At 39.8% G+C, this 71,865-nt stretch overlaps 3 protein-coding genes and 4 long non-coding RNA genes across 15 annotated transcripts; 4 read left to right on the top strand and 3 right to left on the bottom strand.

The window, feature by feature from the left end:
• The first annotated feature begins 1,863 nt into the window (after window positions 1–1,863).
• LOC131309944 (uncharacterized) lies at window positions 1,864–6,726 on the top strand. The gene is made up of 3 exons (XR_009195048.1): window positions 1,864–3,735; window positions 4,147–4,471; window positions 5,761–6,726. It is a non-coding gene; the product is annotated as an uncharacterized LOC131309944 (long non-coding RNA).
• Window positions 6,727–16,155: 9,429 nt separating this feature from the next.
• Window positions 16,156–17,279, top strand: LOC131309946 (uncharacterized). The gene is made up of 2 exons (XR_009195050.1): window positions 16,156–16,511; window positions 17,078–17,279. It is a non-coding gene; the product is annotated as an uncharacterized LOC131309946 (long non-coding RNA).
• Window positions 17,280–18,237: 958 nt separating this feature from the next.
• On the top strand, window positions 18,238–18,816 carry LOC131309945 (uncharacterized). The gene is made up of 2 exons (XR_009195049.1): window positions 18,238–18,369; window positions 18,444–18,816. It is a non-coding gene; the product is annotated as an uncharacterized LOC131309945 (long non-coding RNA).
• A 592-nt stretch (window positions 18,817–19,408) lies between these two features.
• LOC131309947 (uncharacterized) lies at window positions 19,409–20,711 on the top strand. Its single transcript, XM_058336668.1, has 2 exons — window positions 19,409–20,220; window positions 20,328–20,711. Exon 1 carries the CDS (start codon window positions 19,441–19,443, stop codon window positions 20,176–20,178), a length of 738 nt encoding a protein of 245 aa, XP_058192651.1. The 5' UTR covers window positions 19,409–19,440; the 3' UTR covers window positions 20,179–20,220; window positions 20,328–20,711.
• A 3,212-nt stretch (window positions 20,712–23,923) lies between these two features.
• Window positions 23,924–28,701, bottom strand: LOC131309948 (NADH dehydrogenase [ubiquinone] flavoprotein 1, mitochondrial-like). Its single transcript, XM_058336669.1, has 3 exons — window positions 28,451–28,701; window positions 25,040–26,510; window positions 23,924–24,156 (listed from the first exon to the last, which is right to left on the bottom strand). Exons 1-2 carry the CDS (start codon window positions 28,451–28,453, stop codon window positions 25,053–25,055), a joined length of 1,461 nt encoding a protein of 486 aa, XP_058192652.1. The 5' UTR covers window positions 28,454–28,701; the 3' UTR covers window positions 23,924–24,156; window positions 25,040–25,052.
• Window positions 28,702–31,399: 2,698 nt separating this feature from the next.
• LOC131309949 (uncharacterized) lies at window positions 31,400–36,951 on the bottom strand. Of its 3 annotated transcripts, none has more exons than XM_058336671.1 (6): window positions 36,773–36,951; window positions 36,285–36,398; window positions 34,887–34,979; window positions 34,355–34,438; window positions 31,884–32,062; window positions 31,400–31,800 (listed from the first exon to the last, which is right to left on the bottom strand). In XM_058336671.1, the coding sequence occupies exons 1-5, from the start codon at window positions 36,842–36,844 to the stop codon at window positions 31,952–31,954; spliced, it is 474 nt and encodes a 157-aa protein (XP_058192654.1). In that variant the 5' UTR covers window positions 36,845–36,951; the 3' UTR covers window positions 31,400–31,800; window positions 31,884–31,951. The 3 variants fall into 3 exon arrangements, with proteins under 3 accessions (XP_058192654.1, XP_058192655.1, XP_058192656.1); XM_058336672.1 differs by having other exon boundaries at window positions 31,884–31,951; window positions 36,773–36,939; XM_058336673.1 differs by having other exon boundaries at window positions 31,884–31,942; window positions 36,773–36,902.
• Window positions 36,952–47,268: 10,317 nt separating this feature from the next.
• Window positions 47,269–66,842, bottom strand: LOC131309950 (uncharacterized). Of its 7 annotated transcripts, none has more exons than XR_009195057.1 (5): window positions 66,654–66,842; window positions 65,050–65,079; window positions 63,511–63,573; window positions 61,671–62,281; window positions 47,269–48,397 (listed from the first exon to the last, which is right to left on the bottom strand). It is a non-coding gene; the product is annotated as an uncharacterized LOC131309950 (long non-coding RNA). The 7 variants fall into 7 exon arrangements; XR_009195055.1 differs by having other exon boundaries at window positions 63,528–63,573; window positions 66,654–66,841; XR_009195054.1 differs by lacking the exon at window positions 65,050–65,079 and adding an exon at window positions 66,532–66,561 and having other exon boundaries at window positions 63,528–63,573; window positions 66,654–66,841.
• Window positions 66,843–71,865: the final 5,023 nt, after the last annotated feature.

Raw genomic sequence — 71,865 nt, forward strand, 5'->3', positions numbered from 1 at the left:
ATGTTTTATCTTCAATATTTGGCTATTTAAGGTATGGTTTATTGGTTAATTTTATTAGGAAACCTTTTGGATGTCAGTAGAGTTCAAGTGTCTGGTTTAGGCTACTTCTTTTTCAAAGATTGGCAAATAAGAACATACAATGAAATCGCTCCCAATGAGTACCTTTGAACTGGAACAATGTCCTTGTGATAGCCTACTTCTTTTTTGTATATTGGCGTTGTGTTGCTTCAACTTCACTACTTTAAATTTTTTGTTCTCCGACTGCTTTTTGATGAAGGTGTTGGCGATAAGCTTAATAATTTTATTGGGGGCCTGTGTGTGTTTGTGAGTTGAGGAGTAAAGAGAGAGTTTAGAGTTATGAGATGGCTTTAGCCTGCACATGTTAGAGGTGGATTTTGTGTTGCGTTTGAAATGACTAGGTTGTTAACATGAGACTTATGATGCTGGCTATATCAATTTCAAGCTCGATGGTTACAAACCGTGGTGATGGTATGCTCCCCTCTTTTGTCATACCCATTTAGTCAAATGAGTTTGCCTGATTATTATGCATGATCGTTAATATCCTGGTTTGAACTTTATAGTAAGGTTGTCTACATATTCTAGTTTGGTGCTTGACGATTTCGAAATGGATAAAGAGATTACCATTCTTCCTGCACCACATATGTAAGTATCCTCTACCACTCCTTACCACTTTCGTTTGTTCCCGTTCAATACACGGGATTAAAAAATCAGATTATTTTTTCGGCCCCGTGTATTGAACGGGCCCAACACTAATGATAAAAAATATAGTTTAATACTTTTTCGGTTCCCTGTTCGATACACACTAGCATTCGTGTCATTCTATGTGATATAAAATGAATTTAGATTACCACGTGACGGTACCCCTCCAGCGGCATAGAATAATTTTTTCTCCATATTCATCCCAAAAGTCTCTCTCTTGCCCCCTCTCCTACATTCCTCTCTCTCTCTCCCCCTAACTTCCCCACATTTCTCTCTCTCTCTCTCTCTCTCTCTCTCTCTCTCTCTCTCACACACACACACACACACAAACACACACTCTCTCTCTCTTTATTTTTTATACACAAAAAAATCCAAAATGTAGGAAATTAAGATTGAAGATTTGGAAGATTTTAAAGGGAAAACACATTTGTTTAGTATATAGTAAAGATAGATAGATATAGATTGCAAAACCAGCTTTGGAGGAACAAGTACTGTAACAATAACACTTAAAATCAGAGGATACTTTTATGGTCGCCTAAAGTGAATCTTGAGAGTCCCTAGCATCTAGAAAGGTAAAGCATAATAGTAGAGGGTAAGAAACAGATACCTCGACGATGTTTTATCTGCAATATTTGGCTAATTATGGAATGGTTTATTGATTAATTTTATTAGGAAACCTTTTGGATGTCAGTAGAGTTCAAGTGTCTGGTTTAGGCTACTTCTCTTTCAAAGATTGGCAAATAAGAAGATACAATGTAATCGCACCCGATGAGTACCTTTGAATTGGAACAATGTCCTTGTGATAGGCTACCTCTTTTTTGTATATTGGCGAGTAAGTGTGTTGCTTCAACTTCACTACTTTAAATTTATGTTTTTCGACTTCTTTTTGATGGAGGTGTTGGAAATAAGCTTAATTTTATTGTGGGCCTGTGTGTGTTTGTCAGTTAAGGAGCAAAGAAAGAGTTCATAGGTATGAAAGGGCTTAAGTTTGCACATGTGAGTGGTGGATTTTGTGTTGGGTTGGAAATGAGTAGCTTGTTAACATGAAACTTATGGTGCTAGTTATATCAATTTCAGGCTCGATGGCACTATCAACCGCGGTGATGGTGTGCTCCTCTCTTTTGTCATATCCATTTAGTCAAATGAGTTTGCTTGATTATTATGCATAATCGTTCATGTCTCACATTTTTTTCTTCTAGAAATCATTTGACACAGTAGGTCGAATTGTTATTTAAATTTGAAAAAGAACCCTTCTTGTTTATTGTGGTAACATAGTATCATATTATGAGGAGTACTGATCTATATGGAAACTGTTATGTTTTTTTCCTTTCGCGGAATACGAGAGGTATTTTCTCTCTTCCGCATAGTTAAATAGGAGTTTCGACTACATGAGTATTTTCACCAAAATTTATATTTTTTTTAGAAACAAACTTGTTTGCTTACTACCAGTACAACACAAAACACTTGAGTCTATCGATGAACAAAGCAAGAGTGGGTAGAAATTGTTGTTTAATATATGTTCTCATTATAAGAGTTACAACGATTGAGTTAGGAGTTCTATTATCTGGTTATTAGTATCCATTTTCCTTTCAATGTCATCTAAGGTGCTTTGGATACCATTGATCTAAATCAAATTATGTTTCTGTATTCTTGCTTGTTTTTAAGGTTAAGGATTCACTGATTTAGAAAGGAAAAAAAGGGCCATGGATCACACGTTCCTATTAACCAATCTTGTTGTGATTACTAATATCACCAAAGAAAGTCTTCTTGGGGTAAAGGAAGCCTTCAATTTGAAGCATCCATTAATTTTCGTTTTATTTCTAGATACCTGATTGAAGTTAGTCAAGCTAGTCGGATCATTGTTTTTTTTTTTTGCTCGGCTGTAGGATCATGGAATTAGGAATTAGAAATGAGAAACTTGATTTTAGAATTACCTTTGGGTGAAATTCCATTGCTGTTCCAATAAATTCTAAATTGCCTTGAATTAAAAAATGTGTCAAAGGCTTTAGTGGATTAGGTGGCTGGTATGCTTGAAAGAAATTGTTCCTTGGAGGTAATGGAGAGGGATTGAGTAGTAGCAAAGAGGAAAGGAAGGAGCAATAGAAAGTGTAGTGGGATTTAGCAGGCTTGTCTCTCTTAGTCTCTGTTATGTAAATATTAATCCTCAAATGGTTGGATGATTCATCTCTCATTGCCCCTTGCTAGGATGGTGATCGTTGACATACTACAGCCAATTCAACTCCCTTGAAATCAATGCCCCTAATCTCAAGGCTCTCAACTTTTGTGGCGTTTTCAAAACAATTTCTTTCAAACATATATATCCCACTTCTTTCATAAATTTAAATTAACTTGCTTTCCGATGAATATGTTAACCAAAAGTTTCCGTTTGACCAAAAAAAAAGAATATGTTAAGCTGCCTGAGGAAGAAACAGAAACCGAATGGGTGAAGTTTTTCCAGTGTTCACTTGCTGATATTGAGGACATGCGAGTAGCTCCTTTTTGGAGGTAAGAAAGCTTCTATTCCCATAAATCCACTTGCTTAGTAGACTGTGTTTTTATTATCTTTTCCATATTTGCTTCAAGTCATTCGGCGCAGGTCATGTTCTAGAAAGAATTCCAAGTACCTTTAAACCATCTGAAATTTTTGGTTCTATCTGATATCTGTTATTTTACTCTTGATTACGTCTCACGTGCTCTTTTCTTGCCGTACTAAGAAGGGAAGGACAAAAGCGAATCGGTATGCTAATTCCTCATCCTCAAATCAATCCTTCCCCTGGGTTATTTTCTCAACGAAAATGAATAAGTAATTTAGTTATAAGAGTGAAATCTTTATAGAATTCAAAGTTCTTAGTTAACATGAAGAGTGAGGAAATAATTCCATCATCATTCATTGGTTGATCGTATCATTAATATGTCTTCTTTTTGGTGCGAGGAACTTCTCATGAATCCATTGATTTGCGGGCCAAGCTGTCGAAGGGATCACGAGGCAGCTCGAGGCGGAGGGAAAAATACGAGGTACTTTATTGCTTAGTTTAGCTTTTATGGAATCTTTAACAATTTATGGACTGGGTGTAGCATTGGCACTTTTATTTGCTAATCCTTTTGTTTAAGCCGAGAAATCTGAAAATACGTATTTTTCAGATTTTATTGCCCTAAACCTGTCCTTCCCCAACTTAGAGACACTTGAAATCAGTTTGAGTTACTGCATAGTTCATTTTCCCTTACTTATGCTTAATGCTATCAGTGGACCTTCTTTTTTTTTTTTTGGGGGGGGGGGAGGGGGAGGGGAGGGATGGGCTATATATGAACTATGCATGCAATACTCCGAAGAAGTGATTGTTCTATTTTTTTTTTCAGATAATTTTTCTTTTCTATGTTTATTATGTAAATGCTAAATCTGGAGGGTAAGGCTGTTCGTTATTCCAGGTATTCCCCAATGCGACTTTGGCTATTAACGTTCTTGCTTTTTCGGAAGTGCATGGTTGTTCGGATGTCTCTTTGAATAAACATCGCAAAGTGCAAGTGAAAAATGTGTCTTTGGCACAAAGCCTGAATTGGAGTTTATTAAGCTTTTGTTAGTCAAGTCATTGATGCTGGAGACAATGCTTATCGAGCTGAACTCATAGGATGTTACACATGAATTGTGGATTGTGAAAGAATTGACTAGATTTCAACGTGCATCACCTCAAGGACAAATGAAATTCGTACTTCAAGATGAAGAAACAGATGCATTTATGTCCTTTTTGACCAGGTATGGTTCAACTGCTTAATTTTTTATGATCTTTTTTTTTTTCCCGTTTGGTCTGCTTGGTCCAAAATTGTGAAGACCTGAAGATGTTTGTGCAGCACAACTAGTAGCTATAAAAGAAACAAATATTATATAGTCCAAATCTAAACCTAAGAATTAATTCTCAAAATTCAAACTCTATAAAACACATTGATTGTCAAGGTGCATTTTAGATTTTAGGAGTCTCCTTTTAAATTATGGAGGCAAGGTACACTTCTTACCATTCTATTTTATATTTTGAATTTTATTCCTCAATTGCCTCTCTTAAAATAAACCACAAAAAGAGAGAGAGAGAGAGAGAGACCCTTGCCACCCTCCTAAAAATTTCATTTTAGAGACTTTGTCTCTTTATGGTATAGATGTTACGTGTTGTTAGTATCAATTCATATAATATGTGAATTTTTGCATTTTTGTCTAATTTCAATTCGGTGAAGCAAAAGTGACCCATGGGATGTTAATAACTCTTGAGATATTTGTGATACCGTGATGGTACTTATGCTTTCAGATGTGTTTTTAGAAGCCTATAGAGAATATTAAGAATACATATTAACAATCACAACTCCAACTGTGTTTTTATTTCAGTCACATTAAAATAATAACAAAATGGAAGGCAAAAGAGAAGACACTAACATCTTATTTTTGCATTAAGTAGGTCATTCATTGGTGTAAATTCACTTTTATAACCAAATACCATGCCCGTGTGATGTTTTTCATGTAAACTACATATATGCTTCACATATTGAAGTTTGTTAGATTATGTATGCGAACGTATACTTCAAGGTCTTTTGTTGCTGTGCATCGGAATCTTAAATTTGTTAGTTGTCTATAAATTATTTTCTAGCACTTACTTTCCTTCAGCGTTGTCAAAGGTGAGCAAAGCAACAAATGCGTTGTGCCTTGAAGCAGGAAGTAATTATTTTAACAACGGGCTGGGTTGTTAAAACTGCATCGGTTTCCCAGGTTCGCCGGTTTGACCATATATTCTAAGAACGGTTTATGAAAATAGGCCGGTTTAACAAACTAATCGGTTTTGGGATTGAACCAAACCGGACAAGAGGCCGGTTGCCGGTTCAACCGTCCGGTCCGGTTTTTAAAACATTGATTTGCTGGCTTGCATGCATGCCCATTATGATGCATATGTTTTGTTGCATAAATTTTGTTGCTCAGTGAATGTATATTTTGCCGCATGCGGTTAAATTTGCTATTGTAATATTTTTTTTCTCCTAAATTAGCGGTTTTGGAGACATTTGTAGGTGGATGACTTGGAGGAGGTCAGTGAATATTATTGATGCTTGAACATTCCTAAATTGATTCAAGCTGGGTGTCCTATATGCTAGATACCGCTATGAGAATTTTATGGAGCATATCAAACTGTTTTCAACTCGTCTAAACATTCCTAAGCTGATTCGAGCTTGCGATGAACAACACTGAGGCTCCGTATGTTTCGATGTAAAATATTTTACATGTAAAATGTCTTTTTAGAAAACAAAATTTGAACTTTTATTGTCCGGTGTTTGGTTGGTACATGAAAATATGTTTCAAAACAATGGCTTTCCCTTAGAGTGAGTACTTGATATTTAGAGAGAGAGAGAGAGAGAGAGAGAGAGAGAGAGCGAGAGAGAGAGAGAGATGGTCGTGGAATCACTGGAATGGGAGAATGACAGCCTGGACACCCATTGGAAAACAACTTACCAGGTTTTCCATGGTAAATCATTTCCATGATAAATCATTTTAATGCCTAAGGGTGTAAAAGATTTTCCCCGACAGTCATTTTCCGGCAATTTCAACAACCAAATACCGGAAAATATGTAAAATATTTTACGTTCAAACAAACGGAGCCTGAAGGTAACTCACATATTTTTATATTGAGTAAGACAAGTTTGATAATACTGCCACGACCTTCATGAATCATTCTCCAGAAGCATGGGACAACATGCAGTTCAAAGATGTTGCAGTCAAAGTTGCGAACGTTGAACTGGAAGAGCATCCTGATCTTATAAATGATATGCTTAACGTGCTTGCACTTCGCGTGACCATACACGTTTGGTTGGAATAATGCGAAAGGTTTGTAATTCTCTTAGAAAATGTTTCTATTTATATCACCATGGCTCAAAATGTCATTTCCATATGTTGTTTCGGTTATCTGGACAATGAGAAATTGTGTACGTTTTACGGATTTTGGGAGACAGCTGGAAAATAATAATAATAATGCTTGAAAATTGAGAATGTTTGAAAATGTCATTGTTGAATATTTTCTGACCGGTCACACCAAGTTTTTAGGTATGTCTCATAGTCGTAGAATCTGTTTTCCTACATTTTGACCATTGACATTCTAAGAAAATTGTTTTGACTGTTTTGAAGGAAACAATTCAAATTTTCTTTTCTTGTGTATCATTTATATGCGTTTCACTACATGGTGCATCTCTTTGGAGCCTACTATTTCCGTTTGGTTGGATAATTCAGGCGTTTCAGGCTAGTCACTTGCTTCTTGTGAAGCCAAACATGGTTGTTGTTCAGAGCAACAATGTGACTACTGTGAATGAAGCTCTTAATGAGATTGCGAGAATCAATTACTTTTGTGATAGCTTTGATCAGATTGGACTGCATAGAAGGTTGTTGCAACTCTCTGTAACTTATGCTTCTTCTCTGTTTGTGAAGTTTGATTTCGCGAACTTTTTGTTTTGAGCATAATGAAATGCACGAGCTTTTGGAGATGAGGCGTGTTGCTATTTATATTTACAAAAAACTTGGTAGATGGAAGCAGTCTATTGCATTATCAAAGAAAGACAATTTGTATAAAGATGCCATGGAGACTGCCTCACAATCTGGGGATTGCGAAGTTGCTGAGGGTTGCTTGTTTACTTCATTGAACATGTAAACCTTGATGCAAACTCCCTTGTTATCATAGCGGGCATGCGTAGAAGCTCCTCTTTTGTTATGTTCGTGTATTGCATTTAGGGGTGATACTGGGCCAGTCCGATTTTGGCCTATTTCTAGGACGGTGATTTGGTTTGGAGAATTTGGAAACCGGAACCGGTTGAAACAAGACCGGTCTGGTTTCAGTCAGTTCCACTGGTTTTGGTCTGGTTTGGTCGGTTACCATAAAAAAAACCACCATCAGGCCATCCTCGCCGCCACCACCATCATGCCCTAACCACCATTGAAGGGTTTCGAAGCTTGATTTAAGGGGTTTTGAAGCAAAAAATCAGTGGATCCGAAGGTGTTTCAGTTGATTCAATCGGAGATGATGGATGACAGGAGTGAGAATGAGAGGGATGATGGCTTTTGTTGATCTCCTACTTCTAGATCCGTGGGGTGTGTGTGAGAGCGAGAGAGAGGGAGGGAGGGAGAGAGGGAGAAGAGACAGAGAGAGAGACTCACCCTCGGGGTCGCCATGGCCATCGCTTAGGTCGGCTGGAATGGGGGAGGAAGGAGAATAGGGTTTGGGTCTCATCAAAGAAAAAGAAGAAAAATTAAAGCACGCTTGGTTATTAGGATCCGTATAGTTTCTTTAGGATTCCTTGCTTGTGCAGGTTTGGATCATTGGATGTCTGTTCTTGAGTTTTATGGCCATACACAAAATTTTGCTAAATTTCCGAGTTTGGTGGAAGGGCACTCTTGGAAGATTCCACGTTTAACTTCTTTGGTGCTTGCTTCAGGTGAGAGATTGGAGTGGTCTTCTTTTTCTATCAACCAATAGAACGAGGGCATCTTTGTCTACTCAAGGTGATTACTTGAATTACTTAAAAGAATTTTCCAGTATGTATTTCAGTGAATCGCCAGGGGTGAATCTCTCTTTCCCGTTGTAGAGCAAAGTTTGCATTTGAACCTCTAAATCAATCCGCTTAGGTCGGGATTGCATTGTGATGGGAAGTGTCTTTACCAATTTTAAAGTAAGTTTTGTTGCACCTTGAAAAATGACCGAACAGAACAGAGAAATCATGAGAAAATGCTGAAATGGCTTGGAATTCTACAGGAGAGGTGTGTACAACCCCTTATATTTTTTAGTTTTTTTGTAGAGCCTAGCGGGTTTGGCTACCTAAATTTGTTGATGTTTTTCTGGCAAAAGTTCAGTTATGGTTTTTGGACTAAATGTCTAAATCTTTGTTAAAAGTGGTTTGACTTTAGCTGATTTTAGTCAAAAAATAATTTAGCAAAAATTTTAGTTTGGCCAAACACACAAGAATATTTTTGTTTTCAAAGATCCATCTTTAGACTAGTTTGTATGCTTTTGTTGGTTAGCTATTCATCGAAGGATCACAACTCGTGATTTTATCACAACAAACATTCTTCTCAATAAGCTTCCACAATGCTAACTGTACGAATTGTAGAGAAAACCTACAACTCATGTTTGGAATAGGCAGAATAACACATTTCTGATGGAAACTCTTGTGTCTATATTGATCTCATTTTTCAAACTCTTGTTTTGTTTTCCTTTTTTCACATTTAAGATTCCGAATCGTTTTGTATATTGTCACCGGGGCAGAAAATAGAATATAAATTGTTAGTGTGGTATTGTTTTTAGCAATGTCTTGCTGGGAATGATCCATCGCAATGGGTTATGAGCACCAGTAGTAAATTTACAGGCAGGAGAATTTGGCAGTTCATATGTTCCTTTCACTCGATACTACTGACGATTAGTAGTTGAAATTTGGTTGTAATGGATATCCAGCTCAAGGTACCCATTTTTATTGCTCCTTTTTTGGCAACAACAGGTATAGAGTTTGTACCAAGTTTAACAGACTTTTCAAATAGCTCTTCAAATTTATGGTATGGAAGGTTTTACCTTTACCTTTTTCTGATTTTTCTTTCCTTTTTTGGAAGTATATTGAATATGTCGTTTTGGTGTAGTAGAATTCGATTGGCTTTGTTTGGATCTAGGGTTTTGCGAAGGAAAAGGAAAGGGAAAAGGGTTTGAAAAACATTTTCGTGTTTGTTTGGAAAAAGAAAATAGGGGTAAAAGGAAATAAGAAGGAAAAGATGGAGAAGTTTAATGATCAATGGTTCTTCGTTTTCTTGTTTTCCTATTCCACCAAATGAAAGCATGGAATTTAGAATCTATCTTTTCCTTCATTCCTTTTCCTATTTCCTTTCATTTTCTTGCAAAATACGGGATCCAAACAAAGCCTTCAACTATTTGTTGTCAAAAGTTCTTTTTATATTCATTCTTCTTTAGATTCAAGTAGTGGAACATGGTTACATTTGAATGAATTTGTCCATGTTATTTTACGGGGGTTCATTGCAAGGATGCTGGTAGTACACATCATCTCATGAGTTCCTGCAAAATGTTTGATATATTCAATTATATTATTGTTGATTGTATTTAATGTATTGAATGTAATTAGAAAGATACTCAATTAGGTAGAATCAATTAGGGATTTGATTTAATTTTATGCTCTTTTCTTATTTTACCTTGTATCCAGTCTATATATTGTACCTCGTTGTGAGAAGAATATTTATCAATTGAGTATTTCGACATGGTATCAAAGCAGGTTCCAAGAACTTGATTTATCCTTTCTCTTCTTTTCTTGGTCTCTCAATCAAGTATCCTCTTTATCCTCTCTTTTTTCAGAGGTAGGGAGCCTGTCTTTATTCTCCTCTCAAACGATCTCTATTTCTCAGACCTATTTGGAAACCCATCTTTGCCGACCCCTTTTTCGGCCCTCTCTAATCACTCGTCGGCCCTCCTCTGCATCGCCGACCACTGGCGACATCATTCCAGTCATCTCTGACGATTCTCGCTCTTCGACGAAGTACTCTCGGTTCTCAGCAACACTGAGACTGCCTTCTCAACCTTCTCCAACCTTCTACAAACTCCATCGCCCACTCAGTCGGACTCCAGCGACCTCGCTTGAACCCCAGCAGCTACGTCGAACCCTCATCTAAACCGTATCAACTTCGGGTATCTCTGTTGCATCTCCAACGACTACCAAATCTGGTAATCTTTTTTTCCGGGGGTTGATATCAACTGGGCAGTGCTCAAGATCTCTAGTAATATTTGGTTTATTCCTATTTTTTGGTTTGCTCTCGTATTATGGGTGATAAGGATAGGAAAATCGAAACAGCAGGCTCTAAGGACACTGTTAGGGATCCATTTCATTGTTGTTCTCACCTCAATTAAATTAAATGGGGCCAATTATTTGCCATGGTCATGTGCTGTGACTGTTTCTTTGTGAGCAAGTGGTGAGACTTTCTATATCACTAATGCCCCGTCTGAAGATTCTGTTTGGATTCAAAATGATTCGTATATTATGACTTTGCTTTGGAATAGTCTTGAACCTAATATTTTTAATAATGTTGCATGCCTTGACACATCCAAAGAAGTATGGGATACTTTACATGAATTATATTCATCCGAACAGAATCTCTCTCGCATTTATCAAATTTATCAGAATGTTCTCTTTCCAACAAGGAGATCGATCGGTTGTTGAGTACTTTTCCACCTTAACAGGGATGTGGGATGAGTTAAATGTCTATCAACCTTTAACCACAGATTTAAAGGTTCAGCAGAAGTACAGAGATGAATTTCGAGTTACCAAACTCTTGTCCAAGCTGAATTCAGAACTTGCTCTTTTCATTCCCCAAATACTTTCAGGCAAGGAAGTTCCTACCGTTGGTGAGGCTTTTGCTCGTGTTCGAAGGGTTGCTCCTCAGTCTTCTGTTTTAGACCATCCAACTCCATCTTCCCTAGCTGCTCCTACTACTGGTCCTATTTCATCTTCTGAGAATTTTAGCCACTATAATCCTCCCCCCCCGGTCCGTAGTGGTTCTTATGAACATAGTGGTTGACGTGGCGGCTGTGGGGGGCGTGGCACCAAGAAGTGTACACATTGCAATGCAACCAATCACACTGTTGAGTTCTGTTGGAAGCTTTATGGCAAGCTTGCTTGGGCTAATTAGGCTACATTTGAGGGGAGCCGTCTGGGCTGGCTCTTCCAGATTAGATTACTATCTCTAGGTTTGAGTATGATTCCATGTTTCATAAGGCTAATGCATCTTCGACTTCCATTGCGACTCATGTCTCATTAGGTAATACTTGTCTTCACTCATCTTCTCATATTGGCAGTGCTCCATGGGTTTTCGATTCTGGCGCATCTGATCATATGACAGGTGATTTGTCACAAAGCTCATAAGCTTCGTCTCAATGCTGAAAAGTGTGCCTTCGGCGTCAACTCCGAAAGTTTCTTGGTCACCTTGTCTCCCGACGTTGTATTAAAGTCGACCCTGCTCAACTCCTTGCAATTGAGAAACTCTCGGCTCCCCACAACAAGAGGGATGTTCAACGTCTCACGGGCATGGCCGCCGCCCTCAACCGGTTCATCAGTCGCTTCTCTAACAAATTCCAGCCATTCTTCGCCCTCTTGAAAGGCAGCCGACGCAATTTTAAATGAATAGAGGAATGTGACTGAGCTTTCCAACAACTAAAGACTTACCTCTCCAAGGCCCCGCTCCTCGTCACGCCTAAGGATCAGGAGGATTTGTTCTTGTACCTAGCCATCTCCTCATGCTATCATTTCGGTGCTCGTTCATCAGGAAGGATGAGACCACCAGCCCATCTCTACTATTCCAGTAAGACGATGACACCTGTCGAGACACTTTATCTGCCCTTGGAGAAACTCGTTCTCGCCCTAGTCTCGGCCTCTCGGAAGCTCGCCCCGTATTTCCAGGCTCACTGAATCATCATTCTCATCGAGTTCCCCCTCAAATCTCTCCTCCAGAAAGTGGATCTCTCAAACCGCATCTCCCAATGGATGGTGGAACTTGCAAACTACGAAATTCACTACCAGCCCCAAACGGCCATCAAAGCTCAAACGGCCATCAAAGCTCAGGCCCTTGCTGATTTCATCGCCTAACTTACTCTGGACGAGTCCTCCACCCTGGTACCGACCCCAAACCCCGAAGCCGTGCTTCAAGCTAACCCCAGCACCGCCTGGAAGCTGTTCCACAGCGATGTTTGGAAAATGTATGTCGACGGAGTCTTCAACAGACGGGGCTGCTGTTTAATAGACATCGTTAATTATATACTCTCTAAAATATCCTCATACATTTTCCGTTTGGATGAACAACAATTTTTTCAGAACATCTTTTAAGTTATAAATGTTATGCTCAACTGGAATCGAAACCGAACGCACACACGCTAGATTGGCAGAAAATTTGCTATATTCACAATATATTACAAAAGCTCTCCTGGAGGAGGAGCACACCTACAGTTTCTCGTCTCAACTCGACTCGCCTCGCCTCCTGCCTCTTGTTCTCTCTCTTTCTGCCTTGCACCTCTCAGTAGGCTTGTCAATGGACCAGATTTGATCCGAATCCGATAAGACTTGGATCCGATAGCGGTAATTCGAATCCGAATTCGAAAAATCTGGATCTGATCTGAAAATCCAAATCCGATCCGATTTTATTTTTTATTTTTTTAACTTCCAGAATTTTAGAAAAAAAAAAAGTAAAAAAATACAAAAATTTTAAAATACAAATCCACTCCCACCGTCTCTATCCTTCACCCGGCTTGGGAAATCCTAGTCATCCTTCCGCTGGAGACTCCCCCGCCACCGTCCGCCGCCCACCTCACCGGTCTCTTCCCCGCACAACATTTTGCAAACAACAAGACATTCTGGATTCCTCTCTTCTCCTTACAGAACAACCTTCAAGTGCGATTTCCTGGCGAGACTCCGGCGCCGGTTTACTTTTCCCCAGCCTATTCTAAATTTGCCGAAGAAAAATACTCCACCAGTGATTAAATCTCCGGTTCCGGAGCTTCTCCAGTGGAACTTCCTCGTCTACGACTTGATAACAACAGAGAATGACGTTGTCTTGTTCATCAAGGGCCCAATCGCCAAGGTTTTCGGCGACGACGTAATTAAAGGCGTCAAAACCGCTGTTATATTCCGTTGTTAAATCCTATCCAAGAAATATTCCGTTGAGGTGGAGATAGACTGGCTTCGATTGAGAAAAGGGAAATAAGGTTTTGTTAAATAAATTTCGGATAGGATTGATAACGGATTACAATCCGAATCCGATCCGATCCGTATTTTGATTAACTGATTCGGATTATCGGATTATGGATAGACGTTACCGGATTCTGATCGAATCCAGTCCATTGACAGGCCTACCTCTCGGGTTTGCCACGCTAATACAATACCGGAGCAATTGGATTAATAAACCTAATGAATTCCTTACAACGGTGAATGAGGAACCCAATAATCCCCGCTCTGATTTTCCTTCTCTAAGTCCGCCCAAAATTAGGAACGTGGGTGGGACGAGGACTATTTATCCGGCTCCAACTCATCCTATTGCGATATCTACACCCTCCTTTTGTTGGTTGTGACATGGTTGAATCTCTTCTCTCTTTAAGATAGAACATTCTTCCCTTTGTTTTTTGAATTTATCACTACTTTAACAACTTTAGCGGATTGGCAGTTAGTTGAGATTCTCAATTATTCCATTCCCTGATTTTAGGTATGTACAATGGTTAAACAAGATCATTATTTTCTTGCGCTGCCAATCTGTGATGGGTTATAGTCGCAGTGGCAACGACTGACTACAACTGACTGCGAATTTGGACTCATGTGCCTTATTACCGCATTCTAACTACCACAATGTCACATTGTGCAATTAGAAGGGTTGGAAGTTGGCAGACATACAGGGATTTTCCGAACATGTGGTGGACTTTTTCAAAATTCGTAAGGTGAACAACTCACACATCCCTCCATTTCACTACAGAAGATCTAATAAACCAATTGTTTCAATTCAACAATTTCTGATTATGATGGAGTTGGATGTTCTTTGTTTTTCCCCGGCCTAGTTAAATCGTTTCCTTCAAATTCAATCTCAAACATGCAACATGGCATTTTTGTTTTATTGAAGAAATAGAGATAAAGCAAGTTTCTTCAAATTGTCAATAACATGTCCTCAAATAGAAGAAGGGTATAATATGTACTTAACCCTTAAACTATCCCGAAAATTTATACTTCCCCCTTCAACTTAACTATCTCAAAATTTTTTACTTCTCCCTTCAACTATCAAACCCATGTTAGTTCTATGTTCATTAAGTGTGGCTCACATGACTTGTCATCTTATTATTGTATTTATGTATTATATTTATTAAAACTTCGATATTAGATTTAAGTTAATTACCCATATAATGGTACCTTTATGAATAGTTGCCTAATACTTTCTTGATGGAAGGAAGTCTAAGGGGTGTGACTATTGGAAAGGGTGTGACTCTTGGTGAAGAGTCACACATTAGGTTGTGACTACTGGGAAAGGGTTCCTGTCTATCTATATAAAGGCATGTGATTACCATCAAGTTATGGGATTAACGTGATATAGAATAGACCGGAAGTCTAAGGGGTGTGACTATTGGAAAGGGTGTGACTCTTGGTGAAGAGTCACACATTAGGTTGTGACTATTGGGAAAGGGTCCCTGTCTACCTATATAAAGGCATGTGATTACCATCAAGTTATGAGATTAACGTGATATAGAATAGACCGGAAGTCTAAGGGGTATGACTATTGGAAAGGGGGTGACTCTTGGTGAAGAGTCACACATTAGGTTGTGACTATTGAGAAAGGGTCCCTGTCTATCTATATAAAGGCCTGTGATTACCATCAAGTTATGGGATTAACATGATATAGAATAGACCGGAAATCCTACCCATTTCTCTCCAAACAAATCAGTGAGTGTTAGACAATTTGATTCAAGATCAAAACGGTGTTCGGATTTCTCAAGACTTAAACACCATGACAGAAGGTAAGTATTTTTCCGCTGCATATTTATTTTGATTCTCCCACATAGGTTTATCATTTGGTATCAGAGCCAACCTTCATGTCAATGTGTTTAGTCGGATTAGTTGAATGTCGAGACTTAAATCTATCGAAACCATTCACTGCTATTTCGAAATGCTTTTAGACGAAAAACTCTTATATTTCAGTGTTGATCCTGGCCCTTCGTGGATTTGCCTATGAAGTCAATAGGTGCATTTGCTTTAGTTTTTGTGATTTTTTAATATAGTCGTTTGGAGCATTCTAGTTCCATTAGGCATTCACTAATCATTGTAATTTACGTTTCTGCATATTATGGTTATGAGATTGGGTGCTTTTCAAAGTGTAAATCTGATTAAGTTTACTATAGCATGTTAGTCAAATGTTTTTACTGTTGCTATGGTTTTTCCGAAATCCTTTTGATTACAGTTGTATTTAAGTCATTTATTTGGTTGAAGGATGTCATTCACTGGTTTTGCCTACCCATTTATTTGGTTGAACGGTGCTTTTGTTTTTTATGTGCGTAGAGATTGCATATTTTAATAGTTTATGGGTTACGGGCATGTTGTTAAGGCATTTCATGTAATTCATGTGTACTTCGGTTAAACTGTACTCCATGCGACTTCATTTACTTTTGATGAATAATGCCAAAATCTATAGTTTAAGAACAGCCACAGCATTTTAAAATAAAGTTATGATAAGTTTTGCTTTTGGCATTTTCATATTGCAATTATGTGGTTATGAATTTTACTTGGCCCCACAGGGAAGTAAGTATATGTATAACATAATTGGATTAAGATAGTTAGACAATAAAAGTTTAGATGTCTTTAACCCAAAGGTATGAGATATTTTCTTTTACGTGTTTGCTTACTAGTCTTATCCATCCTCCTAAATAATAAGAACCAAATTGGGAGATGCCATTTTTCAATTGGGATAATTTTGCCCTTTGATTTCGTCCATTTTACCAATTGCCCAAGGAGCAATTTTCCGAATGGCCATTATTGTAATTTCGCTCTCGGCCACGTGGCGCCCTTCAAATTGAACAGAGAAAATACCCCTGCCACTCTCACCTACTGCTTATAATCTGCATTTTAGAGAGAGAGAGAGAGAGTGAGTGAGGACGGCGAAGGCGGCCACAAATGCAACGATGACGATAACCACAACGGCGATGAGGACAGCGATGAAGAAGGCAAGGGATCTGGTTTAGGGCTTCTTCAGTGTGTTTCTTTTGTTAGATGAGGTAACTATTCGGATCTGGTTTAGGGTTTTGGTTCGGGATTTGGGTTTCCCCCCTTTTGGGGGTGCCTCCTCCAGTGCGCTTACTGGAAGAGATACCTTTTGGTGTTTGTTTCTGGCCTCCTGCCCAGTGCCATTTTTTGGGTTCTGTGTGTTTTGTTTATTTCTCCTGTGCCACACAATCGAATGCTCTTCTTGTTCAAAGGGGTTAGATTGATGGCATTGAAAGCGTGATTACGGTGATTTCGATTTTTTTATGAATTGGATTAATGGAAACTTGATTGCTTGTATTAGAGTTGTTTGAATGCTTCACTAATTTGGGCTTTCTTCCTTGTTCTTTTTATCTAGGGGATTTTTGGTGAGGGTTCGATAAAGCTATAAATGGGTTTTTTAACAAGTGTTTGGTTAATATTTTACTAAACAATGATGGAGAAATACCACAAATGAATATCACTATTAGGAATATCTACCACAAAACCTCAGGTCGTTGGGAGGTTTAATTTTTCCGCACCCCCCTTTAGTTCAGTTTTTTATTGACTTAATTTGGAAAAATGTTACCATGTTTCACAGAGTAAGACAACTGAAACAGATAGAAGCATTCTAGACATAGCGAGAAAGGAAGAGATGCGAGACCTGAGGCAAGTTTGACGTGGATTGGGCTTAAATGCATTCATGGTTACACCTAAGGTATTAAACAATGCCGCATAATATTGACCACCAAGCAAACCATTGGTTTCAATTCTCTTTGTGTCCATTTACGTGTTTGTGACAATATTTTTAACAAAAACCCTTCATATGTCCCCATATATTGATAAGTTAATTTCAAAATGTGGAATTATAAAGGTTCATAACCCCAACTATAGGTTGGCACATCACATTTTGATTCTTGGATCCTTATCTTACTGTATTTAAATTATGAAGCATCTCTACATGTAATGCCAAATTTGATCCCAGTTGCATCTTTATTATATTCCTTTGACAATTGCTGGAGTGGTGTAATAATTTGGTTGTTTGTAATGGTTGCGGTATGGTCCAATGGAATGCTTGTTGAACACCATAGATTAATATGAAAAATGCAAAATATATATATATATATATATATATACACTTTTCGTTGTCTTTTTCTTTGGTGAAAGAGGAACATGTATAAATTAAGACAACATTTTTCTGGGATTTGAAATCCATTGGTTGTTGGAATAACTGTAAGGAAATGCTAGAAGTAGCTAATTTTCTTCGCCTAAATATCCACTCATTTGTTAGCTTCTCGGAAGATATGCCCAATCATCCCCCTGCTGAACCTGTTTAACAGTAAAACGGCAATCACCAATAAGGTTGTTAAGGGCATGATGAGCATTATCATTTGACAATCATCGAATATTAGCCATGGAATCTGCTTCCACTTCCAAGTTTTGTATGTTTAGAACCCAAGCTAATTTGTACAAAACATTTGATGTTCAGTAGTCAAACTCTACCCAAACATGTTCTTGTGTATGTTCTGCTATTTGAAGCTACAAAATATGATGTCCCTATGCCGAGAATACAGGGCAGGGCTTCACTTAGGGACCACCTCCAATTCAAATGCAATGCCTCTGTGTAGGATGGTCATATTCCAATTCTAAAACTCACTCTAAGTGTTCGCAGGAAGACATCGTCTGTGCTAAGCACCTAAATATCAAATGGGGAAGTTCAAGTGTCGCTATAGGGGATCCCATGCTTTTCCCATACAGTATTCCCATGCTTTTCCCATACAGTATTCAGTTGGAGAAATTAAGTGCATACAAACGATGGACATTGAATGACAGGGGCATTAGTGCAAGCGATGTATATGCAGCTGTAGAACGTCCCTCTATTTTTCGCTCAAGGTCTGAAGCTCTCTCTTATTCTCTTTTTTCAAATAACTACTGTTTATTTTAACTTCTGACTTCATTTCCCTTAGGTATGGGTGGTTCTCCGAACTTCACCCCAAAACAGTTGCAGTACCTTCTAGATCTACTCACTTGGGGGATGGCTTTGAGGCTGAAGAGAAAGGTTGCAGTACAATTTTAGAGCTTGCAGCTATTAGAAAGGAAGAAGTTTTAGATTCCAAGCCAACCGGTTGCAGATATTGATGGGTAGGGAGAGCCTAGACTTAGAGGCTCATATTTGAAGGATTTTGAGAAAGCAAAAATATATCGGCTTCATAAGGTTTGTAGAGGTAGATTGTAATCCTTCCTGAATAACTATATTAAAATCTACAAGATTGTATAAGGTTGCACTCAACTGAATTTATTTGTGTGAGATGAACATGTCTAAAATCCTCTTTAATACAAGATAGGTTGTTTGCTACAATGCTGCAAAAAAGTGTATGTCGTAGAGATGAAAAATAATTGCCTATAAACAACAGAAACTTCTTCGAAGCCTTTTGGCATAGAATACTTGCTGAAAAAACCCAGGTTGAATTGAGGCCAGAAAGACTTCCATGAACAATATTTTTTTTGCTATGAAAAGTGTTCCCTTTCCAAATAGACTACGCACTGCTATCTATTTTGCACTGCTATCTATGGCTACTGTGAACTTTACTATTGTGACTACGCATTGTGTGGTCCATATGTAAATCATCTAATGCTTTTGCTACTTTGATCAATCTATGTAATATATCTTCCTACCTATTTCCATGCCCTTCTATTGCTTCCGGCTCTAAAATTACAAACAGGAGATATCTAGCCTATATAAACTTGTTCCCTTCAACGGGCATGCATTCGTGCTGTGCACGAAGGTGAACCTAGTACTAAAAGAAATTAATGAGTCTAATGCATGTCGCAATCTTTACCCACAGGAAGATTTAGATTTGTCACTGAATTTAACATTGGTTGGTTCAGATTAAGTTTATTACTTCAAAGCATTGATATTCGTACGTATTCTTGGTTAATATTGCAATTGGTACTACCTCTTTAATGTCTAGTGAGTCTTCTCGTATTCCATTCTTAAGTGGTGAAAATTTTTCAGAGTGGAAGGACAAAGTCCTTTTGGCATTAGGGTGTATGGATCTCGATTTGGCAATTCGTGGGGATGAACCACCAAAGCCCACGAACGAGAGTTCAATTGCGGTTAGGGTTGCCTATGATCGTTGGGAGCGATCTAATCGCTTAAGTTTGATGCTTATAAAGACTCATATCAGTTCTAGCATTAGAAACTCGATCCCGTCATACGACAAGGTAAAGGACTACATGAAGGCTATTGAAGAGCAGTTTGTTAGTTCTGATAAGGCACTTGCAAACATCCTAATGAATAGGTTATCAGGAATGAAACACAACAGTTTTAGGAGTGTGCGTGAACACATTATGGAAATGAGGGACATCGTGGCTTGCCTGAAGTCCTTGGAGATTGAGATATCTGACTCATTCCTTGTTCATTTCATACTCCATTCTCTTCCTGCTGAGTTTGGACCATTCAAAATTTCTTACAACACACTTAAGGAAAAATGGTCCATCAATCTTCTTACCATGTGTGTTCAAGGAGAGGAGAGGTTGAAGCATGAGAATATAGAGAGTGCTCATTTTGCGACACATAAAGTTGAACAAGGAAAGAAAGGCAAGAATGGTCCAAATTTGAAGAAGATTGGAAAACAATCTTTTAAGCGTCATGGCAAGAAGGATATGCTTGTTTCTTCTGCAAAAAAAAAGGACACATGAAGAAGGATTGCTCTAAGTATAAGGACTGGCTTAAAAAGAAAGGTAATCTTTGGTCTCTAGTGTGTTATGAGTCAAATTTTGTCAAAGTTCATCAAAATGATTGGTGGATTGATTCGGGTACTACAATTCACATTGCCAATATCATGCAGGGATTTCTCAACCTAAGGAAACCGACGGGAAGTGAACAAGGCATCTACTCTGGAAATGGAATGCGTTCGCACGTTGAAGCTGTGGGAACTTTAAGACCAGTTTTAGAAAGTGGTTTTGTTTTAGATCTTGTAAACACATTTTACATTCCATTGTTTTCTAAGAATCTGATTTCTGTATCTAAACTAGTACCGTATGGTTTTGAGTTTAAATTTAGTGGACCACATTTTTATTTTATTAAAGATTCTTCAGTTGTTGGTTCTGGTTCACTTGTTAGTGGTTTATACAAATTGAATTTGGATCCTAATTTTGAACAAAGTCTTTTAACCCTGCATGTTGACATTGGCACAAAGCGTAACATTATTGATGAGACATCCTCCACATTATGGCATAGGAGATTGGGACACATCTCCATGGATAGGATTAAGAGGTTGGTAAAAGATGGAGTGCCGATAGGGGTGGAGAATATTATGGTAGATGCACAGAAATGGGACAAAGACCGGGTCCATTTGCTAATTTTCTAAAGGATGAAGGCATTGTTGCTCAGTATACCATGCCGGGTACACCACAACAAAATGGTGTAGCAGAAAGGCGAAATCGTACTCTTATGGATATGGTAAGGAGTATGCTTAGCAACTCTAGTGTTCCTAAATTTTTGTGGAGTGAAGCCTTAAAGACAGCAGTATACATCTTAAACAGGGTTCCATATAAAGCAGCTCCTAAAACACCTTTTGAGTTCTGGAAAGGATGGAAACCGAGTTTGAGACATATGCATATGTGGGGCTGTCCAGTTGAGGTTAAAGTATATAATCCACAATTAAAGAAGCTAGACCCAAGAACAGTCAGTGGATATTTTATTGGCTATGCAGAAAAGTCAAAAGGCTATAAGTTTTATTGTCCTTCACACATCTAGAATTGTTGAGGCTAGAAATGCTAAGTTCATTGAGGATATTGACATAAGTGGGAGTAAATCCCAAAGAATTGAGTGGGAGCAATCACCGGATTCTGTTATTACGCCTGAAAATGAAGAAAAATTGGTTGTCATACAAAATAACCAACAAGATATTCTTCATGAACATGAAAATGGAGAAGCTCCAACTGATCAACAAAGGCCAGTTAACACAAATTCTTCAACTCAAAATCCTCCAAATGTAAATGAGGTTGTAGAAATACGAAAATCCTCAAGAATAAAGAAGTCAGCCATTTCTAGTGATTATTAAGTGTACTTGATGGAGTCTGATTATGATATTGGCTGTCATACAAGATAACTAGCAAGATATTTTATGCTAGCAGGAGGTGTTGTATCATGGAAGAGTGCTAAGGAGACAATTGTTGCTTCGTCAACAATGGAAGCAGAGTTTATAGCATGCTTTGAAGCAAGTTCACAGGCTGTATGGTTAAAGAGTTTTATCATAGGGCTTCAGATTGTGGACTCAATATCTAGGCCAACAAAAATTACTGTGATAATTCGGCTGCGGTTTTCTTCTCTAACAACAACAAAAGTGGAAGTCGAACCAAGCATATTGACATCAAGTATCTTGCTGTTAGAGAGAGAGTTAGGAAATAAGAAGTCATTATAGAGCATATAAGTACAGATTTGATGGTTGCAGATCCCATGACAAAAGGGCTCAGAGTTAAAGTTTTTTCGAAGCATGTTGAGCATATGGGTTTAGTTAGCTAACTTTTGGTTTGATTTCTTGTTATCTGTACTTTTAGCGTTTGTCAATACAGTAATATGTTAATTTGTGCACATCTAAGGTATTTTTATGACATGTTGTCGATTGGGACATATATGCCGACTTTTGGACCTGAATGACTTGTTGGAAGTCATTCATAAAGCATTATATCACAAGTTATTGAGAGACTTGTACATTGTAATACATGGAAGGAAATGTTCATCTTAGTAGCATAATTGTCATGATTCATGTGTTAAGTCTCTTAACTAATGGTTATTATTTGGGTAGTTTTTGTACGGCCATATTCAGTGTTCCATATCTTTTATCCAAGAATTTTAATATTGATATATCATGAGAGCCAAGTGGGAGAATGTTAGTTCTATATTCATTAAGTGTGGCTCACATGACTTGTCATCTTATTATTGTATTTATGTATTATATTTATTAAAACTTGGATATTAGATTTAAGTTAATTACCCATATAATGGTACCTTTATGAATAGTTGCCTAATACTTTCTTGATGGAAGGAAGTCTAAGGGGTGTGACTATTAGAAAGGGTGTGACTCTTGGTGAAGAGTCTCGGGAATGTGACTATTGGAAATGGTGTGACTCTTGGTGAAGAGTCACACATTAGGTTGTGACTATTGGGAAAGGGTCCCTGTCTATCTATATAAAGGCCTATGATTACCATCAAGTTATGGGATTAACATGATATAGAATAGACCGAAAATCCTACCCATTTCTCTCCAAACAAATCAGTGGGAGTTGTGAGTGTTAGACAATTTGATTCAAGATCAAAACGGTGTCCGGATTTCTCAAGACTTAAACACCATGGAAGAAGGTAAGTATTTTTTCACTGCATATTGATTTTGATTCTCCCACATAGGTTTATCAACCCTTACACATTAAAGACAATCCGTCCCTCCCATCCAAATCATGTACGGAAAATTTAACCCCCTCTCCCAAAGTGGGTTAGTTGAAGGCTATTATTAATGTCTTTTAACCTACCATATATGTATATGTATCTATCCTCTTCTTCCTCTATCTCATCTGGTCTACCAAAACCAGATGTTCGTGTCTCTCTCTCTCCTAGCCCATGTCAACTCTAATAGCCGCTAAAGCTCTAAATCTTCTGGAGGGGTGTTCTTACATAGGCAACCATGTGTGCATGTCTTGGATCATTAGGGGCCTGGGAAAGGAGTAAATAGGGGATTCTCAATGGGTGTGTGAGTGTAATTGTGTCTCTTAATTGGGGTGGGTGGGTTCTGCCATATGCGCAAGGGTGAATCAGTCAGTCGTTTTGGTTGTGGGACACGGGGATGCATGGGTGACGAAGTTGGGGGCGGGCAGGATATGGGAGTGAGAAATAATCTGGTGGGGTGGGGTGGGGTGGGTGAGGTATATTAGATAAAGGAGAAAGATCTGGTGAGTGGAATTGGGGTGAGAGATGTTTGAAGAATTGTGATGTAGCGGGTTTTGTGGTGATAGGTTAGATGGGGGTTGCGAGCTTTTTAGTGTCTAGCCACGCTTAATCAACAACTAGGTTCCATCATCTGCAACATGATGCGATCCTCTATTTGAAGTTGCTTCCGCTTTGTTTTTTGGTTATTGCTGGTTTTTTTGACTGAACCCGATCAACCCAATATTATTAACAAACCCAACCAAAGTAAACACAGTACAATAAGAGGGGACACTACCGGTCCCAAAATACAGAAACTAACAAAATAAAATAAAATACAACAAAACCTAAAAAAGAAAAGCTGCCTGAACCACGACGCCAGAGGGATTAAAGACATATAAATAGCCGTCAACTAACCCACTTGGGGAGAGGAGTTAAATTTTCCGTCCATGATTTGGATGGGAGGGGCGGATTGTCTTTAGTGTGTAACGGTTTAGTAGTTGAAGGGGCAAGAGTGTTCAATTTTAAGGGGGAAGTAGATATTTTTTACCCAATAGAAGAATTGACAATAAAAATTCAAGACCCACACAAATTGGGGAGGAGTTACAGCATCTCTGGTGCAATCATTACGGATACAAAATCATAAAAATAAACATGCCACTCACTAGGACAGCCAGCTGCCTGTGAAATTCTATTGTTTGGAGTACTTCCCTTTTCCCTTCTTTATTCTACAGTCCAGCACCAAAGGTGTTTCCCTACATACCAGATAACAGACCGAGAATTGCCGTAAATCAGGAACGCGTAGATTGCTGACGTCCATTGGATGAAGAAATAACATGGTGCTTCTATGCGATTCTCAGACTAGTGGATGCGCGCGACAAGTTACAACTTACACCACCAAAGGCTGTTGCCATTTTGCCGATGCACCAGGCTCTTAGTTGGGCAACAAACTATACCTACCCTGGAAAACTATAAGCATTGTTTTCAGCTTTCACTCAGTATTGTTACACAAGCTCGTTTATTCCATGTTAATTTTCAAGAAAATTGGTTTTTTGGTTCAATTCAGCTTTAAACTTTCCAAAGCCAAAACATACACTGCACTTCCATGTGACTAGAATGCAAGGGTGCAATTAAGAAAGACATATTGGTGATTGAAAAAGACAGAATCTTCATAAATAAGGGTAATCTGCCCTCAAATACTTGGATGTTTGTATATGTTACTGCGAAATTAACTAGTTTCAGTGACACTGCAGTTATACATGTTGAAACAAGTCCTCCAAATACCACAGGGGCAAGTTCCACCATATATTTGTAGAGAACAGTTATAAGGGAAAGTCATTAAACAATAAGAGCTATCATTAGAGCTAGCGGAAATGCTACCCAGCGCTAGCAGGGAGGCCTAAATTAACCCAGGATCCATTGTAGGAAAGGAAATTAAGGCAGTAGGTCTAATTGATTATAAGCCCCTTGACAGAGCAGAATGGCGAAAAAACGATTCCTGCAGCAGACTCCCATTGATTGGGACACGACTTAGTTTGGTTCACTTCTTGAGAATGGTGCACGTGGCTAGATCCTTGGGAGTGGTAGCAAATACTCACAATGTGAAAACTAAAAGTCAAAATGGGTGCACAAACAAACCTGAATTCAGGACTCAAGCAGCAGCCTCCAGTAACTCCCTCTCTGCACGCTCCTTAATCCTCCTCTCAAGCTCTGGCCTGAAATGCCTAATAAGACCCTGAACAGGCCAAGCAGCAGCATCACCCAGTGCACATATGGTATGCCCTTCAATCTGTTTTGTCACCTCCTGAAGCATGTCAATCTCCTCCAACTTAGCGTTTCCAACTTTCAACCTCTCCATAATCATCCAAAGCCACCCTGTACCTTCCCTACAGGGCGTACACTGACCACAGCTCTCATGCTTGTAAAAATAGGAGAGCCTCGAGATTGCGTCCACAACATCGGTTGACTTGTCCATCACGATCACAGCCGCAGTCCCTAATCCTGATTGGACGGCCTTGAGCGCATCGTAGTCCATCATCACATCATCACATATGTCCTTAGGAAGCAACGGCACAGATGAACCCCCCGGGATTACTGCAAGTAAATTGTCCCATCCACCTCTAACACCCCCACAGTGCCTCTCTATCAGCTCTTTCAACGGAATACTCATCTCCTCTTCAACTGTGCACGGTTTGTTCACATGACCCGATACACAAAATAGCTTTGTACCTGAGTTGTTCTTTCTGCCAAAACTAGCAAACCACTCTGGCCCACGCCTTAAAATGGTAGGAGAAACAGCAACCGTTTCAACATTTGTAACGGTTGTGGGACAACCGTATAGCCCTGCGTTTGCTGGGAAGGGTGGCTTCAATCTGGGCTTCCCTTGTTTCCCCTCAAGGCTTTCCAAAAGTGCTGTCTCTTCACCACAGATATAAGCGCCAGCACCATAGTGGATATGCACGTCAAAATCATAACCAGATCCACATGCATTTTTTCCCAACAGTCCTGATTCATAAGCTTCTTTCAGGGCCTTCTCGAGGTTCTTGCGTTCATTAACATACTCGCCCCTGATGTAGATATAAGCAGCAGTAGCCCTCATTCCCACACCGGCTATTAGGCATCCTTCTAGTAGTTTGTGTGGATCATGACGCATTATTTCCCTATCTTTACAAGTTCCGGGTTCACTTTCATCAGCATTAACAACAAGATAAGAAGGGCGTCCGTCAGATACTTTTGGCATGAAGGACCATTTGAGACCGGATGGAAAACCAGCACCACCGCGTCCACGTAAGCCAGACTTCTTCATTTCATTAACGATCCAATCAGCACCCTTGAGTACTAGGTCTTTGGTTCTATACCAGTCACCCCGTTTCATGGCCCCTTTAAGAAAAGGATCATGCAAACCATACACATTGGTGAAAATGCGGTCTACATCCTTCAGGCCACCAAAATGGGTTTTCTCAGGAGGTGGGGGAGGTGGGGGAGGCTGTGGGGTGCTAGCAGCTGTTGCACCTTGGGTGCTAAATAATCTGCTGCCTGGCACCCAGCTCTCGCTGAGACGCTGAACCAAAGCCATCCTATGAAGTGTAAGAATGCCCTTAAGGGGTGCCTATCAAAAAAGTCCCAGAATGACATCAAAGGAAACCAAAATATCATATTTTCCCATCTTGCCCAACTTTAATTCAGGTATAAACCTACAATGTCAAGAACATAACTTCTACTTGACCAAAAATATAACACACTGCCCCAAGTAAGTGTAAAAGAGAACTAAAAAATGGAAAGTAAATAATACTAGATAAAACATAATAGAAAAGCAAGTGTAATAAACCTAGCCATTTATCTTTTACTCATTTTCTAGAGGCTCTGTAAGACTCTGAAATGCCAGGTATACCTCCCAGTCCCCACTAAGGAGGGTGATAAGAGAAGTATCCCCAAACTGACACTAGACTAAGAGAATAGGAACATGATCACATTTAACAGCAAGGATAAGTAGCAAATAAGACGGGGTTCACACATCCGAATTGTGGACATTCTAACAGATGAAAAACTGGATGGAAGGTTTAGAATGTTAACAGATATGAGTCATGTTGGTGGCTATAGCAGCGGCGAAGGGTTCAAGATAAACAGATCAAACAGTATAGAGATAAAATGCAACAAGTCATAATTTTCAAGAATCTACAGACATAGGCAAAGCCAACTTAATAGATCAGACAAAACAAGTAAGCATGTACTTAATGCAATCAAGAAACTTCATCGATCTTTCTAAGAAAATTTTATTTGAGAACCCAGAACACACAATCACGAGTCACCCATCATCTGTATGACTGTATTACTAATGAACTTCAATAACTGAACGTAACAAAAACTTCTCTCAAGCATTTAGCTTCACTTACGTGAACTTGTATCAGAACTCCACTCCACGTAAGGGAAATAACTTCCTTAGTTAGAACATACGCCCGTGACTACTGGTACTATATCATTCCTGGTTAAAATATTATGATGCCCTAATCTAGAACAGTCAATGCAGAACATGTTTAGTTCTCTTCATTGCATTTGGAAAAGCTACTAAGTTCTCTGTGCCACAAATCAGTCTAGTCGGTGCCTAAGCGCTAGGCGGGGGTCAAACACCTAGATAAAAATATACCGTTGGACCCCCACCTAGCGCTTAGCCATCAACTAGTTGGCCACCTAGAGAGTTAATCGGCTGACTAGTCAGCCTCTAGACACTAGGCATTCCTCTTCCGCCCGACTAGCGCCTAGTGACTTTTAGAACTAAGGTAGGAAGGAGAACACAAATGATACAGAAATTTACTTTGAAATAACACCCAATTCAACTCTTCACTCTGTAGTGGCGATAGAGTGTCTGAAGTTTATATCCTCAATCAATACAACCATAGTGGTAGCTATTTACCAAAAAACACTACAGTGGTAATATTTTCATCTGCCATGAGTCCTCGAAGCCCAATTTTGTCACTGTGCTTGCCTTATGGTTCACAAGTTCTCTATAAGGCACAGAGGATGATTAAAACACCAGTCCAGTATATCTACACAGATCCCTAAAATCAAAAGGAAATAAAATGCAACGAAAAAATAAACCTTTCAAGAAATCAATCATTCTTTCACGGGACCCATGTCATGTGACAATGTGAGTTTATATTTTTTCTTCCGGCGAAAGTCAGTATGTTAGAAGTTAGAACAGTTAGATTAGTACGTTGAAAGAGGAGTCGATGTATACGAATAGATGCCCTAAAAGACAAAAATCCTCACTTTTGATGTAACTACACGAAGCATGAAGTTTCCTCTTTTCCTCACATTTCCCAATAAAAAATTAAGGGAAAAGAATAAGGAGAACCCAGTCGTTAAGAACATTAGCTGAAACAGTTCATCGAATCGATTCAGACGGGGGTAACGATGGGTTCAATTGATTATGACCTAAGCCTAACATTACAATTACCTCATTAGATCTGTTAAAACCACATATTCTTTTTTAAGTCACTCGAAAAGAGAGAGAGAGAGAGAGATAGAGAGAGAGAGAGAGAGATTGCGTACCATAACAGCACGTATTTGGAAGACTGATCGAGCTCTGAAGGTTTCGGCGATGATTCTCAGATGGGGGATTTGATTTGAGGAAGAGGAAGGTATTTCCGATAGTCTGAGGGTCCACGGTAGATAGCTCTGGGGCGAGTAAAACCGACGGTTAGGATGTAATTATCGTAATTGTTTTGACTGAGGAAATTATTCGACGGTAGGGATTGGCAGAGGTTATGCGATCATAACCCGAACACGTGGAGTGCCGGAGAACTTTGCACCTGATGGTAGTACTAGTGGTGTTTACGCCAAAGTTGTCAATACCGTACCGGCCAGCGTACCGTTTTAACTACTGGAATGGTACATACCGGTACAGGGCTGTATTCCGGTTCCATTCCGGATTTACCGCAATTAATATTTTATATATATATATATTTAATATATATCTACCATATTTTAAGTATAAACATAAATAAAATGTAAAAAAAAAAAAAAAAAAGAAGAGAGAGAGGGTAATTTTGTACCGGCCGGAACGCCGGAAAACATCCAGAACAGGCCGGTATTGTCCGGTACACCCGGTATTGGCCGGAACAGGCCAGTATTTTAACCGGAACGGAACATGACTTTTTGCGTTCCGTTTACACACCGATACGGTACGTACCGGCCGGTACGGAACGGATTTGACAACTTTGGTTTACCCACTCCATTGGGACCTTTTTTTTTCTAAAACACTTTGGACACATACATTTTTTACACAGATTTTTCACAGATGTTTTATGGGGCCTACTCTGGGTCCCACCAAATAATCCGACCCATTCATTAATTTTATAATATTTTTTAAAAAGAATCCGTAAAAAATCAGTGCAGTAGGATATATGTAAATACTTAATCCAATCTTAAAACTTTTCATTCAGAATTCTATTTGGATTCTGAATGAAAAATTGGAAGATTAGATCAAGTACTTGCACATATTCTATTGAGCTTATTTTTTACGGGGTCTCTTGAAAAAATATTTTAATATTAATTAACAGATTGGATCATTTGTTTAAGACTCAAAAGTGGCCCCACAAAAAGTCTATATAAAATCTATGTAAAAAAGGTATGTGTCGCTGGAACGGTTCATTTTTTTGTACGCATGGAGGGTCTTTCGCTATTGTTTAATTTATATAGCACAATTTTTTGGTTTTGTCATTATTTAATTATTATTTTTTTGTATTTATTAGTTTTACATTAAACTTTTATGTGATATGAGTGAGTAAGGACGAGAAAAATCGAAAAACTAAAAAATTATGACTTCTAGACAAGTATTTTGAAAAAAAATCCAAATAAAAGCTCAAAAAGTCAATTTTGTGATACATCCACACTAGCAACACACCCTACTAAGGCCACAAACAAATTGAGTTATCCGTGAGCAGCTTGAGGCTCAACTCATTTAATAATCTAAAAGAAACTCGAATTCGAGCTCTAGTTTTAGGCCCGTTTAGAGCATCCCCAATGGGGATGTATTTTAGAAGAGGATGGATAGTTATTTTAGATGTAAAAAGTGGTTAAAAGTTAGTTTGATGTAAAATAGAACCCACCCCTATCCAATGGTGATATGTAAAAAAAGGATGGATAATTAACTAGCTTTTCCTCCTCCTTAATTTTCCTCAACTTTCTTAACCCTAATACAAGTATTACTTCCGTTGAAAAATAATTTTGGTATCTGATAATTGAGAATTTAAAAAAAAAATTATTCTGAAAAAAAAAAATACTTCAGTCCCAATTTTTTTTTTTTTTACTTCTCAAACCACAGCCCATATCAACAACTCAACTTTACTCTCCCTATCTTTTTAAAAAAAAACTTTACTCTCTCTCACTCTGTCTCCGAACCAGAAGTCGGTGAAACCCCCACCCCCCTCTCTTTCTCTCTCTACGAACCAGAGGAGATGAAACTCCTCTCTCTCTCTCTCTCGTTGATCTCTCTTTCTCCCGTTAGGGAGCGACTAAAACCCTAGGGGAGATGATCACCGACTGTTCCGTTGATATCTTTGTCTCTCATCGGCGAGATCCCTCTCTCTCCCTCTCTCACCTCTCTCTCTCTCTCTCACTGGATTCCGGCAATTTTTGGTCACTCCGGCGAAGATTTGCAGAAACCAGCAATGATGAACAAATTCTGGCCAAGTTTCCAGCCATAACAGGTAACTCCGGTCGTCCATTTTTTCTGGTATTTCAGTTGGATTGGATGATGTTTGATGATCTGTAATTTATAGCTGCAGCCAAAAGGAGATGTAAATATACATCTGCCTTTCCATTTGTGCTATTTTACATCCCCATTGGAGCAATTTTTTTAACATCTGGGTTGTATTATAACTATAGCACCTGGTTTTACATCCCATTGGGGATGCTCTTAGTAAACAGACCAAACTTAATGCTCCAAAGGTCGGTTGGGTTTTGTATAGGCTAGGCTCATTTAATAAATAAACTGCACTCTTACGGATCTTAAACGTGTCAAACTTGAGCTCAAATTTTTGACTTGTTTAGTAAACGAGCTGAACACGAACATATTAAAGCGTGGCTCCTTCGTACCCCTACCCGGTGTTATGCACAACACCTAAACTGGACTAAAAGCATTAAATTTTGGATGTTTTCAAAAACAAATTGGGTAAAATTTAGGATTTTTTTACTTTTTCAATTTCTTTCGTCGAGACGAACTAATAATAGATAGTAAAAGTTTATTGCAAAACTTAAAAATGCAAACAAAATTTGAATAAGGACAACAAAAAAAAAAGCTCACTTTTTTGGGAAACTACACTTTTATTTAAATTCTTTTCATTAGACTCTCTCCATCCCATAATTTTAGTAATTTCAAAACAAAAGATATGTTTTTCGAAACAAGTTCTTAACTTTTTTGGACCGTCCAAAGTTCTTAATGAGATATTTCACACGGAATAAAAAAACTATTTTCTGATAAAGGATACACCAACAAGCTTTTGATAAAACGGCATGATATATGCTGCATTCAAAATGTCGATGTCGAGCTACCAGTTTTTTTCCACTAAAACTCTATAATAGAAAAGTACACCCTAAACCTTATAAAAGCGCCTAAACATGTTTTGGCCTTGTGGCTAAAAAACTCATAAAATTGAAGGACCTACATTGAAAACTATTTTGCTCGCGTCCTTCCCCTAAATAAAAACTATTTTACTTGTCCTCATGGCTAATTTTCCTATGAAGGGGGAAGGCTGTTATAAAGAAGAGAAAGCAACAAACATAGGCGTATGTCTAAACAAGAAACATTGCCCATTGCCTTCGCATATTTAAATTTCCAGATGACTCAGATTCGGTGTAGCAGCAGGTATTTCCTTCTCGCTCTTCCCTGCTTCCAATTCCTGCAATTCACCCAAAATTTGCTAATCAGAAACATAAAAAGTAATGTACTGAACTATAATGGATCTAAATGGGTGTTACTCACCTGTCGCTTCTGAAGAATATATTCTTCGATTGCCCTCCTGACCATCACTTCCTTCTCACCTGGATACACTAGAAAGAAAATATGTGATCGCCACCCGGTTTAAGTTGTTTGGAGTCTGTTATGCTCGAGCCATCCCTTTCATTTACACTAATATACACCCTCTTCCCATATTGATGGTCCTATATTCCATTTTAGATGTCCCAAACTATTACTCCTCTTTGTAAAGTGAAGTAAAAAATGTGTGGATTTCAACCATTTACCCTTCATATATAATTAAATATAACTTTAAAAGTGGGATTCAAAGGGTAGAAGTGGAAATCAATGGTCAATTTCAAAGGAAACGTGCATTTAATACTAGTCTCCTTAAAAGGTTGGAATCCCCAAAAGGGAACAACTATGAAGCACGGGTACTTCGAAAATGTCGCCGTACCCGTACCGGGTACGGGTACGGGTACGGGTACGGCGTGGGTACGGCAAAAACGTACCCGGTACGGCAAAATTATGTTGGGTACTTTTGGTAATTTTGGGTACGTCACGGGTACGGCAAGGGTACGGCATGGGTACGGCAAGGGTACGGGACGGGTACGGCAAGGGTACATTTTAGCCCAAAATGAAATTTTTTCAAAATTTCTGGGATTTTTTTGTAAATAATTATAAAATGTGGGTTTATTATGTAATTTATTTGTCATTTATAAACACCTCTCTCTGTATATTTTTTTTATCGATTAGAATAATCTCTCTCTTTGTATATATGTACGAATGTATGCATGTGTAATGTATATGTATATATGTATCGGAAATTCTGAATACTAATAGATATGCAGTAGATATGCATATTTTGTACTGATTTTGCTTTTTGTTGGTAAAATGGGTTTATATTTCATTTTATGCAATAAAAAATAGAAAAACATTATATATATATATATATATATATATGCCGTACCCCCGCCGTACCCGTACCCTACTTTTTTGGGGTTTTGCCGTTTCCCGTACCCGTACCCGTACCGTACCCGTACCGCGTACCGGTACCCGTGCTCCATAGGGGAACAACATTGTGGGACGGAGGGAGAAATAAAGAACGTTCCCATATGCAGCTGTCACTCGGCAAAATAACTTTAAAAGGCCTAAATCCCACTTTATACAACAGATGTGAAGTGGTTCACTTTGCTCCACAGATGTGGGTAAACAGGTAAATAAGTCGCAGCCACTAGTAACTGATTAGAGATCAGCAACAACACGCCTTCCTACATCCACGCAGTCACGCCACTCGAACATAAAACCAAGTGCCTTAGCTGAACAGTTCGCTCTCAACTGAACGCTTTTGGCAATCAGCAAGCACACCACATCTCACACAATGTACATGACAATGTTACTTGGAAGCCTATATGCAAGAATCTCATTCAATTTCTCTTTAAATAGAAAATACTCCCCACAGTAGCAATGTTACTCGTGGTGACGCCGCATCTCAATACTTTACTCTTGAGAGTCGTTACATTAAAGCAAGAAATATAAAAAGAGAGAAAACAAAATCGGATAAACATGCAGCACAGTCCATTTGAATTAGAAGAGTTGAGACTCAAGAGCCACTAATTTCAAATTCTTGAAACATCCAGCCACAAAGGTATCCCACAGTCCCACCCATTTTTCAAAAATATTCCTATCCAATTTTAATGTATTTCACCTAGGAATAACAAACTATCCAGTATACGGATTCTTAGACCTTTAGTTTCAGAAATCATCTAGTATAGCCATGTGAATATGTGGATATATTGTCACAGTTGTCATCAAAATGCTTCAGATGAGGAATTTTCTACAGTCGTTTTCCTTTCTGGTTATTTACCGCCAATACTCGGATGTAGAAAAATGGCGTCAATGAGAGAATTGGACAGGCTAGAAATATAAAATTATAATCCAAATCTGTCAATATGCATCCTATTTCAGTCAAGTGGTGGCACACTGGAATATGGAACACCAATTGGCGAAGATGAGTTCAGCTTTTCTCGGTATGCACAAACAAATACCCTAGATTTTCATTGTGCATGCAGCAGTTATGGACAGGTTGGAAAAAACAAAGAACAAAATATCTAACATCTTTGACACATTTGACATCTTTGAGACATTTTTAACTCATCCTAAGCCTCTGTTTCTCATCATTAAGCCTCACATACCCTTCGTTCTCAGCCAAAAGCATATAAACATAACAAGTCGGAACCCGATAAATTTTCTAATCAACACCAGACTACCAAATTTACATAAAAACTCCTATTCTGTGTATCTAACAATTGAATGCACAAGAGAAACAAGAAACACAGTAAATTAAAGCATTTCCACTATTTTAAATGTTCTGCAAACCTAGTGATTGACCAAAACTACTTAAATTGGTTAGAGGTTGTTAAGATGACACATTCCCTTGATGCGTGGCTACATATACTTATAACTCATACACAGATGGAGACAGTCATAACTCTTACCAGAAGGAACCCTAACTTGGTCCTAAGCCTTGCAATTGCTGCCTTGAGCCTCACATGCTCTTTGTCTTTCCTTGCCATATCCTCCTGTTAGGCAACGGCATAATTACGGCTAGTTTTAAAAGGACAAAAACAACAATTTATATAATAAGCTCCCTAGGGCCCCGTCTTATCTTCTTGGTAGAGTTTCTATGAGAGAGCACTTAAAGTTACTCACCAAGTCAAGCAACCGAAAGTGTTTATTAACTTTTAACTGCAAAATTTTAGTTAATTTCTATTTCTTATTGAAGGAAAGAACGAAACAGAGGATGCGAGATGCATGCAAATTGCCTCAAACTTGAGACTTAATGGGATAAGTCTGTGCCACCAAGTCGCTCCAGCTCCACTTCTCTCCCCTCCTGCCCTAGCGTCCTCAAAGCCTTTAGGAAATGTGAAAAAGAGCAGATCTAGCCAACACCATCCCTTTTATGTGTGGCCTACGTATACACATAGATGCGCACACAAGCTTCAGAAAAAACAACGAAGGACATCTTACCGGGAGGTACCCTATCCCACACCTAGTCCTTGAATTTTCTGCCTTGAGCCTCGCAATTGTTTCGTCATTCCTCAAAATCAATTCCGTAAGCTCCTGTTAGGCAAACAGATAATAAGATCAGTACAAGAAATTTTAAAAGGACAAAATTAACAGTTTCTTTACTAAGCTCCCCAGTCCCATCTCCTTGTGTCATCATCAATCCAAAAAGAGGGGAGATGAGAGAGTTGCTATGATGATAAAATAAAATAAAAAGTGCACTTAATTTACTTACCAAGTAACAAGATAAGAAAGTGTTTTAACAGCAAAATTTCAGAAACTTTATGTTCTTTGTGAAGGGAAGAAAGAAAGAAAGCATGCGAGATAAGAAAGAAAGCTAGCTATGCGCCACCCCATCCCTCCAATTTCTCTCCCCTCCCCTTCTATTTCCATCTCAAAAGCTGAAAATCATCGCCTAAGTAATACACAAGGAAAAAGTAGAAGCCATTGGGTTCTCTTCAAAATTTGGGGTAGATCTGCTCTTTTTGCAAAACCAGGGTGCTGAACAGATCTCAGTCATCCATCCGTTCCCAGCTGAGATGAAATCTAAGCCGTCCATTGCCGAGCATAGACGGCCCTATCAGCCAACACGCAGGCACCCCAAATTCAATTTTGAACAAAACCTAACCCCGTAAATTGTGAGAAAAACCTAACCAATTCAATATCGTAGATTCAATCCACAAACCGTTTATACAGACACACGAGATTACGGGAGATAAGATTTGATTGAGAGAGAGAGAGAGAGAGAGAGAGAGAGAGAGAGAGAGAGAGATGTATCAACATTATAGGGCCTGTAGATGAGGATTTCAACCATTTATTCAGCATAAAAAAGAAAACTGTCGCCCAAACCAACCATGTATCTCGAGATTTTTTCCCCCCAAGTTGCTCCATGCATACGATTCTAAAATTCACCAAGCGAATCGATGATTCCTAATGCGGTTTTTCTCTTAGGTTATTGGACAAAAGAAATAAATATGGTTGAAAACTTGAAGCCAATAATATTAATTAGAGAAGATTGTTTTGCTGATCAACAAAATAGTGCAAAAACAATGGCAGATTGTTATGCAAAAAAATTTCAAAATATGGCCAACTAATGATGGTAGTTGATGAGATTGTCCTTTTTGATATGCAAAGATACCACATCAACCTAATGATGCAGATAATTATGAAGTTAAATTTCGTTGTTATATTCCTAGAAAGAAACAATCGTACGTCGATACTTCATATAAGAAGCTATTAGTGATTGATTTTAACAAGATAGGATGACCCATGTTGATCTTATAAGTGAAGAACACGAGAATCGTGTAATCTTAGTAGAGTAGAATAACACTTGCTTAAAAAAAGAAGAAGAGAATATTCTACCTTTTTTTCCCTTTCTAACACCGCCAGCTCTTCCACCACCTTCTCATTCTCTCGGTTCAACCTCGCCACCTCTTGGTCCCCTTCTGCGAGTTTTTTACGCAAAGCTGCCACATCCTCCGGTTAGGAACACAAACAGAAAAATTTTAGCTCGATACAACAAGTTTTGAAAGAAAAAAACACAAAACAATTTCGTCGATAAGCTCACCCAGTCTCATGTTCTTCTTCTCAAGGCTATTAGAAATTCTTAATACAACGGAGATCTAGCCATAGATTATGAAAAAAATCCCGATTCAACTCAGATAACAATATTTGGCCAATTGGCCATAAAAAATGTGAACAAAATATAACCGACTCAATATAAAACGATGAACTGACAAACCCTAAAGGGAACACGAGCTCTCTCTCTCTCTCTACGTGAGGAGATTTTTTTGGGACGGGTACATGAGGAGATTAAGAGAGATGAAATCAGCGAGTTATCAAAATCTAACCGATTCAACGTCGTCCTCGTCGTCGTAATCGAATTCTTCGCCAACCTCCGTTCCGTAGGTTTCAATTGCCATTCCAGCCACTCTCTCTCTTGATCAATTCCGCGCTGAGAAGGGTGTATATAGGCATCGCTCGACAGAAGGGAAAATTACTAAAATAACCCTAAGGTTTCCTCAAATTCCAATTTTTCAACTTAAACCCGGACTCCTGCGGCACAGCACTCCAGCAGCCCCCAAAACGCTGTCGTTTCCCTTCCCCAATTCCAAGTTTCCAACCTACCCTTAAGCATGTGTTTGGCCATTCCACAAAAAAGCCTATATTGTATCCTTAGGATCCGTTTGTTTGGGCGTAAAATATTCTCCAGTAAAATGTTTTACCTATTTTTGGTGTTTGATTGTGTAAAAAAATGAGGTAAAATATTTTTCATTAATTAGATAAAAATGACTTATTTTTAAATCTTCTGTAAGTTATTTTTCGAAATAAACCTGCTGCCTTCTACTGTAATTCTTACTGTTCCGTTTTCTCAATTGTCAATCTTGACCCACGTTTAATTCCATTATTCTCAGATCTCTCCACCGTTTAAGGCACCCACCCCCCCGCCCCTCTCCCCAACCCCCCCCCCCCCCCCCACACACACACACACACACACACACACACACACTATTTTGTTGATTTTGGAAAATATTTTCCAAGTGTCAACTAAACACCGAAAAATAAAAGTTTGAAGTTTATTTTCTAAAAAAATATTTTACATTGTAAAACATTTTATATCAAAATAAACGGAGCCTTAGTTTTGATTTTTGTGGGGCCCATTACGAGTCCTTTAAAGATAATTCAAATCGCAAGTTATTCCTAATTTTTTTTTATGGATTTCTGAAAAAATTTAGCACAATCTAATATCGTTAACCCTTGGGCTTTATATATGGTCCAATTCACGTTTGTAGGTACTCAAATAAAAGTTGATTTTGATTGTCCATTTCAAAACACAAAATGTGATTTAAAGAAATTGTGATTATCTATTCATTCTTGCTATAATTTTATTAACCTCCAAAATTTGATTACATAAGTATTTATATAGGGAAGGAACCCTATTTAAGTTCCAGAGAGAGAGAGATTTGATGGAAAATCTGCGGAGCTGGATTTTATTCTTGTTGATCAAAGCAATCTAATGGAAATATAGGAGTACCAATTAGTAGTACACAAAATCTGAGCAACTCTTTTAACAATCATCAAGGAAACAATAGCAGTTGTCTTCTCCGGCGATGAAGTAGTCGACGGAGCCGGCTTCGGAATCAGGAGGGAGGCAATCCCCGCCTCTGGCGTTCTTAAACGTTTTCAAACACAAAGGGAAACACACTTTCTTGTGCACCCCTTCAGTTCTATGCTCTGGTTGCAAATCTTCGGCACCACCTCTTCCAGCCCCATTCTCGCCCTCGCGTCTGCAGAAGAATCAAAAAAGAAAAAAAAATGAAGCCAAGCAATTAGAAAATATTTAGAAAATTGTAACTCAAACTTGGAGTACTGTGGATTCGAGTGAATGTCGTTCCACATATTTCAGTTTTTAACTATTTTTGTGGTTTAATTTTGGATATATAGGTGAATAATTAGGACCCATTCTCCATAACTTCTTTTCTTTTTCATGTTGTGTGTTTTGTAACATTACTGTCTTTTTTGAATTTTTGTTAGATTCACATCGTATTTATTGGATTAATTATCTATCTTGATAAGAGGAGTCTTTTTTTTTTTTTGGTTGATCGGTAGGTCGATAAGAGAAATGTAAAAAGTAAAAACTATGATAAAAAACAAAAAAAAAATTACTACAAACGAAAAATAATGAACAGTTTTTGTTGTCTAAAGTGTCATTTTATATGAATTTTTCTCAACATCAAACCATATTTTTATACTTTTCAGATTCATCTTATCGAGACAAATTAATGATTAATCCTAAAAATTACAACAAAAACCTAAACAAACAGTTAGGAAAAAATAAAAAATACTAAAAAAAGTACTAGACAAAAAAGTGAGAGAGAGAGAGAGAGAGAGAGAGAGAGACCTGAGACAACATTGAGTAAAAGCATGCAAAGCAAGAACACACAGAAAATAGCACTCTTCTCCATTAGGTTGCGTAGGTTTTTTTGAGTAGTTAGTAGTAGTAATAAACTTGTTTGATTTTGGAGTGAATAAAGTTTACTCCTCTACCGTACCGTATGGATTCGCATACTCCACGGTTTCATTTGGGATTTCCACTTTTTTGCAAATTCATTTAATGATTCACTAGGCATTTGTATACTTTCCAAACACAACACAACCCCATATAAGTCATGATGAGGCCCAAGGCCAAAATTAAATTCAAATAGTACTTAATTTATTGGATTAGGTTAATCCCCCTGGAGAGGGGACACATACTCCGTATAAAGCTATGTTTGCGAACACAACATCAACCACATTTGCTTGTATGGTACTGCATGATTGATGGTTGTAAAATAATTTTAAAATGGTTATATCTCATTACCAATCATACAGTACCATGTAGGCAGGTGTTATGATGGAGTCTTGTGTTCCTAACATTATTGAGAACCCGTAGTCTCGCATTTTACCAAGAAAAATGAAGGAAGATGTGGAGGATTCCAAAGTCATGTTCTTGTTAATTTGGTTGACAGTTACTAGTTACTACTCCCTCCGTTCAGATTTAATAGTTCTTTTTGGGAGTTCGTATCACTTTTCAATCGATTATATCTTGTAATTTATAATGTTTTATGTAATATTGAAATTATTGTCTTATAGAACTAATTGAGATCTATCAAACAAGATCCATATTGGATATAAAATTTATTACTAATTTAAAGATATAACTCAAATTTTATCAAGTTAGGAATGAACTAAGGACTATTAAATCCGGACAGAGGGAGTGATTGGGATGTGAACTCTAGACACGACCCACAATCACGACATAGAGTTAGAGGTTTGGGTCAACCGCTTTTTGACACGATTATAACTATGACACGACTCGCCAACACAAAACGAAAATTAAACAAGATAAATACAGATTAGACTAGCGTAACTCAATAAAGACATGACGCAAAACGATGCTGGCGATGCCAATCCATACCCCATACTTGTGGTTCCTTAAATAGTAGGAGTATTGATTCTTTTGAATTTCCTAATCAGTTAAAGATTTGATCTTTCAAAATCATGCTTGGACCAATTGTGTAGGAAAATAAATATCAATATTGTAATTATATATGGAAAAGCAAGACATGCATAATATTATTATAAAAACCCATTATCGTTTTTTTTCCAAGATCAAAGCCAACTAAAAATTGAATTTCCTAATCAGTATATGTTTCTATTTTCTATGCTAAAAAGGACCAAAATTAATTAAAAATTAATTTAATTAACAATTCTTGCACCTTTGTATACGAGTGAAATTCCCTTGACGCACTTTTTATATAACAATCTACGGGCTTGTTTGATAACCTAAATTCAGCACTTAAAACTGAATCAATTAAGTAATAAGTGATTCAGTAGGTTTGATAACAATATTATATATTACTTAACAACTACTTAAAATGTAGGCTAAAAAGTTGAAAAAAAATAAGTAGCTTTGAGCTACTTAATTCTGGCTGAATTATTGTGTACTTGCATTTAATTACCATACTACCACCACAACCACTCCCACCACCACCACCTCTCCTACAACCACTCTACCACCACCACTTCGCCGCCACCACCGCCATTTCACCACCACTTCTCCATCACCATCACCATCACTCCCCTATCACTCCACCACCATTACCACACTGCCACCACCACTACTACACCGCCGCTGCCGCCACTACCACAATGCCACCATTGCACAACTATTACTCCACCGACACCATTCACTGTCACCATTATACCATCACTCCACCGCCACCACCACCATTACACCACCACTCACTGCCACCGTTACATCACCATCACTCCACCACCACCATTATACCACTATCACCAGCACTCCAACACCACTACCACTGCCGCCACCACTCCATCACCACCAACACACCACCACCACCACCACAATCACCATTCCACCATTATTATAAGTACATTGTGACCATTAGTAAATTAAGAGAGAATCGGAACTAAAATTAATTTATCTTTTTTTAATTCAGTACTTAATATGTTTACCAAACAGCTTTTCAGCTTAGAAAATTCAGCATTCAACTTTTAATACTTAATTTTTCAGCATTCAGTTTCAGTTTTCAGTTTTATCAAACATGGCCTACGTATATCACTTATCAACCAAAGTAATAACAATGGAATTAAACATTCAGTGAAGTCACACAGTACAAAGAAAATCACAAAATTAATTACGTAACTAAGAACTCCACATCACAACCGTTAGTTTCATAAGAGCATCTGCATTATAACTGAACAGACGAGAACTTACTCGTCCATATGTAGCTTGAGAGAAACTTATTCACGGCTCCGCATAATTTCGGCTGTCCATTTCAGCAATCAGTGGTTGAGACCTGCTATTCAATTTTGACTGGTAACAACTAATTTTTATCGGTCAAAATTAGTTTTTAACCCGGACCGTCCAAAATACTTTTGGACGCGCACGATTGAGCGCCGTAAACTTTATATACGGGTTGCTCCGTAGAGAAGTTTTTCTCATATAGCTTACCTTGCACCTGAATACTTGTAAAGAGAAGACAAGAATATACAACTTGCGACAATTTTTTTTTCATAAATTAGTAGGATTTGATTTGAAGGACTAAAAGATGGCTTTAAACAATAAAGCACATAGAAAACTAAAACTAAGGCTCCGTTTGTTTCGGTGAAAAATATTTTACGAGAAAAATATTTTTTATGTAAAATATTTTATAGTAAAATCTTTAAAAGTTTGTTTATTTTCTGTTGTTTGGCTGACTTCCAAAATTAGGTTGTGACGAAAATGTCTCTCATACATTTGGTGTGGAACGAAAGAATACCACAATAACTTTTTAGGATAAGAAATTACCCGACCAAGCCAGCGCCACTGCTATTCACCCAGAAGCCCACTGATTATGTCCTAAAGGTCCAAAACTTCACACGCCAATCACTTGGGAAAACAACTTACGGGTTTTTTTTGGGTAAGTCATTTTACACCTTATAAGGTAAAATGATTTACTGTGGAAAATGTTTTACGAAAGTTTTTGCAACCAAACACCTGAAAATGGATAAAATACTGTCAAACAAACAGAGCCTAAGTTACAAAAAAACTTAAAACTGTGAAGGTCCATAACAACTAGAAAACCGAACACTAGTAGTGATCGAAATAACTTAGAAAACCGAAGTCCAAAACAAAGCATAAGTATTAATCCAACACATCAGAAATATGGTCGGACCCAGATAGGAGGGCAAGTATATACGGCTAAAACACACGCCTTTATAGTAACGAGTCTGGCTTCCATCTTCCAAGTTGCAGATACCCATGTCTTTGTCACCTCCTCGCCTGAAACACGTGTAAGATTGTCAACAATCGTCAGTATAGTAGATGCAATTAGGCATAATTCCTAAAGATGCAGAGGCCCGAACAGATGTAGAAGCATTACCGCCCAAAAACAGGGCATTGTCTCGTGAGCTCTGTAACTCCACCCATCCCGAACTGCTTAATGTTTTGTTTGGTTTGTGATTTGAGTCGTGTTTTTGAATAATGAATGAAGATAGAAATGAGAGTAATGATTGGAGAGAGAAGTAAAAAATGGAGAGAGAGAGAGAGAGAGAGAGAGAGTGAGAAATGAGAGTAATGATAAAAAAGTAATAGAAAGAAATGAGAGTAATAATTGAATTAAGAAATATTTTTTGAATAGGGTAATGAAATGAACAAGGCATAAATCAACCTTAAAAACCCGAAATACTTTAGCCCCATAGACAGCCCTAGACTCATCAACAAAATAACCATCTTCCTCCTCCTTAGCGATATAGTCTTTTGGAAAATCCGAAAAAATCCCATCTGTAACAACTATCAGTAGGTCTACAATGTAGGTCCGGCTCTCGATGTTTTGGGCGATTGATCTTGGTATTCCTCCAACAGCACATGCCCGGGTAGGATCGCTACCCCCGACGTCGCAAACAAAAATCCTACCGCGAGCTAGCGTTAAAGGTGGAAAACTGATCCTTGTAATAGGTGATATCAAAGAAGGCACCTTCGCGGGTTTCGATGGTGGTCCAGGTCTTATCTCCGCATCTACAAAAACTAAGGGTGTTTAAAAAAAATCGAGAACCGTGAAACCGAATTGATCAGTGCCTTTTGGATTTTATCCGTGAATTAATGGTTTGGACAATGATTCAAAAATTAAAAAACCGTGAGATATGAATTATGATTGGATTTTCATTTCAAAACTGTGAATTAACCGAACCGGATAGTGAGATATTTAAAAAATAAAAATTTTAAAAATATATATGTGGAGTCCCCTTCTTATAAGGACTACCTTATTTTAATAAAATGCGGACCTCCATTTCCCGATCAAATTTTGATGATCCGAGCCGCTCAATGTGTTCAGAACGTGATTTTTAGGGTACCTCGTGAGAAATCAGCAAAAAAAAAAGACCGGGAATGGCTTCATCCGAGCAGTTTTTGTTTGTTTTTTATCTAACGGTTCAAATAAAAACTGCTCAAATCAAGCCCTTTCCGGTCATTTTTTTTGCCAATTTCTCGCGAGTACCCTTAAAATCACGTTCTGATCACATTGAGCGGCTCGGATCATCGATATCAGATCGGGAAAGGTGAGAAATGGGAGGTCCGCATATAAGGTCTTTATTTTAAGGTCCTTACTTGAAAATTTCTGTATATGTGTGTGTGTGTAATATTTATTTAAATAATTAGAACTTTACTAATTGTTATGAATTTTTTAACAATTTTACATTAATGTGACAATGCTTAGCTTTTATTTGGATGTTGTCTTGGATGATGCTGAACTGAAATAGTGAAACTTACTTGCTGTAATGTTATCTGAACTTTGAAACCAGCAACGCTTCAAACGCTTATTAGTTACATTCCATAACACTAATAAGTGTTTGCACTTTGTATTTTTAGTTGGCAGTAGCATCATTTTATTTTTACGGAAGGAAATCCGTGGATAAAATCGGGACCGAATTGGGACTCACGGTTCGGATTGGAACCAAACTGTGAAACTTTTGGATTATGATTGGATTTCATTTTCTAAAAACCGTGAGATACGAATTAGGATCAGATTCATAGGAATCCGATCCAATCCGAACCGGACCGTGGACAGCCCTAGCAAAAACCCAGATACCAACTGCCTTCATAAATAATCATGAGTACGTAGTTGTCTTTTGGTGACCCAGAAGTAGGGTGTCAAATGGGCGAGTTTTGGCCAAATTTGATAAGTTACAAGTGGATTGAGTCTATAATGGATCATTGACTCACTTAGACCCAATTAGTTAGGAGTCTAATTACCCATACCCAACCCATTTATTTAAAATTAAACCCAACTCGCCCATTAATCCAATTAAAATTAAAAATAACTAAAATATTCATATACACTGAAATGACCATATCACCCTTGTACATTTAAATGACCAAATTACCCTTGCATAATAAAATTACCATAATACCCCTATAAAACTAAAATGACCAAATTACCCATGTATACTAAAATTATTGAAGCGAATGGAAATTCTGCTGAAATTTTAGCATTGAGAAATGATCAATATGATTAATTATTGCTAAGGGTGGGTTTGGATTGAAAAGTTAAGGATGTGTTTGATAACCATTTGTTTTCAGTTTTTAATTTTTGTTTTTATTTTTTTTCAAAATTGAAACGAAAAACATGTTTGGTAATTGGTTTCTGTTTTTGGTTTATTATAAGGCAAATGCTAATAAGCGCTTAGGTGAGGTGCTTAACGTCTAATCACATCACTCAATTACGTGTTAGAAGTAAATTTCACCGACAAATTCAAATCTACAGAAGCTTTATGAAAACAAAGAAAAGAAGTTTTACCCTGTTTTCAGAACACATAATTTCCTCTTTTTCACTGATCATATCCCGATGGTCTCCCCCTTCAATCGTCTCCCTCACCTGATACGCTTCTCTCTCTCTCTCTCTCTCAATATCCGACTGAATATCCTCGTACGTAACCATTGAAACTTTCGCCGAACCACCCGAGATACTCCGTCTCGGTGTTCCGCGTTCCAGCTCAGAATCTTCGGCTTGTTTGTATAAGCTCGGCTCGGCTCGTTTACAAACAAACGAAGTTTGAGTTCGAATTTTTGGTTCGTTTAGTGTACGAGTTCACTACAAAACTCGGCTTGTACTGTAACTGGAATTCGTAACATGAAACCGTTCAACCGAGTCACCAGTTTCCGATTTGACTAAGAAAAATGTCACTTCACGTAACATGTTTACTTTTGTTCTTTTCATTTTTGTGGTAGTTTTATTTTTTTATTGGGTAATGTTCATGACTTATTGGGCATTTAAGTTGACTTGATTGAAACCCAATTAAGACCCAATAATAAATGGGTTAGATGGGTTTGGACCCATTCTAACCCAACTAATAAATGAGTTGAGTTGGGTCTATTTCTTAATAGGTGGGTTTAAGTTTCTTAATAGGTCTGGGTTCAATTTGCCACCCCTACCTAGAATGAGTCGAAGACAAAACTGCCTTCTGTATATCATGAATAAAATTGTTCCACATGCTACCTTCTACGTAATGCTTGAAAGTAGTGATAGGTGGGAGACATATTTGAAGCCGTGATATAGGATGGAGTAGATTCATCTCCCTGGTTTCAGATACGGTTGCGAGCCAGCCTAGCATCTCCAAGCACCGTTTTCCCTTTGCTTCTAGCAGCATCAATTTGCCAATCACGTCTCCCTCTTTCACGCTAACAAAACGACGTTCGTTGGAGCTATTGTTTTTGTCGCCTCCTCCTCCTCCTTCTTCCTCGTCCTCTTCTGCGAGCATGAGCTATAGAATTTGTTGGGAGCCTTTGAAATTCTCCTTCACTGCTACCGATCGCCACGATATGCGAACTCTACCGAAAACAGCAAAATCTTCGAAAAAATCTACTCCTTTAGCAATGAGAATGAGAAGATCTTGTGGGATCTCTTCCCAATTAGCCATCGGCACGTTATTCTCAGTGGAGAAAAGAAAGAGAACAACGGAAAAAGGATGGAAAATTACTGGCTTTTTAGGATTATTTATGAGAATAACTTATTTACGGCTAGCCCGTGAACAAGTTTCTAATGACCAGCTAATCACTTTGCAGCACCTTAGGAGAATAGGAAAGAAACTTGAGCAATTCCATAAACAAGTTAGAGATTAAAAACTTCTTTAAATAAAGCACCGAAATTCCATAAGTAACCATGGTTAAGCATTAGAAGTGGTACCAATCATTTAACTCCCTACATGTACTACGTTGATTGCCGAAAAATTGAAGTTTGGAATTTTCTTTGAAAAAATTGATTCCAGTTAAAATCTAAATAGATGCTTGTTGGTGATTAATTATAGTTTCACAAGATAGTGGTGATTTTAATCGTTTGAGTTTTTCGGACATTGTTCTCCATCCTCATCAGTACGTACACTTTTGTTCACGTCTTTGGAAATCTTTCATTTATTTTTGTCTTTAGTGGAATCTTTTTAGAAGGTGGTCACTTTTTTTTTTTTTGTGTGGGGGTAATTTTCAATCCTCTCGAAAAAATTAATAAAAAAAAAGTTACGAAACAACCCAAAACCTAAGCAAGTCAAAAAGATTTGCAATAATATCGATTATTCTATGGTAATTTAGTCCCTATGTTTCTACTATCAAGATTAAAAAATGAAAAGAAAAATGTTGTGAACTAGGCATATATAATCAAAAACAGTTAACGATTGGGACCCACTTCAAAAGCTTTAACCATGGTTATATTTGTTTTGAAATTTCGTACGTTACTCTAGTTGAAGAAGTTTCCATTATTTCTGTCTCAGTATTTAATGCAGAGCAAGTTTCTAACGCCAACCAATCACTATGCAGCAGTACTTTAGGAGAAGTTTATTTAAAGAAGTTTTTGATCTCTAACTTGTGTTTAATGCAAAGCATTATTGCTCAAGTTTCTTTCCTATTCTCCTAAGGTTCTGCAAAGCGATTGGCTGATCCTTAGATACTTGTTCACAGTCTAGCCATAATTAATTAAGTTATTCTCATCTTCAAAACAGTATATAGGCTTTGGATTTGTGCGTAACTCTCTCTCACTCTCTCTCTCTCTCTCTCTCTCTCTCTCTGTGTCTCTGTATATGCGTGCATGCATTGTCTTGAAATATATTCTCACTAGAAATTGCCCGGCAACACGTTTTTTAACACAATTAAAATGAATTATCGAAGAATTCGTTATTCAATATGATTTCGAGTAACCTTAATTAGGTATGAGCAAACGGAACATGCCTACATCGTCTAATAATTAAACAAAATAAATTATAGACAGACTCATCTTTATCCAAAAATAATGTGATTGTATGACTAACAAATTATAAAACAGTAAATTCTCAGTTAAATTCTCATCCCTTCTAACCCATAGTCCCTTGTCAAATTCATATCCAATACTTACCATAGTCAAATCCCTATCTAATTCTCATCTCCCTCTAGCAATAGTTGGACTATCTCTAGCAATTCCATCTTGCTCGGAACTGGAAACCACTGCGTGTAATCCTCATGCACCCATCCACCTCCATTGCCATATTTCCCCTTAGCTCTCTCATGCAATTTTTCCCATCTACAACACCAGCCTCCCGCTTTATCAACCTCCCATTTCATCTACACCTGATAGAAAAAGCTAATTAACAAAGCTAAGAATATTAAGAAACGCAATTGACAAAGGAGTCGTAACTTTATCCAACTCTATACATTTAAATTTCTGATGGATCTCATAATCTAATAAATAAAGCTCTTATCAAATTCAACACACCACATAATCAGTTGCCCATCACCCCATCACCCCACCATTGACATTAGTTTGCCCACCATGCTAAAAAAGAGAGAGCAAATGAGTACCAAAAAAAGTACAGATAAGGGAGATAGGGAGTCCGCTACCTAAGAAGGAAGAAAATTGCATAAAAATCAAAGAAATACATCGCTTACATCATGGTTCACGGCCATGACGTCCCTGAACCAGAATAGAGGCGCAATGGGTGTGTCATGTGGTTGAACTCCTATCATCCTACCTACCACCATAATGTGCCTAAAGATAGTCTAAAAAACTAAGACTACCATTGAACGATTGTATGTTTTGGTGCTTAATTTACCTTTCTTCGTTGAGGGTCATCTTAACTTCTGGGAAAGTACTCTTAACTTCCTTCAGGATCCCTCATTATACTCCACTTCTAATCCATCCCTTTATCTTTGTGATGCTTTAACACTTGAATGTTGCATTTTTAAGTAGACATTACCAATATTTATACCAGATTTGACAAAATAACCCTAAGAAAAAAAACCACAAATAAAACTTAACCTCTGTTATGTTCACATATCAAACTTAAGTAGGCCATGAGCTATTCTTGCAAGAGAAAGGTATTTTGTTTGTAGTACCAGGGATTGCCGCAGCAGAGGAGGCGAGTGCTTCCCAACGTAACAGATTGCCCATAGTGTTCTGAACCAAATGCATCATCTGCATCATACATCCAAATAATAATATTGATGTCAAAAAGTATCAGAATTTCCGTACCTACGGTTAAGGGAACTCAAAATGGAGGTACCAAGCTGCACCAAAGAAACTCCTGTGCAAGTGGTATTAGTTATAAAATGTATTCTTACACCCATACATTGCACATCTAAAAGTAATGAGGGACACCCTTTGTAGTGAAAGAAATTGCAACAACTAACCCCCCTGACCATGCCAAAGCAGCAAATAAAAAACAATAGAAAGAAGTCAAACCAACATAAATAAAAATCTAGAACATTGCCCATGCCTATGGCACTCTGATCATAATATTTTCCACGTCATCAAATGAATCATCTGTGAAATTAAGGTACATAAATTCAAATTCCAATCATGTAATTGCACTGCAATTTTTAGATCCCTAAGGATATGCCAAATGGTCAAGGCCTCCGGGGTTTGCTCCATCAAGTTTAAAAGATGCCAAGTGCTATCTACTACTTTGGAACCAATCCATACGGGTCTTTGCTTAGGCTTTTATTTAGGCCCCGGCTAGTGGACAGTGAGATCGGTCCTTCAAATTTAGTCAGGTACGCGTAAATTGGCCCAAGCATTTAAACTATAAAAAAATCCACTGCAATTCTATGTTACACCATGATGGTCAAAGACTAAATCCCAAGTACACAGTAGAAATAAAAAAGTACTTTACAATTCCATCAAAACTATTCAATTACATTTAAGTGTACATAAGACAAATTACATCATCCAATAAACAATTGTAACTTGTTATGAAGTGTAGCTAAATCAAACCAGAAAATTATATCGACACCACCTGCTGAAAAGATATTGCCATAAGAATATTTTCTCGTACTTTCTACCTATCTTCTCCACAATCTCTATGCCTCCCCTTTCTCACTTTCAGATCCACCACTGATCAACGTGATCAATGTCATCAGCCGCTACCTTCCCCATCCTTCTCTCCCCAATTACTTAATTTTTTTCCCCAAAGGCATGGCACAACATAATATTGACTTTGCAATGACCTATAATCGTGTTCATCATTTGCCCACTGTAGGGGGCCGAAATATCCGAAGTGTCACAGGGTCCACAAGGTCCAGACGGGGGATTGAAGGTTCAAACCTTGTTTGACCCGTCGTCTAAGGTGTCTCAATTCGCCTGTAGATAAGTTTGGGATTCGGCCCGGTGTGCCAATAATTATCCGAAGGATAGATGGAACCACGGGTACTTCACCGAACATCATAAGTCGTATCCGAACGAACGTACACTTGAGTTCGCTCGGGGTTCTCACCAAACACACGGATGAGAACATACCCTTGTTCGGATAAGTTTCTCTTCGGTAAGGGCACCAAACGTTCGGATAATTTCGTGTGGCCGACGTGGGTCCCGCCGAGTTCAGGCGATCATGGAACCTTCCATAAATATCTACTGATAAGTAGGTTGTCTTTTCTGATATTCGAAGTGACATCTCTGAATGATGTGACTTTTTTGACATCAACCCATATGGCTCTGTAAGACTTGGGAAAGGGTGTTCATTAAATGGCCCGGCTGCAAGGCGCCAACCGAGCAGAATGCGACACGTGGAAAGTAGAGCCAACTTGCTCAGCACATTACCCCCTTGCCTATAAATAGGGAAGCACTACCACTGAGAGAGGGATCCCTAATTCTGAGATGAACAGCACTTTCTTCTCTCTATCAGTATTTTTCTTACTAAACATTTTTCTTCTCTCTCCACCTACTGACTTATTCGTCGGAGCTTCTTCCCGGAGGAACAGCCCCCTCCGATTCTGCAGGTGCATCAAGACCGGTGTGAGCATTCACGGTTCCACACACGGAGGCGACCACACCAAAAGGTTCACGAGGAAACCACGCCCCCACAATTGGCGACTCTGCTGGGGATCCTATTGACTTAAAGTTCTGGGGCGTTCATTGTGTTCTTCGTGTTCCTAACACCAATCGAGGGCTTGAAACGATCTTCAGCTAAAGCTGTCTGTTCCTCGAGTCTCAACAGAACGAATGGCTCAACGTATTTCACCTCCGGGTCAAGAAAATTTTACCCTCGGGTTGGAGGGCTATGGGTCTATCGGCCTTGAGCCTCGTCCCACGGCTCGGACGGTTCCCCATGTGGCCCGCCAGCTAACCTTTCCACCAACCGAGTTGGATTTAGCCTTAGCTGAACAGAAGCGTCAGGCGGCGGTTATTGCCATGCTACAACAACGGCTGGAGGAACGGGACGGCGGGGTGACTACAACTCCTGTGCTCGGACATCCAGCCGAGCCCAGTCGACCGAACAAACATCGCAAACGAGACAGACCTTCTCATCCAGCCCAAACAGCCAAACCCGTTGTATCCGAGCGGCAAACTGTATTTGAACGTCTTGACAAAGGAGATCCAAGACCACGTTTGGCAAGCGTTATTCGTACCGAGAACTCACGATCCTCGGCTACGGGCTCCACTACCGGCACCAATAAAGGGGGTGCATCAGCCCGAGCACAATTCCGTTCCGAACGACAAATGAATCTAAGAAGTGGGAAAAGGCCCGTGGATTTAAATGATCCACCTCGGTGCACACGAACCAGCAGCAACAGGGAATATTCGGTTCGATCACGACACGAATCCGAACGCCATGAAGAAAGGCGTTCGGTCAACTCTGGCAGTCGCCACCGAACGGACAGCAAAGGAAATCGTTCGGAACACGATAATACGATCGTCTTGTACGATCAGTTCACGGGCTTACCAACCGTATACCAACCCGTCGACCCAGGTTTTCAGCCTCTGCATGCTCGCTTGACGGGATCGAGAGTAACGGTGCACGAGCCTTCGGTTTTAGCCACTCGGCAGCCGAAGGAGAAAGAGGACCATGGCCGGCATCATCGACGTGAACGGAGAAAGACTCCTGAGCCGCCAGCAAAACTTCCTCTCCCAATTGTCACGCCAACTCCACTTCAAGAAGATAATTCGAAGCTCGGGAAGGCAAAGGCTTCCCCCTTCGTGGACGCAATTCAACAGGAGCGGCCCCCAGACAGGTTTGTCATGCCGAAGCTTAAACATTACGAGGCGAAGGAGGACACAGTCGCGCTCATTTGTCGCTTTCGACAGACTATGAGCCTCCACAATTTTTCCGACGCCCTTATGTGCAAAATCTTCCCACTCACTCTCAGCGAGCCGATCATGTTGTGGTACAACCAGTTGAAACCCAAATCTATCTCTTGCTTCAACGAGCTGGAGTTGGAATTCAGTAAACGCTTTGTAACCAGCAACATACAACCGAAGACACTATCTATGCTGGTGAACATGCGGAGAGGTGCCGGTGAGACCTTACGGCTTTATACCGAGCGATACTGGGAAGTCTACAATCTTATTCCTGACTGTGATCAAGGAGTTGCGGCAGAATCTTTTATGAACGGCTTGGATTCGACCTCGGCCATGTTCCGTGACCTCTCACGTAATCCACCTAAGACGATGGGAGAGCTCATGGCCACAATCGAAAAGGATTGCGTCCATGAAGAAGCTATGGCCGAGCGAAATCCCCCAAAGGCTTCGGAGTCCCCAAAAACCTCTGGACCGAAGATGCAAGTTTCAAACGTTTGCCAGGGGCAAGGGGGCCAAGGCGGCTCAGGCCAAACAACCACTAAGCCGACCAACAGTGGCCGACCACCGCAACATCCTCGGCCACAACCCTGGCAGCAAACAAAACGAGAGCCCCGGCCAGACGAGTACATCGCCGAGCATACGGTATTCACTGAACCAATTTACAAGCTCCTTAACATCATTGGCAAGTTGCCATTTTTTGTTTGACCAACTGTACTCTTAGGCACCGTCGGGAGCGGACCAAGGATGTGCACGTACCATAAGGAACGTGGCCATTATACTACGCAATGCCCACCTTTTAAAAGGTATCTAGAGGAGCTGGCAGCGGCTGGGCATCTAAATCAATGGATCGACGTTCGGCGGAACCCACTCCCGCCGCCTCCCCCGTTCATCGGCAATCTCGTAAGTGTAATACAGGGATTGGTTTCCGAAGGGAGGGCGGCCGAGCTTCGTTTAGAAATTGACAGGGCCGTCTTCTCTCTATCCGTTTGCAACATTGGCACTTCTGGCAAGCGAAAGTGGGAGGATCCGAGCTTCAGCAGCGCTATTACTATTTCATCCGACGACTTGAGAGGGGTACAACTCCCTCATACAGATGCGCTCGTCGTTACCGTCGCCATTGAAAGGTCAACCGTACAACGGGTGTTGATAGACCAAGGGAGCTCGGCGGACGTACTGTTTTATTCGACATTTCAGAGCCTCGGACTTTCTCCCGCTCAACTTCGGACAGCGTCCACTCCACTAGTTAGCTTCACTGGAGCCCCGGTTTGGCCGCTCGGCTTGATCACCCTCCCTGTGCGGGCAGGGTCACGAGTTATCGAAATTGAATTTGTGGTGGTCGCTTCCCCGAGCCCCTACAACGTCATACTTGGCCGAACTTGGCTACACGAAATGAAAGTAGTCGCTTCTACTTATCACCAGGTGGTCAAATTTACTGGCTGGAATGGACGGATGGAAAGCCTCCGAGGGGACCAGATTCAATCAAAGAAATGCTACATTAGCACTGTCACGAACAAACAGAGCTGTTTGGAAGTACAATGCGTGGAAGCAGCTCCTGATCCTATAATCGAAGACGTTGGAGTGCTTGCCGAACGAAGGTCTACCGAGGAATTAATACGCTTCTCAATCCCAGGTGGCGAGGGAAGATACTTTTTAATTGGGAGTTCTATGAGCGTGGCCGAACGTGAGGAGATGTACGACTTCCTGATGAGGAATATTGAGGTTTTTGCATGGACTCCACAAGATATGCCAGGTGTGGATCCTTCGTTCGCCATGCACTCACTAAATGTTGACCCCAGTAGGCGGCCGGTGGTGCAGAAAGTCCGACGCTCGTCCGCCGCGCATATTGAAGCTGTCATGGCCGAAGTGGATCAACTGTTGGAGGCCGGTGTCATTCGGGAAGTCCTATATCCCTCTTGGCTCGCCAATCCTGTGGTCGTTCCGAAGAAAAATGGGAAAATAAGGGTTTGTGTCGATTACACAAATCTCAACTACGCTTGTCTGATGGATAGGTTTTCCCTTCCTCGGATTGAGCAGATGGTGGATGCCACGGCTGGGTGCGAACGCCTGAGCTTTATGGATGCCTATCGAGGCTATCACCAAATAGCGTTGGACCCAAAGGATCAGGAGAAGACGGCTTTTATTTCTCCTCGGGGCACTTATTGCTATAAGGTCGTTCCGTTCGGCCTGAAGAATGCTGGAGCAACCTTCCAATGCTCCATCACGAGGATGTTCCCCGGCATGCTCGGAAAAACAGTGGAAGCTTATATCGACGATCTGGTTTGCAGAAGTATGTTTGCTCGGGATCACCTTCGGGATTTGGGAGAGGTCTTTGCTGTTCTAAAGCGGCATAAGTTACGCCTTAACGCCGAAAAGTGTGTGTTCGGCGTTAGTTCCAGGAAGTTCCTCGGTCACATAGTAAGCCGCCGAGGAATTGAAGCTGACCCCTCACAGATCCAGGCTGTGCAAAATCTCAGAGCTCCCACTACTATCAAAGAAGTACAACGGCTTACAGGGATGGTGGCTGCCTTAAACCGCTTCATACGGCGTTCGGGAGACCTCTGCCGGCCGTTTTTCCAAGCTATCGCCACAAGCCGACGCAGATTCGTATGGACCGAGGAGTGTGAGCAGGCTTTGCAGTCTTTAAAGCAATACCTGTCCTACACTCCTCTGCTCGTCAAGCCCCTACCGGATGAAGACTTGTATCTTTACCTTGCTGTTTTCGATCATGCAACGAGCGCGGTTCTTGTTCGGAAAGAGGGCATGGAGCATCAACCAATCTTCTATTCCAGCAAAACGATGACGGACTCTTAGACGAGGTATCTGCCTATGGAGAAGTTGGCATTGGCTCTCGTTTCAGCTAAAATGAGCCTCTTGCCTTACTTTCAATCCCATAGGATTGTGGTCCTCACTGAGTTTCCTGTCAAAGCTGTCGTTCGGAAGACGGACACATCGAGCCGGATTTTGAAATTCTCTCAGGACTTGGCTAACTTCGACATCCAGTTTGAGCCTCGGACAGCTATCAAAGGTCAGGCCTTGGCCGACTTCTTTGCCGAACTCACTCCTGGCTTACAAGACGAGGCCAATGCCTTGGCCACCGCTGCTGAAGAAGCTCGGATTCAGGAAGAAGAGGTTTTGGAAGGGCCATCCAGCCGTCCCGCGGAGCCACTCCGTGCTCGGTACTCCCAGGGGCGGAAGAAGCCAAACGACAATGGAAGCTCTTCTCCGGCGATGCTTGGCGACTAACCGTTGATGGCGCCTCTAACACTCACGAGGCTGGAGCGGGTATTGTCCTCGTATCACCGAGCGGAACAGTGCATGAAAGCGTGGTCTCAATCGGATACAGGGCGACGAACAACGAGGCAGAATATAAAGCTCTGATTGCAGGCCTCCAACTTGTTCTTCGGCTGGATGCAGATTCGGTTCATGTCTTTTGTGACTCTCAACTCATTGTGGGTCATTTAAACGATGATTATCAAGCCAAAGATCAATGTATGAATGCTTACGTAAGCCACGTATTGTCTCTGTTCGGAAGATTTGGTCGAGTCGAAGTGGAATGGATCGCACAGGAGCATAACGCGCATGCTGACGCCCTGGCAGGTCTTGCTTCGGTTTACAAGGCCTCGGGCAGTCGCACAATCACCTTTGACGAGGTCCCCAAACCAAGCTTCGAACTGCCATGTGGACAGGTCATGGCAATCTCCCTCGGACCGAGTCAACTGGATCTAGTGATTGATTACTTGAAGAACCAGGTATTTCCGCCGAACAAGCGCGAAGCGTACAAACTCCGCTGCCGAGCGGCCAATTTTTTCCTAGGACCGAATGACAATCTCTATCGACGAACTTTTACTGGCCCCGATCTACGTCTCGTCCACGACGATCTTGTGCCAGCCGTTCTGGAGGAACTCCATTCGGGTAGCTGCGGGTCTCATTCGGGTGGACGGTCCCTTGCACAACGTGCTTTAATGCAAGGCTATTGGTGGCCGAAGATGGTGAAGGAATCTGAAGAATATGTGAAGCAGTGTGTTCGGTGCCAAAAGCAAGCATCCCTCATCCACCAGCCTGCCTTCCCCCTTAAAATGATCACTAGTCCATGGCCGTTCGCGGTTTGGGCTTTTGACATAGTTGGCAAGATGCCGAAGGCACCTGGGGGATTTGAGTATATGCTCACTGCCATGGATTTGTTCACCAAATGGGTTGAAGCTTCTCCCATGATCAAGACGACCGCAGGCGATGTGGAACGCTTTATTTGGAAGCACATCATCTCGAGGTTCGGCGTACCGTACGCCATTCTCTCCGATAATGGCTCTCAATTTGTTGCGTCCGCCCTCAAAGCTTTTTATGTGAGGCGCCATATCACCATCCATAATTCCTCGGTGGCCTATCCTCAAGGTAATGGACAAGCCGAAGCATCAAACAAGACCATCACTCGGGGGTTGAAGCGCCGTCTGGATCGGAAGCTCGGTAAATGGGTGGAAGAGCTTCCACACGTCTTGTGGGCCTATCGAACAACCCCTCGGCGGTCCACCGGCCGTACTCCGTTTGCTATGGCCTACGCGATATGGAGGCTGTCCTCCCTTTATCTACTATGATCCCTACAGCCCGCACGGAGGATTTTAACCCTGTGGATAACAGTGTTCTTGTGGGTGCCGAGTTAGACTTAGCCGAAGAGCTGCGTGACAATGCTAACCTTCGGCACGCCGCGTACCAGCAAGAAGTTGCAAGGGGCTACAACCGCAATGTTCGCGGTCGACCATTCAACGTCGGGGACTTAGTCCTTCGGATGGTTACCAAAGCGTCAAAGTTGACCAAGCTGAAGGATCCCTATGAAGGCCCTTACCGAGTGGTAGAGAAGATCGGACATGGTGTCTACAAACTTGCTGAGATGGATGGAACGCCGATCGCCAATCCATGGAATGCTCAAAAACTAAGGAAATTCCATGGCTAGTGTCGGCGTTCCCCATTTTTTATTACATTTCATGTATTTACGTTCCTTGTTCAGCGATCAAGCTCTTTGAGCCACATGTACTTAATACAAATTCATATTCACTATTCTGCTTTATTTTTCTTTTTATACACGGGGTATTTCATCTAGCTTCGGTTACATCTTTTGTTCGGGTGAAATTCTCGAAGCCCATGATAATTTGTTTGTTCGGGTGAAATTCTCGAAGCCCATGATAATTTGTTTGTTCGGGTGAAATTCTCGAAGCCCATGATAATTTGTTTGTTTGGGTAAAACTCTCGAAACCCATGATAACTTGTTCGGCTCAGTTTACCCATCCTACTGCCTTATTCTATTCCTCCAGCAATAGAATAGGGCAGGGGGCTACTATATAAGTAAACCTGAGCTCATCTCTTAGTGACTTCAAAATCACATAAACAGTCCTTCTGAATGAAAAGACTTGGCAAATATTCATATACTTGGAAACAACATCAATACCGAACGAATAGACGATTATCATTCAAAAAGAAATTCTCCAACATGTCTTAGTTACATCCAATGGTTGGCAGGGTTCCAATTGTTCGGAGCCAACCATATTCAAAAAATAATAATAATAAAAAATAAAAAATAAAAAATAAAAAATAAAAAATAAAAAAATTTAGTCTGCTGCAGCGTCGGCAGGGGCTGGTAGGGTTGGAGCGTCGACAGGGGCTAGTAGGATGGTCCAGTCGGCAGCGTTAGCTGTTGCCTCTTCTTCCGCAGCTTCGGCAGGGGCGAGCAGTGGTACTTCCACTAGACTCCTCCTCTCGTCGTCAGGCTCAACGCCTGCGTCGTCAAGACCCCTGTTGTAGCCGAGCATAAAGCTCTCTTTGTGCTGGCCCTCCTTGATCTCATCCTGCACTTCAAGGATTTGATCGGCCACATCTTCTTCGGCCTGGGCATACCCTTTCTCGTACTGCCCTTGCATCTCCTTCTCCATCTCTTTTTTCATTTCTTCTCTCCCGAAGGCTTTCCCTTCAGCCAGCCTCTCATCTTTTCCTTCGGCTCTGGTTTGCTCGGCCGACTCCTGCAGCCCCTTGATGAGGTCGTTCTGGTTGGCAACCTGGACCTCGAGGCTTTGCCTCACGAGCTCGGATTGCTCCAAGCCCTTCTTGTAATCCTCGGCTAGGTCCTTGTTGTACTCGATCGACTGCTTCATCAGTCTTGCCTTCTTGTCATGTTCGGTAAGATGATTTGGGTACTCATTATGGACTGGGTGGCCTGTAAGCAAAACAAAATGAAGGTTATTCCGACGAAATAGAGCAAATGTACAGAAAAATCATTGCCAATAAAAATAAAAAATTTTTACTTACCCTTCCGACGTGATAGTAATATTCACTCAGGGCCGCTTTTAGAGTGGGGGGACTCTGTACATCCCTCGGCAGAGCTAGCCCCGAGTGAAGAGCGTAAGCAAAGGAGGGGTCCTCCCTCAAGCTGTCAGATTTAAGAACCTGTTTCTTGCTTGAAGTGATGAAGTTTGGCATCCATGGGACGTCAAGGTCAGAAGCAGGCGCCTTCCCTTCTCCCTCTACCACGGCTTCCTTCGGCAACTCCCCTTCTTGGCCCTTCCCCTTCGGGGCCGCCCTTGACTTCTTGCTCGCGGGTGGTTCCTTCGGGGAAGGAGGGGCGCTCAGCGGCCGTTTTTTGGAGGGTGGGGGAGGTGGGGTTTTCTTGCTTGGGGCCGAGCCCGAAGCACCCGAGGCTCCAGCCTTTCGAAGCTGGGCCTTTTCTCTTTCTCTTTTTCCTCCAGTCTCTTTTGGAGAACATCCTTGATATTCCTTGGAGGCATATCTTCTTGTTCGAGGAAGGGCTTTTCTTCGGTCGGTAGTCAGATTGTCCCTCGGAGAGGTTTGTCGACGCTTGGCCGAAGCTCCTCTGAGATAACCTCGGATCCGACGTCAAAAGATTGTTCGGGATCTTCAGTCACTTTCCTTCGGATCCGACCGCTGTAGGTAGCTTTATATTTGAGGATGGTTGGGGCGTCTCTCTCCTCCGCTGGGATGGTGAGTAGGGAGTCGGCAAGACCGCAATCTCTCGCCGCCCTTAACAGTACCTTGTTAAGCTTGGTGGTATCTGCCGAAGTAAAGCATGGAATCGTTAGTCAAATTTTTGATAAGTGAAATAAGAGCAACAGAAGGAATAAACATCTGAAATAACGGACAAGTGCTTACTCGGCGTTCCCCTTCGTGTGGCTATTTCAAATTGGCCATATTCGTGTTCGGGGAACTGGAAATTTCCCCGAACCTCGACATAGTCGGAGGCCCACTTCTCCGAGTCGTACATGCCCTCGGGAATGATCTTTTGCATCTTCCTCCGGGAGCAGAGGTAGTATCGGGAGTACCGAACGTTTCTCGACATCATATAATTTTCAAAAAAGTGAAAGGCTTCTAGTTGGAACATCTTCACCTCAGCAAGGATGATTACCGAGTGAATGATGCGGTAGGAGTTGACGCTCAGCTGGCACGGAGTGAGATTGAAACGGTGAAGTATCTCTCTCAAAACTCTGTGCATCGGGAACCGAAGGCCCCCTTCTGTGATTGCCATCAAGGGGACGGTGACGTGTTCGTCACTGTATGTTATTCGGTTCCCTCGGACGGGTGTAATGATAACGTCGTCGGGGATGTCGTAAATGGCTCGGAAGGTGTCCAGGCTCCTCTTATCTTGGAAGCATTCCAAGTAAGGGCAGGGGTCCTTCCCCATTCGGTCAGGAATCACATCGGGGTCCATTGGGACGATCTTCCTCTTCGCCTTCGGCGGATGCTACGAGGATTCCCCGACAAATCCTGCTCCCTCACTCGCTCGGCTTGACGAAGCGATCGGAGTCCCTTGTCCCGACTCGGCTTCTTCAGCTCCTTCGACCTCTTCTTCCTCTTCTACTTCGTCAGGAGGAAGCTCTCTTTCGGACGACGATTCACCTATATCTATAATATCGGGGTCCGGCCCCATTGTTCGGAGGGGCGTCACCCTGGCGGGGTAGTCGATTCCCTCTACTCCCTCGGGACCCCTGACACTTGACCCCGTTCGGTAGTTCCTGGCGAAGTCTCTAATAGCTTCGGCTAGCTCTGGATCAGATCTACCAAAATCCGAAGCTCCGGAATCCACCGACCGATATGATTCAGCCGAAGAGGTTGACTTTGAAGACTCCATACCTAGAAACAGATAAGTGCATAGGGTAAGACCGTTAGCGATTTGCGTGGCCAGGAATCTAAGTGCCTATGTTCGGTGATCTATGTTATTCGGGAGGTCTCAAGTCTGCTCAGTGACTTTCCTCAGAACGATACCCCTTCGGAAGAAAATCCGAAGAAGGGATTCTTACCCACCGCTCAGGAAAGCGATGGGGAGCCCTACGCATTTCCAATGAAGACACAGAGATTAAGAAGCTTAACATGGCATGTTAAGCTTCATGAAAATTGTCCCTTTGGAAAAAACCCACACTTGAAGATGCCCTCGTGTTCGGAAGAACACGATTTCAAGGTGTTCATGCGCTCGGAAGAACACATGAACACCTGGGTATCGGGCGGTTGTTTCAGTCCAGACAAAAAGGAAAAAATCAACCAAAAGGGGGCAAAAACGTTCGAAAAATACTCAAAATGCATAAAGAAATGGAAGGGCTCGTGAAATATCTGAAAAATCAAGAGAAATCTGTGATCAAAACCTTCGAATATGTAGATTTCTGGCGATTTCAGTCTGGAATGGTGCTTGAACAGTAAAACGATCGAGAGTCAGAGAGAGAGTAACCTTCTCTCTCCTCCCCTCTCCCTTTTTATACTGAGTGTAGAATTCAAAGCGGTCTATAACCCTGGCCGTTGGATTTAGGCGGGAGACTGATGTGCCACTCGATGAAGGACACGTGGCAGGTGTGAAACGTGCCGTACCGTTACCCACTGAAATCGTGACACCTGGCATCGATTCAAATCGACGGTTGCAGAAGCATTTCATGAGAGGCTGCACACGCATATCGAAGCGTTTCAAATATATATATATTTTTTTATCCGTTCAACTTCAACAGTTCGTCTAGTCGTTCCTTCTTTGGACTCATGTCAACGTTCGGCGAAAGTTTATTCAACTCCTCCTTCGTTTCCGAGCAAGCAAAGAAGGAGTTGAGGGGCTATTGTAGGGGGCCGAAATATCCGAAGTGTCACAGGGTCCACAAGGTCCAGACGGGGGATTGAAGGTTCAAACCTTGTTTGACCCGTCGTCTAAGGTGTCTCAATTCGCCTGTAGATAAGTTTGGGATTCGGCCCGGTATGCCAATAATTATCCGAAGGATAGATGGAACCACGGGTACTTCACCGAACATCATAAGTCGTATCCGAACGAGCGTACACTTGAGTTCGCTCGGGGTTCTCACCAAACACACGGATGAGAACATACCCTTGTTCGGATAAGTTTCTCTTCGGTAAGGGCACCAAACGTTCGGATAATTTCGTGTGGCTGACGTGGGTCCCGCCGAGTTCAGGCGATCATGGAACCTTCCATAAATATCTACTGATAAGTAGGTTGTCTTTTCTGATATTCGAAGTGACATCTCTGAATGATGTGACCTTTCTGACATCAACCCATATGGCTCTGTAAGACTATGGAAAGGGTGTTCATTAAATGGCTCGGCTGCAAGGCGCCAACCGAGCAGAATGCGACACGTGGAAAGTAGAGCCAACTTGCTCAGCACATTACCCCCTTGCCTATAAATAGGGAAGCACTACCACTGAGAAAGGGATCTCTAATTCTGAGATGAACAGCACTTTCTTCTCTCTATCAGCATATTTTTCTTACTAAACATTTTTCTTCTCTCTCCACCTACTGACTTATTCGTCGGAGCTTCTTCCCGGAGGAACAGCCCCCTCTGGTTCTGCAGGTGCATCAAGACCGGTGTGAGCATTCACGGTTCCACACACGGAGGCGACCACACCAAAAGGTTCACGAGGAAACCACTCCCCTACACCCACTACTTAGAAGTCATATCAATGCTACAAATCATGAATTATGTTTGAGCATAAAATACATATTGAGCTCGTAAAGATGTAAATTCATTGGTTTAAGTGAGTGTGATCTCGCACTTCTATAACAGAAGTGGGTGTGATCTAGCTACTTCAGTTAGGAAACCTACATGAGAAAAACCAAATCAAATAGTTGTACTGTTACGCAAAAAACTTTGGGAAATCTAGGCCGAATAGAATATTAGTTAACCCAACGTACCCAACAAAATATGGTCTGGGGTTTCAGTACGCAACGTACCACAGCAAATATGATTATCTTGAACCCAGAGAAGCCAACCACATTATATAAGCTCAAGTATAGACAGTCTGAATATATAATGAGCCTCCAATTTAACATGTATAAACAAAAACAATTAATCTTAATTGAAACATCGCAACCATGAAGCTTCAAAGCATCAAAGTATTATAAGATACCTGATTTACGGGGTTAAAATATGTTAACTCAAGTAGATACTAAGAAAAAAACTGCAGAAAGCTAATCGTAATAACAGTAAAAAGTATTTCGGAGGTCCTGAAAGGAAAAAGAAATTTTAAAATGGACCATATTTGGGAAACAATCTAACCTCCTCCTCCTGGAGAAAGTGCACGGCTCTTTTGTATCTCTACTTTTCTTCCCTCTTTATTTGGGAAAGAATCTAACCTCCTCCTCCTGGAGAGAGTATTTAACTTAGAGCTTCATTGAAGAGAGAACTCACCCCGCAAGGAAGATTCATCAAGATCTCTCCAATTACTAAGCATATTCTCAGGAATATGTGTACCCCAGCTCACAACATCTAGCAACCTATGCCCACCAACCCTATAACGTCACCCCTGCAAAAACATTTATGCTCTCGCTTTGGATAGGAAGCAAAGCATTAATATTTTCTTAAGGCATTTTGTCTAACAACTTGTTTACAAACAAAAATTGCAAAGCTCTTATCATTCATCCCTTCTTTACAAACGGAAAATATTCAACTTGATGCAAAAAATGATAGAGCACATAGGATTAGAAACAGAACATAAAATATTCAACTTGAAGAGGCAATCGTTATAAAATATTCAACTTGAAGAGGCAACACATTAATCTTTTCTTAAGGCATTCAACAGAATTTAGCCATTCACAAAAGACCAAATAAAACATGAAAAAATACCAAAAGAAACAAACAAAATCCACCTATCATTGCCTCCAACTGGCTAAGAAACTTGAATGGTACACAAATCAGGTATACCAAAATGCGAATATGCTTTAGAGGTACCAATTGAACAAAATAACGTTAGACTGCTTATTTGGATGAACCCTCACAGTCCCACTCCTAGGTTCTAAAGTGAAGTACCCTCCCTCATCCTCTATTTTACTTAAGAACCAAATAAGACCATCAAAAATTGTTCTCTCAAAGAAAATAACGTTAGACTGCTTATATGTATAACTATTCTCTCTAAGAACTCTTTCAGCACCCAATTCCTCTCTACTAAACTGAATGGGAAAAAAATAATATCAGCCATTAAACCTAAAGATTTTGAATCGGAACTTCGGCCCTCCGTATGCTTGGAAGCAAAGCATAAGAATGGTCTAGAAATCAAGTAATTACAAACCCTCTTAATTACAAATGGTCTTTATTGGAAGCAAACTTATTCAAAATACATAAAGCATAATCACAAAGCATACATTTCAGTTGGATCAGCGGTAAACCAATACGCCCATTCAAATAATATTCTTCAAGCCACCCATTCCAAAATGCATCAACCAGTTACAACCCTACATCCCCAAGTAAATTGTTTCATTCAAATTACAGCACACAAAAATGTCCAGGAAAAGCTTGAGTTCTCACATTCAGTTTTGCTAACTCCTGCTCATGTTTTGCAAACGTTACCATAAATGCAGCTTCTTTTTTTTTTTGCTTTTTCTAGTTGTTCAATCCCCAAGCTTCTCAGGTTTTTCAAATTATTGAACTACTTTCTAAAAGAAAAAAAAAATACACCAAATCAAATGTAAACCACTTGTTCTGAAACACTCGGTGAAGTCAATAAACTAAATGAATTAACTCTATAAAAATAAGTACTTGGTTAGGCTACTTACTCGACGCCGCAAGAAAACCCCTATTCTGAAACACTTGGTTCGCCACCTCCAGCTGCTGTTTTTGCTGCTTCAAATGCTGAAACTGAAAATACGAAAAACAATACCCAAAAAACCGAATTAGAAAATAAAATTGTAGAGAGAGAGAGAGAGAGAGAGAGAGAGAGAGAGAGAGGATGGGGAGATTCTTACCCCAGAGAGAAAAGGAAGCCGGGGAGGGAGAGGAGGGGGTTGGCGGCCGTGACAGTGGTTTCTTCACCGTAAACTTTAATCATCGCCGAAGGCCTTGTGTGGAAGGCGGTGAAGAGCTTGGTGGTTATGAGGGCTTCTGGGATGCTCCAGATGAAGGGGAAGAAAAGGAAGCTCGGCAGCCACGAAAGGGTTTTCAGGTGGTGGGGAGCTCGGCGGTGATGAAGGCTTCTGGGATGCTCCAGATGAAGGGAAAGAAGAGGAAGCTCGGCAGCCACGAAAGGGTTTTCTCGCTGGCTTGGACGTTGTCTTGAGAGAGAGAGAGAGAGAGAGAGAGAGAGAGAGAGAGAGAGAAAAAAGGGGAAAGTGAGAGAGAGAAGGTGTATGTATATTGGAGTTCTAAATGCAAAGAAACTTGAATGGTACACAAATCATGTATACCATAATGCGAATATGCTTTAGAGGTACCAATTGAACAAAATAACGTTAGACTGCTTATTTGGATGAACCCTCACAGTCCCACTCCTAGGTTCTAAAGTGAAGTACCCTTACTCACCCTCTATTTTACTTAAGAACCAAATAAGACCATCAAAAATTGTTCTCTCAAAGAAAATAACGTTAGACTGCTTATATGTATAACTATTCTCTCTAAGAACTCTTTCAGCACCCAATTCCTCTCTACTAAACTGAATGCGAAAAAAATAATATCAGCCATTAAACCTAAAGATTTTGAATCGGAACTTCGGCCCTCTGTATGCTTGGAAGCAAAGCATAAGAATGGTCTAGAAATCATGTAATTCCAAACCCTCTTAATTACAAATGGTCTTTATTGGAAGCAAACTTATGCAAAATACATAAAGCATAATCACAAAGCATACATTTCAGTTGGATCAGCGGTAAACCAATACGCCCATTCAAATAATATTCTTCAAGCCACCCATTCCAAAATGCATCAACCAATTCCAACCCTACATCCCCAAGTAAATTGTTTCATTCAAATTACAGCACACAAAAATGTCCAGAAAAAGCGTGAGTTCTCACATTCAGTTTTGCTATCTCCTGCTCCTGTTTTGCAAACATTACAATAAATGAAGCTTCTTTTTTTTTTTGCTTTTTCTAGTTGTTCAAGCCCCAAGCTTCTCAGGTTTTTCAAATTATTGAACTGCTTTCTAAAAGGAAAAAAAAAATACACCAAATCAAATGTAAACCACTTGTTCTGAAACACTCGGTGAAGTCAATAAACTAAATGAATTAACTCTATAAAAATAAGTACCTGGTTAGGCTACTTACTCGATGTTGCAAGAAAACCCCTATTCTGAAACACTTGGTTCGTCACCTCCGGCTGCTGTTTCTACTGCTTCAAATACTGAAACTGAAAAAACAAAAAACAATACCCAAAAAACCGAATCAGAAAAAAAATTGTAGAGAGAGAGAGAGAGAGAGAGAGAGAGAGAGAGAGAGGATGGGGAGATTCTTACCCCAGAGAGAAAAGGAAGCCGGGGAGGGAGAGGAGGGATTGGTGGCCGCGACAGTGATTTCTTCACCGTAAACTTTAATCATCGCCGAAGGCCTTGTGTGGAAGGCGGTGGAGAGCTCGGCGGTGATGAGGGCTTCTGGGATGCTCCAGATGAAGGGGAAGAAAAAGAAGCTCAGCAGCCACGAAAGGGTTTTCAGGCGGTGGAGAGCTCGGCGGTAATGAGGGCTTCTGGGATGCTCCAGATGAAGGGGAAGAAGAGGAAGCTCGGCAGCCACGAAAAGGTTTTCTCCCTGGCTTGAATGTTGTCTTGAGAGAGAGAGAGAGAGAGAGAGAGAGAGAGAGAGAGAGAGAGAGAGAGAGAGAAGGGGAAAGTGAGAGAGAGAAGGAGTATGTATATTGGAGTTCTAAATGCAAAGAAACTTGAATGGTACACAAATCATGTATACCAAAATGCGAATATGCTTTAGAGGTACCAATTGAACAAAATAACGTTAGACTGCTTATTTGGATGAACCCTCACAGTCCCACTCCTAGGTTCTAAAGTGAAGTACCCTCACTCACCCTCTATTTTACTTAAGAACCAAATAAGACCATCAAAATTGTTCTCTCAAAGAAAATAACGTTAGATTGCTTATTTGTATAACTATTCTCTCTAAGAACTCTTTCAGCACCCAATTCCTCTCTACTAAACTGAATGGGAAAAAAATAATATCAGCCATTAAACCTAAAGATTTTGAATCGGAACTTCGGCCCTTTGTATGCTTTGAAGCAAAGCATAAGAATGGTCTAGAAATCAAGTAATTCCAAACCCTCTTAATTACAAATGGTCTTTGTTGGAAGCAAACTTATTCAAAACACATAAAGCATAATCACAAAGCATACATTTCAGTTGGATCGGCGGTAAACCAATACGCCCATTCAAATAATATTCTTCAAGCCACCCATTCCAAAATGCATCAACCAGTTACAACCCTACATCCCCAAGTAAATTGTTTCATTCAAATTACAGCACACAAAAATGTCCAGGAAAAGCATGATTTCTCACATTCAGTTTTGCTATCTCCTGCTCCTGTTTTGCAAACACTACAATAAATGCAGTTTCTTTTTCTTTTTTGCTTTTTCTAGTTGTTCAAGCCCCAAGCTTCTCAGGTTTTTCAAATTATTGAACTGCTTTCTAAAAGGAAAAAAAAAATACACCAAATCAAATGTAAACCACTTGTTCTGAAACACTCGGTGAAGTCAATAAACTAAATGAATTAAGTCTATAAAAATAAGTACCTGGTTAGGCTACTTACTCGACGCTGCAAGAAAAGCCCTATTCTGAAACACTTGGTTTGCCACCTCCGGCTGCTGTTTCTGCTGCTTGAAATGCTGAAACTGAAAAAACAAAAAACAATACCCAAAAAACCGAATCAGAAAATAAATTGTAGAGAGAGAGAGAGAGATGATGGGGAGATTCTTACCCCAGAGAGAGAAGGGAGCCAGGGAGGGAGAGGAGGGGGTTGGCGGCCGCGACAATGATTTCTTCACCGTAAACTTTAATCATCGCCGAAGGCCTTGTGTGGAAGGCGATGGAGAGCTCGGCGGTGATGAGGGCTTCTGGGATGCTCCAGATGAAGGGGAAGAAGAGGAAGCTCGGCAGCCACGAAAGGGTTTTCAGGCAGTGGAGAGCTCGGCGGTGATGAGGGCTTTTGGATGCTCCAGATGAAGGGGAAAAAGAGGAAGCTCGGCAGCCACGAAAGGGTTTTCTCGCTGGCTTGGACGTTGTCTTGAGAGAGACAGAGAGAGAAAGACAGAGAGAGAGAGAGAGAAGGGGAAAGTGAGAGAGAGAAGGTGTATGTATATTGGAGTTCTAAATGCATTTCAAATTTGAACCGAAGATTATTACCTGGGGCTCTATTCACCAAAATGCCATTTAAGTTATTTACCCCAGGATTGCACACTATTTACGAAATATGCCATCCAAAAGTTAGTTTGTGAGAGGGATAGAATTAGGCCGTTGGATTTATAGGAATGAAGGGTTGAGATTTGTTTGGGAAAGAATATTATATTGAAAAAAACTCCTCCCTTTTTATATGGATGCTTAATTTGTGGAGTTGGGAAAAGAGGTTTTCCCTCAAGTGGTTTTAAAATTGTGAGATACAATGATTGGAATTTTAGAGTTAAACAAAAGATCGAACACATCATTCTAAAGAGGTATTATGTTAGCATCAACTCTGTAGTTTCTTGCATTGTCCGATTGCTAGCTCTATAGGGGTGTTTGTTGTGGCTTTAATGTTTTCTTTTTTTGATCTATGCTCAAATGCAACAGCTTATGGCTCTTTTTTGGTTTAGAAAGTTGTGTGCATTTGTTTGGTGTATTTGTTGTTTTCTGCTTGCGCCTAGAAACAATTTTTTAAAAAAAAAAGACTTTTGAGAAGCTTCATTAACGCATGTTTTGGATTCTAATTAGAGCTGCAATCGAACCAAGATGAGCCGAATTTTAACATGTTCAGGCTCAGCTCGCAAGAATAAGAGTGGGCTCAAGCTCGGCTCGCACCTCACTACTGAAGCTCGGTAATCCCATGCGGGAGGTACTGCTTCAGAAGTATTGGGTTGGGTGTTGTACTTAAAGAAGAACATTTGTACAATAGTTCTCAAATTTTCCGTTGTGGGACTAGTAACTTCTCATTTCCTTTCATTTGTGCTTGTCCCACATTGACAAACCAAGACCCACCAAGTACTCCCTCTTCTATAAATCCTTCATTTCCCCAGTGATTTGTGTAGAGGCCTTGCACATGCTCCTCTGACACGAGGCAGCCTTGCGTGGTTGCCGAGAAACAAGTTTGAAATTATATATATATATATATATATATTATTCTAGCATGAAGATGCCTTACAAATAAAAAAACAAAAAAAAAACAATTTAACCAAAACTTAAATGAAAGAAAACATTTTAGATAGTGGGACGTCACCCAAGTCGCGTTCGGATTTGTCCGGCCATGAGGACCTGGGAAGGGTAATTTGGCCTTGATCCGATAAATCGTTGACAGACGTGCTATCTAGAATGTTATCTTCCATTTAAATTTAAAAAAAAGGGGGGCAAATTCATGAAAGAATAATATCTATGAGCACTAACACAATTCTGAAAATGAGAAGAATATTTAGATCTGATAATGATAGAATAAAGAATGCAGAATTAATTGAATATGCTGATGTGCAAGAACAATTGAACCACTGGACAATTCCTCCAGTACGCCCTTCTACTATATATGGGCATGGACTATTTGAATTCAGAAGTAGCATGGCAATAAAAACCATGGAAAGAACTAAAAGCTTAGAGCTTAATGACAAGATAATAAATCTTATGGATCGTAGTGATTTAGTTGCACACATGCGCAATTATAAATATGTTCATATTGGTTTAGTACAAATTGCACTAAAACCATTAACTTTGCTTGGAATGGACACTTGCGTTCAGGTAACACTTAGAGATGGTAGGTGTAATAATTGGAGAGCCTCGATAATGGGGGCAGTAGAGACTAGTTTGTGTCATGGTCCTGTTTACTTTAATGCTTATCCGAACCTAACTCTATCACTGACAGATAGAAACTTAGGTGAAGTTTTGAATTGTAGGATCCAGACTAGAGGTTATGATTTCCTACCTGGATCTGAGGTAATTGCTGTTGTTTATAGAATTTGCTATAAGGTTATGAATACTGTTAATCCCAGGGTTCGTCAATTAAGACCCTTGGATCAGACTGTCCTGGTTGAAACAAATATGTTAACATCAAATATAGCGACTAATAGATTGATAAACTGGGAAGAAATTACGTTTCCAGAAAATTGGGTTATTAATAATGTTGTTCCACCCAGACCCATTGTTAATCAAATCGAACAAATAGTTCAAGAAAGTGATGGCACTGTATCTTTGAATTTTAGAAATTCCCAACCTGAAAGACTTCTAAGAAGTCGAAGTTCTAGACAACCATATAGGGTTAGTATTCCTACTACTAGTAGACACTCGGTTTCGGAAATTCCCGAGTCACAACATCCCGTTGAAGATATTAATTTGGCAGGAATAAGAATATCCCAAAATCAAATTCCTCATGGAGTTTATAATAATCCAGTAGAATCACCTATTGCTAGTGAAATGAACTTTACTATTAATGACCATAATAATAGATCCTGAAATTAGGAAAGAGATCAATAAAAAATTTCAACAGCCTAAATACAGAGAATTTAGAGAATGGTATTTCTCTAAGTATAACAAGGACCAGTTACAAAAATTCAAAGAAGAATTTTATGACTGAATCGGTTATACAAAAAATATTATCCCTTTTACTCAATGGTTTTATGGAAAATATTCACAGAATTGGATAGATCAATAAATGTCATCCAAGACTATAAAAGAAATTGGAGATCAATGACGGGAACACTGATCTCTTCAATGCATCCTCCAACTATCCCTCTGTCTGTGGAAGGAAGTTCAGACTCTAAACCTTCTTTGAAAACTGTAGCGTTTGTAAAACCTACAAACACAGATGTAAATGGTAGGATTCATAAACAGAATAATTATACCAACTTAATCCTTAATACTGTTGGTGACCAATTAATTCGGATTGAAGAACAGGTTAACCAAATAAATGGTCAGGTTATGGAACTTAGACCCAAGAATAAGGAAGGTGAAGTTTCCCCTTCCAATATTCGACCACCTGTGTCTATTACTGGATTTAATTTAAAAAATCCAAACGAAAATATTGAATTAGTCAAAGAATTGCAGAAACGACTTCAAGGTCTTTCTTTGAATACCATATCTGAGGAAATGGATTCTTGCGATATGGATAATCAAGAAATTCTTAAATTGGAAAATTCTTTTATCCAATCTCAACCTGATACTATTAATAAAATTCAATATCCTAATAAGTTTCCTTATTCAAGAACAGATAGGTATTATTATCCGAGATCGACTCCTCAAGATATGTTGTATGAGGAATCTGGTTTTCAAAAACAAATGTCTTATAGTGGCAGAACCATTTATGAATGGAACATAGATGGTATGACCGAATATCAAATCTTTGCGGTTGTACATCAAATGTTGATGTATAGTACTATTTGTGTTAATAATGACAATAATGACCAGAAGGTTGCTGGCTGGATAACAGTCGGGTTTACTAGTATGATCAAAGGTTGGTGGGATAATGTCTTATCAGCAAATCAACGATTAGAAATATTTAACGCTGTAAAAATTAATGAAAAAGGTGAACAAGTGCAGGATGCTGTTTATACACTTGTTCAATCAATAATTCTACACTTTGTTGGTCATTGGGATAACCAACGAGAAAGAAGTAGGGAATTGCTTCAAAATTTAAAATGTCCAACGTTAACTCATTTTCGTTGGTATAAAGATGTGTTTCTTGCAAAGGTCATGCAAAGAACTTATGCTAATAGTGAGCATTGGAAATCAAAATTCGTTGATGGATTACCTTATTTCTTTGCGGAGAAAATAAGGAAAAAATTGAGAGACCAAAATAATGGTCTAACTATCAATTATGATAGTTATACTTATGGACAAATAATTTCCATTATTATCCAGGAAGGATTAACCTTGTGTAATGATATTAAATTACACAACCAATTGAAAAGACAAAACCTGACTGGTAAACAAGAATTAGGTCAATTTTGCGACCAATTTGGGTATGACATGACTCAATACCCAAAACGTTCCAAAAAGAAAAGTAGTAATAAAACTACTAAACAATATTCCAAAAGGAAATCCTAAAAGAATAAAAAGACGTTTGAACAATCTGGTTCAAAACAGTCTTCCCCAGCTTCTAAAAAGCATAATAAATCCAAAAAGAAAACCACAGCAAAATGTTTCAAATGTGGTCAAATAGGGCACTATGCTAATAAGTGCAAAATCAAGAAAAAGCTTAATGAGCTTCAAATTGATGAAGGGTTAAAACAACAACTCTTCAAATTAATGATTAATTCTAGTGATTCTGAATCACAAGAGGAATCAGGTGATCAGGTCAATGAGATATCTGATCAGGACCAAGAGGAGAATACTTCTTCTAGTTCAGAAGAAGAAGTAGTTTCTAATAATTGTAAATGTAATAACATTGAATGATCAACTTCTGATAGTTATTGGAAGGCCATTGTTGAAATGAATGGCCTCAGTATTAATGTTCTTATCCCCAGCTAAAGATAAAAATTATAGAAGCTTGCATCTCTTCTACTATTGAAGAAGAAAGGGAACAACCCCATATACCCAATAAGACTTATAGTCTCAAGAATGTTTTAGACAGATTGGAACAAATGGATAGTAACAAACCTGTTATTATTCCTGATCTGCAGGGAGAGATAAATATTTTAAAAACAGAAATAAAATTGTTAAAATCATTCCAAAATAAAGCTACTCAGGAGCTTTATGATATGAATAAAAAAATAATTTCTTTACAAAAAGAAGAGATTAGTCATACTGATGACTCTACTTATCTAAATATTATTAGTAATGTGGTTTACCAAAAATGGCATGTTAGAGTTAATTTGGTAATACAAAAAGAATATACTATCAACAATATTATTGCACTTGTTGATAGCGGGGCGGATATGAATTGTATCCAAGAAGGTATTGTCCCAACTCAATATTTTGAGAAAACTTCACAGAGTCTTACTAATGCAAGTGGGTCTAAA

This window comes from Rhododendron vialii, chromosome 12a (assembly GCF_030253575.1).
Source record: "Rhododendron vialii isolate Sample 1 chromosome 12a, ASM3025357v1".
NCBI classification, from domain to species: Eukaryota; Viridiplantae; Streptophyta; class Magnoliopsida; order Ericales; family Ericaceae; genus Rhododendron; species Rhododendron vialii.

Excerpts from the sequence above, each read along its gene's own strand:
- LOC131309947 (XM_058336668.1), top strand. The coding sequence starts at position 19,441 with ATGTCTAGTGAGTCTTCTCGTATTCCATTCTTAAGTGGTGAAAATTTT.
- LOC131309949 (XM_058336671.1), bottom strand. The coding sequence starts at position 36,844 with ATGGCAATTGAAACCTACGGAACGGAGGTTGGCGAAGAATTCGATTAC. Across the intron at positions 34,980-36,284 it reads TGTTAGAAAGGGAAAAAAAG|GAGCTTACGGAATTGATTTT; the intron begins GTAGAATATTCT and ends TTTGCCTAACAG. Across the intron at positions 34,439-34,886 it reads GTGGGATAGGGTACCTCCCG|GAGGATATGGCAAGGAAAGA; the intron begins GTAAGATGTCCT and ends GTTGCCTAACAG.